The sequence below is a fragment of the Bufo gargarizans genome, chromosome 3, assembly GCF_014858855.1.
Source record: "Bufo gargarizans isolate SCDJY-AF-19 chromosome 3, ASM1485885v1, whole genome shotgun sequence".
In the NCBI taxonomy this organism is placed as follows: domain Eukaryota; kingdom Metazoa; phylum Chordata; class Amphibia; order Anura; family Bufonidae; genus Bufo; species Bufo gargarizans.
In genome coordinates, this window is record NC_058082.1 from 124,103,607 (window position 1) to 124,175,695 (window position 72,089).

At 44.2% G+C, this 72,089-nt stretch overlaps 1 protein-coding gene across 2 annotated transcripts; it reads left to right on the forward strand.

The window, feature by feature from the left end:
* The first annotated feature begins 13,657 nt into the window (after positions 1-13,657).
* On the forward strand, positions 13,658-54,434 carry LOC122931997 (transmembrane protein 198). Of its 2 annotated transcripts, XM_044286132.1 has the most exons (5): positions 13,658-13,936; positions 39,448-39,687; positions 41,670-42,245; positions 50,735-50,883; positions 53,084-54,434. In XM_044286132.1, exons 2-5 carry the CDS (start codon positions 39,498-39,500, stop codon positions 53,231-53,233), a joined length of 1,065 nt encoding a protein of 354 aa, XP_044142067.1. In that variant the 5' UTR covers positions 13,658-13,936; positions 39,448-39,497; the 3' UTR covers positions 53,234-54,434. The 2 variants fall into 2 exon arrangements, with proteins under 2 accessions (XP_044142067.1, XP_044142068.1); XM_044286133.1 differs by lacking the exon at positions 50,735-50,883.
* The last annotated feature ends 17,655 nt before the right edge of the window (positions 54,435-72,089 follow it).

The window sequence follows — 72,089 nt, forward strand, 5'->3', positions numbered from 1 at the left end:
GCTAAAAATCATTTTTCTTTTCAATTGATCTTTATTAAAAATATATCTTTTTCTGTACAGAGCTGAGATGCTGTAGTAGCAGCCTGTGGATTTTCTGTCATCCTATCTTACTGATAAGAATGTGGCTTAAATAAGTGTTTATGACCTTTTAGTACTTTAGAGATAAGGTTTATTAGATGACCTGCACAAAGTGAAAGTGAAAACAGGATTTACACAGCTAGAAAAACAGTTAAGGCTACTTTCACACCTGCGTTTAGGTGCGGATCCGTCTGGTATCTGCACAGACGGATCCGCACCTATAATGCAAACGCCTAGATCCGTTCAGAACGGATCCGTTTGCATTACCATGATAATGCAAACGGATCCGTTTTGACTTTACATTGAAAGTCAATGGGGGACGGATCCGTTTGAAAATTGAGCCATATTGTGTCAACTTCAAACGGATCCGTCCCCATTGACTTACATTGTACGTCTGGAGGGATCCGTTTGCCTCCGCACAGCCAGGCAAACACCCCGAACACTGCAAGCAGCGTTCAGGTGTCCGCCTACTGAGCAGAGCGGAGGACAAACGGTGCCAGACTGATGCATTCTGAGCGGATCCGCGTCCACTCAGAATGCATTAGGGCCGTACGGATCAGTTTGGGGCCGCTTGTGAGAGCCTTCAAATGGAACTCACAAGCGGAGCCCCGAACGCTAGTGTGAAAGTAGCCTAAGGCTACTTTCACACTAGTGTTTTGACTTTCCGTTTTTGAGATCCGTCATGGGCTATCACAAGCGGTACAAAACGGATCCGTTTTGCCCTAATGCATTCTGAATGGAAAATGATCCGCTCAGAATGCATCAGTTTACATCAGTTCAGTCTCCATTCCGCTTTGGAGGTGGACACCAAAACGCTGCCTGCAGCGTTTTGCTGTCCACCTGACGAAGGGGAGCCATACGGATCCGTCCTGGCACAGAGTGAAAGTCAATGGGACGGATCCGTTTTCTCTGACACAATCTGGCACAATAGAAAACTATACCACCCCCCATTGACTTTCAATAGTGTTCAAGACGGATCCGTCTTGGCTATATAAAACATAATACAACCGGATTCGTTCATGACGGATGCATGCGGTTGTATTATTGTAACGGAAGCATTTTTGCAGATTCATGACGGATCCGCAAAAAACGCTAGTGTGAAAGTAGCCTAACCCTTTGTGACAGAACGGCTCAATATTTTTAATAATGGCCAACTAAAAATATAGTTTTTAGCCGAAAAGTAGTAAAATTCAATCATAAACTAAATTTGCCTCCAATGGTGTACATAACCTTTAACTTTGCCTACATAATAAATGCCATTTGCTAAAGGAAGACATCCTGTTTAACTTAGGCAGTAAACCACAAACAAGATGTAGTCTCTCTGAGTTAGTCTCTTGTCTGTGCCTCAATGCTGCAGCCCCTTTCTCCATAGACTTTGAAGTAATTTGATCCTTCAGTGAGCAGGCAGCCCCGTATGAACTGTATGTCTCTATATTACAAAGTTTCCCCTTGTACTACTCATTTATGGAAAATAAATGAAACAACAGCTACTTTTTAACTGAAACACCTTGTGCCAATTAGCTGGAGAAATCATTGTCCACTTTTTCTCTCTCCACTATGGATGTTTACTCAGCTTGCTCAATATTAGACATTAATGAAAAAACTTTTTGCATTATTCGGTTAGGGTGCATTCGCACAACTGTAGTTCTGGGTCCGCATCCGTTCCACAATTTTTTGGAACGGGTGTGGACCGAATCATTTCAATGGGGCCGCAAAAGATGTGGATAGCACACCATGTGCTGTCCGCATCCATAGTTTAATTCCGTGGCCCCGCAAAAAAGACAGAGCATGTCCTATTCTTGGGACAATAATAGGCATTTCTATCATAGGGGCATCTAAAATCCAGAACGCACATGGCCGGTATCTGTGTTTTGCAGATCTGCAATTTGCAGACCAAAAAACACACATACGGTCGTGTAAATGCAGCCTTAGATGTGTTTGTCTATAACTGTGACCTTTATGATCGCTAACTTTTCACACAGCTCTGCCTAAATCAAAGGTACAGGTGAATATAAAAACTTTGCAATATATCTTACAAGAGAAAATGGCCTCTTTCTCGACTTATCAGGCTCTTTTCATCATCCCCGGCTAAATTAAAATTTTCTCTGCTGAATCTGAGTCTTGAGAGACCAACATAGACCGTCAACTCACTGAAGGATCAAATTACAGCTACCCGTAGAAGTTTATTGAGGGAGGGATGCATGAGCTGCAGTGACAAACACATACATGCTTCAGGAGCTAAAAGTGTTTTACTGCCTCCTAGCGACTGGTTTCAGATCTATATTTCTCAGAACCTCTGTACAATGTCTTCCATGCTTATCAGTTTCTCTAAAAGATAGTGATACTGGAACAGAAGCTCCTCTACTTTCTGTGTGCTGTGTATGGGAGGCATCATAGCAGCAAGTGTCCATCCACCAGCTCAGGGAGAACTGACAATTAGAGATGGAAACTGCTGTTGGGAAAACTGCAAAAAAAAAAATGCAGAATACAAATTATATAATCTGAAATAGTGTTATTACTCATGTAAATACACATGGCAGCTTGTCCTGAAATGTCACTTGAAAGTGTACGTGCACTTTAAATAACAGATAACTTTTTATTAGTCATCAATGTAGAAATCCATGTATTTTCATAGGGTTCACTCACTTTTTCTTACATGTTGGGATGATAACTATAAATGGTGAAAATCGGACACAAGTCACATGATGCTAACTATGTGAGCCAATTACAATATACTACAATATATAAAACAGCAGACAAATGTAAACTTTATCATGATGCAAATAAATGCACATCACTTGTATCAAAAAGTATCATTTCAAATACCTGCCATCATGGAGATGCTGGGCATGTATTTTCACACTACAGGCCCCCTTTGACATTAGTGTGATTTCCGCCCGGGCGCGATGCATGAAGCAAAACGCATAGCATTGTTCTTTACACATTATTTCTGCATTCAGGAAAAATCGTATTGTGTTTTGTATTCTGGGTTTTTCATGCAGCCCTGGCCCCATGGATGTGAATGGGGCTTGCGTGAAAAACGGACAACATCCGGATGCAATATGTTTTTCACTGATGGTTGCTAGGAGATTGTCATTCTTCAGTTTTGCTTCATGGGCTTTAAAAACGCATCCAAAACTGATTGCACCCATGTGGAAAAAACTGAAACGCTAAACGCAATCGCAGACAAAAGTGATTGAACTTGCGTGCAAAACCATCAGTTTTTTCCTGAAGAGATCCTGACACAATCCATATCATTCATGTGAAAGAAGCCTAAGGCTAGGTCTACACGACGCGACAGTCGCAGAGAATCCGTTCGAGATGGATTTTTCTGCGACTGTCGCGTCGCAGTCGCAGCATGTCGCATGTTGCAGTGCGACACCATAGACTGCCATTATAAAAATTGTCGCGTGACATTAGTGCAACAAAATGTTGCGCGACAAATGTTGCTCCCTGTCGCACGACTTTTTGTCGCGCAACAAATGTCGTCGTGTAGACCTAGCCTTATACTACTGACATTTAATCAAGTCAAGAACAGTATTCACCCTAGGAAAAAAAAAAAGGATGAGATATAATTGAGGATTTGGACTAATTGACGTACGACTGAATAGAAACTTCTCTGCATTCTCTGTTCAGTCACTTTTCAGAAGCATTGTGCCCAGTGCATTCCAATTACAGAGCTGCTGCCTTTCCTCACTTGAACCCGTCAGTTGTCAGCTTCCAGATCCAAATAAAGAGATACAACCCAATTTGTACAGGGCTTGCCTTTAACCAGGCACTCAAGACATAATAGGCTAAAAGGTTCTTTTAAAGGGAACCTGTCACAATAAAAATGCAGTGTAATCTGCAGGCAGCATACTACAAGCAAATTTGTATATAGTTTTGTGGGAAAAGATTTAGTATAACTCGTATTCCATTAATTTAACCCCTTAAGGACACAGCCTTATTTCACCTTAAGGACAAGGCCATTTTTTGAAAATCTGACCAGTGTCACTTTAAGTGATGATAACTTTAAAACACTTTGACTTATCCAGGTCATTCTGAGATAATTTTTTCGTCACATATTGTACTTCATGACACTGGTAAAATGAAGTTTAAAAAAATCATTTTTATTTATAAAAAAATACCAAATTTACCAAAATCTTTTTACAAATTGCAAATTTCCAGGTTTCAATTTCTCTACTTCTATAATACATAGAAATACCTACAAAAATAGTTATTACTTTACATTCCCCATATGTCTACTTCATGTTTGGATCAATTTGGGAATGATATTTTATTTTGGGGGGATGTTACAAGGCTTAGAAGTTTAGAAGAAAATCTTGAAATTTTTCAGAAATTTTCAAAAACCCACTGTGAGGCTTACATAATAGAAACCACCCAAAAATGACCCCATTCTAGAAACTACACCCCTCAAGGTATTCAAAACTGATTTTACAAATGTCGTTTACCCTTTAGGTGTTCCACAAGAGTTAATGGCAAATGGAGATGAAATTTGAGAATTTAAATTTTTGGGCAAATTTTCAATTTTAATCCATTTTTTTCCAGTAACAAAGCAAGGGTTAACAGCCAAACAGAATGCTATATTTATTGCCCCCATTCTGTAGTTTGCAAAAACACCCCATATGTGGCCGTAAACTACTGTATGGGTACACAGTAGGGCATAGAGGGAAAGGTGCGCCATATGGTTTTTGGAAGGCAGATTTTGCTGGACTGGTTTTTTTGACACCATGTCCCATTTGAAGCCCCCCTGATGCACCCCTAGAGTAGAAACTCCATAAAAGTGACCCCATCTAAGAAACTACACCCTCAAGGTATTCAAAACTGATTTTACAAACTTTGTTAACCCTTTAGGTGTTTCACAAGATTTAATGGAAAATAGAGATTCAATTTCAAAATTTCACTTTTTTGGCAGATTTTCCATTTTAATATTTTTTTTCCAGTTACAAAGCAAGGGTTAACAGCCAAACAAAACTCATTATTTATGGCCCTGATTCTGTAGTTTACAGAAACACCTTATATGTGGTCGTAAACTGCTGTACGGGCACACGGCAGGGCGCAGAAGAAAAGATGCCATACGGTTTTTGGAAGGCAGATTTTGCTAGACTGTTTTTTTAGACACCATGTCCCATTTGAAGCCCCCCTGATGCACTCCTAGAGTAGAAACTCCAAAAAAGTGACCCCATTTTAGAAACTACGGGATAAGGTGGCAGTTTTGTTGGTACTAGTTTAGGGTACATATGATTTTTGGTTGCTCTATATTACACTTTTTGTGAGGCAAGGTAACAAGAAATAGCTTTTTTGGCACCGTTTTTCTTTTTGTTATTTACAACACCCATCTAACAGGTTAGATCATGTGGTATTTTTATAGAGCAGGTTTTCACGGATGCGGCGATACCTGATATGTATACAATTTATTTATGTAAGTTTTACACAATGATTTCATTTTTGAAACAAAAGAAAATCATGTTTTAGTGTCTCCATAGTCTGAGAGCCATAGTTTTTTCAGTTTTTGGGCGATTATCTTAGGTAGGGTCTCATTTTTTGTGGGATGAGATGACGATTTGATTGGCACTATTTTGGGGTGCATATGACATTTTCATCGCTTGCTATTTGTGACGTAAGATGACAAAAAAATTTTTACACCTTTTAAAAAATAAAAAATAAATTAAGGTGTTCACCTGAGGGGTTAGCTCATGTGATATTTTTATAGAGCCGGTCGATATGGACCCGGCGATACCTAATATGTATTTTATGAAACAAAAGAAAATCATGTTTTAGTGTCTCCATAGTCTAAGAGCCATAGTTTTTTCAGTTTTTGGGGCGATTATCTTGGGTAGGGTATGATTTTTGCGGGATGAGATGGTTTGATTGGTACTATTTTGGCGTACATGTGACTTTTTTGATCACTTTTATTACCTTTTTTGGGAAGTAAGGTGGGCAAAATTTTAATTTCCTCATAGTTTTTTTTTATGGCGTTCACCGTGTGGGGAAAGTAACATGACCGTTTTATAGATCAGGTCGTTACGGACGCGGCAATACCTAAAATAGGTAGTGTATTTTATTTTTTAAATTTTATTCAGTGATAAATGTGTATTTTTTTATCTTTCCTTTTTTAACTTTTTTTTACCCAGACCCACTTGGTTCTTTAAGATCCAGTGGGTCTGATGTCTGTATAGTGTATTGTACTGTATTTTACTTACACTTTGTCTGAACAGATCTATGCCTTTCTTGGCCCTTTGTGGTAATGAATCAATTTTTCCGGAAATGGCAGTAAAAAAAAACAAAAAAACAACATAATTTATTCATTTAATTGCATAATTTATTCATTTAATTGCATAGAGGCTGTTGCAGCCATCTTTATTGAAGAAAGCGTGCTCAATCCTTGCACAAGCTGACGTGTGACAAAACCATGTCATCGCGCTGGGTGATGATGTCACCACACCCACTCAACGTGATGACCCCCTGATAGGTTGAATGTGACTCTCAGATGCCGCGATCAGCGTTGATAGCGGCATCTGAGAGGTTAAATGATGGGGGGGGGGGGAAACAGCACGATCATCATTCCCCGTCATTGCGCCTGCTCCATACAATAAAAATGCGATTAGTTACGAAGTGATTCATAAATAATCAAATTTCTTGTCAAAGTCGGCCAAAGTAGCCGAATCAAATTTTTGAAAACTTCGCTCATCACTAGTTATCAGCATCAGATTTTGGGGGTCTGACACCCAGCAAACCCCACTGGCCAGCTCTTTGCGTCAGCTGTTGCACTTGAATGGGAGCAGAGATGCAGTAAGACAGCACGGCCACTACACAGTAGAAAGAGCCTTGTGCTTCACTGGCAGTGCCTGGTATGATCTGATATTGATAACCTACCTGGATGATAGGTCATCAATATCTAAACTGTGGACAACCGCTTTAAAGAGTCGTCTCATGACAGAGGTCCTTTAAAGGGAATCTGTCACCTAGTTTTACCCTATAGAGATGCGGACATGCACGGATAGATCTCCGCTAGCATGTCCGCAATATACCTGTCCTATAGCTCTGTGTGGTTTTATTTTGTTTAAAAAATGATTTTATAGATATGTAAATTAGGCAAGTAAGGTGCCTAAGGCGTGGTTACTTATGGTTAAGGAGCCCTATACCCCCTGTGAAAGAGCCCAGCACCGCCTGCATCCAGGAATCTCCTCTTTGTTCACGAAGTTACAGTGCCGTAATCTCGCGATGCGCGAGCTAGCGCATGCGCAGTTCGTTCACTGAGGCTGATGCCAGCAAAGGGAACGAACACTTTACCGACACTGTGCATGCGCTAGCTCGCGCATCGCGAGATTACGGCACTGTAACTTCGTGAGCAAGGTGGAGATTCCTGGATGCAGGCGTAGCTGGGCTCCTTCACAGGGGGGCGTGGCTGGGCTCCTTAACCGTAAGTAACCACGCCTTGGGCACCTTACTTGGCTAATTTACATATCTTTAAAATAACTTTTTAAACAAAATAAAAGGAGCGCCGTATGGTTTTTGGAAGGCAGATTTTGCCTTTAGATGCCATGTTCCATTAGAAGCCCCCCTGATGCACGCTTACAGCAGAAAACTCCCAAAAAGTGACCCCATTTTGGAAACTACGGGATAAGGTGCCAGTTTTATTGTACTATTTTGGGGTACATATGATTTTTTAATTGCTCTATATTATGTTTTTTGTGAGGCAAGGTAACCAAAAAACTGCTGTTTTGGCAACATTTTTATTTTTTACAACATTCATCTGACTGGTAGATCATGTGCTGTTTTTATAAAGCAGTTTGTTACGGACCCAATGATATCAAATATGTGTAATTTATTTGTTTGTTTGACTTTTATATAATAAAGCATTTTTGAAAATTTCCTTTCCTTTAGTAATTCCTTCATAACTTCTAGCCGGATAATAGAGGAATGGTACAACAGAAGAATGATAAGAATGGATGCTTCAGAATTGTTATTACATGGAGAATGCAAGTAGTTACTGAAACAGAAAGGTTAGGGGAGGTGACAGCTCCACAGAGTCTATGAATTTAGAGATATCAAGAGTTTTGATCGGTGGGGGTCTGAGCGCTGGGACCCCTACCAATCCCTAGAATGAGGAGCACTTGCATATCACATATCAAGGGGAGAAAACCAGAACTGGATCGCACATCCACAACGCTATGCTTAGATCTAAATAAACTCTCTTCTCAGCGCAAAATTAAGTGTAGAACCCCCCATACTGCATGCTGTACAAGAGGCATTAGTGTACATGTTGCCTCTTAGGCTTAGTTCACACGACCGTATGGCTTTGTCAGTGTTTTGCGGTCCGTTTTTCACGGATCCGTTTTTTGTTTCCGTTTTTACGTTCCGTTTTTCCGTATGCCATGTACAGTATACAGTAATTACATAGAAAAAATTGGGCTGGGCATAACCTTTTCAATAGAGGGCTCAGAAAAAACTGATTCAGTCCAGATGATAAGCGTTTGCTTCACGCATCGCACCCTGATGGAAATCTCGCTCATGTGAAAGAGGCCGTACACCAGGGGGGCACAACCTTTTCTGGTTAGGGGCCACATTGTCAGTCTGAAGGAATCCCAAGGGCAAAAAATTAAAGTTTAAAGTTACCAACTAAAATATACATGAGCAACCACAAGGCATAGACATACATGTCTATTACCATATGGTGGGGGGCCGCCCAGAACAATATCAAGGGCCGCAGGTTGTGCACCCATGCCTTACGGCTCATGCGCACAGCTGTTGCCCGGCCCTATTGTGGCCCACAATACACGGGCATCGGCCGTGTGAACCCCGCATCAAGGATGCGGACCCATTCCCTTCAATGGCTCCGCAATCTGGGAGATGCGGTGCAGAACGTAGGCAAGGATGGGAAGTGCATGCACTAATTTTTTGCTATGCGGATCACTGACCTCAAGTGAATGGGTCCACGATCCGCATGCAGCAGCCCCAAGGTCAGTGTCCGTGCATTGCGGACCACAATTTTCGGTCCGCAGCAAGGCCCATCCAGCACACAGTCAGGAATCCCAAGGGCCAAGAATAAAAGTTAAAGGGGCATTACCAACTGAAATAATACGTGAGCAACCACAAGACATAGACATACATGTCTGTTACCATATGGTGGGGGGCCGCACAGAACGATATCAAGGGCCACAGGTTGTGCACCCCTGCCTTACAGTGTTCTGTGAATCGGGTAATCGCCAGGATCCCAGTATACAGGGCTGTCTTTAACGCGGGGCAAAAGGGGCAGCTGTGCCGGGCCCAGTAGCTCCTGGGGGGCCCAAGGCAGCTGCCTTTTGAGCCCCGCAGGCCACTGCTGACGTGGGGGACGGCAGGGCACAAGGAGATGAGCGCTCATCTCCATAGTCATCTGTATCGCCGTCCTCAGGACAGCGATACAGATGCCTGTGCTGCGGCGGGGCAGGGGAGGGAGAGGCGTCTCCCTTACCCGTTCCACTAATTGGCTGCAGCCTATCAGAGGCCGGTGCAGGCGGCGCAATGACGCCAACGCGCCACCTGAGCCATACAGCGCAGGGCACAGGCCGGAAAAAGCCTGCATCGCATCGCTGAAACCAACAAGAGAAAAAAGACCAATAACCCCATTGAAGAATGAGAGAACACTCATATAAAATATATGTAGTTTATTAGGGCGAAAAATAATAAATATTCAGTAACACAAAGGGGATGGGACGCCCCGTGTAGCGGGACCGTGAACCCCCACCCTCACATATACCAGACTAACAAGGAAAAGGTGTCATAAAACACTGAGTGTAAAACCGCATATTAATGGGGGAACTGTAAATTCGCCCAGAGTGACATATAAGCATATGTATTGCACACATGTAAAGGATCAATAAGGTCACACATAACAGACTTGCCCACCACTGGTAACTATTGTGGCCATCACGTAAAATACAGGCAGCCAGATCACATAATAACTAAAGTGCGGGTGAAACAAGAGTGGTATGTGTAAGCAATGACACTAAGGTAACACACTAAACATGTATAAAGCAAATCATAAATTACCCATGATATGCGGAAACACAAGGTGTATGACCAGAGCTGCACCTCGAAACGCGTTTCACCCCAGTGTATTTTTTATACCTTATTAGAGTTTTTCTTATAGGTTGGTCTATCTGCATCGCATCGCTGCCAGCCTGATGGAGGTAAGTATAAGTGTTTATTTTTTTTTATATGGTACTACTACTGCCACATGATTGGGGGGCATCTATGGGGGCACCTGTTTCTGGCACATGATTGGGGGGGCATCTATGGGGGCACTTGTTACTGGCACATGATTGGGGGCACTTGTTATTGGCACATGATTGGGAGGCATCTATGGGGCACCTGTTACTGGCACATGATTGGGGGGGCATTTATGAAGGGACTTGTTACTGGCACATGATTAGGGGCATCTATGGGGGCACTTGTTACTGGCACATGATTGGGGGCATATAAGGGGGTACTTGTTACTGGCACAAGATTGGGGGGCATCTATGGGGGTACTTGTTACTGGCACATGATTGGGGGCATTTATTGGGGCACTTGTTACTGGCACATGATTGGGGGGCATCTATGGGGGCACTTGTTACTGGCACATGATTGGGGGCATCTATGGGGGCACTTGTTATTGGCACATGATTGGGAGACATCTACGGGGGTACTTGTTACTGGCACATGATTGGGGGGCATCTATGGGGTACTTGTTACTGGCACATGATTAGGGGCATCTATGGGGGCACTTGTTACTGGCACATGATTGGGGGCATATAAGGGGGTACTTGTTACTGGCACATGATTGGGGGGCATCTATGGGGGTACTTGTTACTGGCACAATATTTGTTGGCATCTATGGGGGCACTTGTTACTGGCACATGATTGGGGGGCATCTATGGGGGCACTTGTTACTGGCACAATATTTGTTGGCATCTATGGGGGCACTTGTTACTGGCACATGATTGGGGGGCATCTATGGGGGTACTTGTTACTGGCACAATATTTGTTGGCATCTATGGGGGCACTTGTTACTGGCACATGATTGGGGGGCATCTATGGGGGCACTTGTTACTGGCACATGATTGGGGGCATCTATGGGGCACTTGTTACTGGCACATGATTGGGGGGCATCTATGGGGGCACTTGTTATTGGCACATGATTGGGGGCATCTATGGGGGCACTTGTTACTGGCATATTATTGGGGGGCATCTATGTGGGCACATTTTACTGGCACATTATTGGGGGGCACTGGGGGGGGCATATATGGGGGACTTACTGGCACATTATTGGTGGCACTTTTTACTGGCACATTATTGGGTGGCACTATGGGGGCATCTACTGAGGCCACAAAGAAGGGGTATTTTATATGGGGGAGAGGAACACTATGGGGGCTTCTACTGAGGCCACAAAGAAGGGGTATTTTATATGGGGGGCTCTGTACAGGGGCATTTTATACTGGGGCACATGATGGTGGGTACTATGGGAAAGGGGAGATAGGAGTACTATAAAAGGATATTTTATACTTGCAAATGATGGGGGACACTAAGGGCATCTACTGGGGCACTATATATGGGGCATTTTATACTGGTACAGTATGGAAGGCAGTAGGAAGAAGGGAGAAGAGGAGCACTATTGGGCATTTACTGGGGGCACTATATATGGGGCATTTTATACTGGCACATTATGGGGGCACTATGGGGACATTAGCTCAACTGGGGGCATTAAAGGGGGGTATTTTTTGCACTGGAACATTATAAGGAAAATTATTACTACTGGGGGTCTACGGGGAACATGATTACTAGTATGGGCACTATGGGAGCATTATTACTTCTGGGGCACAGTGGGAACATGTTAGGGGCACTGTAGGAGCACCATTACTACCATCTGTGCTCTAGCAGAGAATTATTCCGATTGGTGGGACTTTTGGGAGCACTATTACTGTGGGGGCATCTTGGCACAGTATCAGCTTACCACAATTATTTTTGGGGGATGTTATGTTTACACTATTAGTGTCAGGGGCACTATTTGCTGGGCATAGTTATTTTAGGGCACTGTGTGCCAATAATTATTAAAGGGCACTATCTGCATGGTACTACTATTACCAGGGGGTTTATCTGTTTCTACAGTATAGTATTGGGGAGAACAGCGGCACAGTATTGGTGGTGGTAGGATGATTTGTTTAGAAGATGGGAGGATGATGAAAAAGTTGTAAACTAAGATTTTGGACGAGAAATGGCTGAAAAATGGTGGTTTGGTCTGAAAGGAGAAGATGAGGAAAGAGAACATCTACATCAAAAAGACGTCACTGGATGTAAGAGGTATGTGCGCTGTATTACCCTGCATGTAGGGGTGGATGGAGGGGTTAGTAGTACAGTACTATCTGCACAAGTCGTGCTTTTTTAATTTTTAGAATATTGATACAGCCATTTTTGATACTTTTGTGCTGATTCTTTTTTCCCCCTCTATATTAAGGGGCACTATATTCACCAGAACCACAATAGCTAAACGTAGCAGTTCTGGTGTCTATAGCATGTCTCTGCAAGAGTTTTAATGTAAACACTGCGTTTTCAGGTAAAAAAGGCAGTATTTACATTACTGCCAAGTGGCCACTCATCATTATTAAGGTTTACCACTCTACGAGTTGGGTGGATTTTTTTGTGTGTGCTGTGGTGGGGGGCGTGATTGCATGCTAGGGTGTGGGAAGGCGTAAATTCTTGCCCAGGTCCCAATCAGTATTAAAGACGGCCCTGCCAGTATATGCCGGCAGCTGCAGTCGGGCTTCACGCACACAACCGTATTTTGCATCTATAACTAGTCCGCACTGTTTGCAGATTTCACACGGACCCATTCATTTCTATGGTCCGCAAAAATAAACGGACAGCACATTGATGTTATCTGTGTGCTGTCTGCCTCCATATTGCGTTAAAAAAAATAGCCATTTCTAGCCATGGAAGTGAGAAAAATGCAGAGAGCACACAGAAGGGATCTGTATTTTGCGAACCGTACTATGGGCACCGTTTTTACAGAAAGGAACCAAATCCAAAAAAAAAACCGCTAAATAATTACGGTGTCACCAATGGCCTTTTCTGAACTTTGTGCACAGAAAAAGGTCACAAAAATCATACCAGTGGTCAAAAAACTAAAAATGAAGTGACGCAGCTGAGCTGCAGTATGTGACTGCCCTGGGCTCCCCTGTCACGCGCATGGCGGTCCCCAGGATGAGCCCCGCACTCCCTGTGTAAACAGCAGCCTCACATCCTCTGCTCTGAAGTCACCTCATTCTCCCTCCACGTTACATTCAACTACAGATCCGTCCATTTCACAACCCAAGCAGGGGGGGGGGGGGTCTGGAGTGAGTCGCTGTATTTTACTACCAACGTGTGACGATATGAGAATGTAAACCGATTATTGTCATCTTCTGCCATTAACTCCCCGCCGAGTTTTTCGGTTAAAGCTACGCAGAACACCAAACAATTGCTGCCCCCCCCCCCCCCGGCCTCTAGAATGGTGCGGTCGTGATCGGTGACGTCACCTTTCAGCTGTTCTGAGGAGAAAGGCTTGGAGTGAGTTGGATTGTGGTCACAGACAGCGGGACATGGCTGGTGTGAGGGCTGCGGAGGCGGCGGTGCTGCCGGCCGCTACACCAAGCTGCTGAGCGGTTATTCCCGGAGCGGCGCCCCGCGGCCATTTACCACAGTCTCTCATAATGAAGCGGCTGCAACATTGAAAAGTTACAACCAACTGTCCGGCAGCATCTCCCCGCCCCCTCCCTCTCTAGGATCGCTGGCTGCTGGCGGAGGAAGTGCCAACTTTCTGCCTGGAGATCATCTTCCCCTGGTCTGCAGTGATCTGGTAGGAATCCCTGGGTTACTGTTAACCCTTTCTGTGTTTACGATCTTCAGTGGTCCTGCTGCAGCCCTGGGGGAGATTTATGCAAAGTGGGTTAGTTGTCCATAGCAACCAATCAGATTCCAGCTTTCATTGTTTCGAGGCAGTTGTTACATGAAAGCTGCAACTTGATTGGCTGCTCTGCTTTTCCCTCCTGGCAGCTTTGATAATGAGGTGGCATTGGGCTCATGGCTGAAGTTGTGGGAAATCTGTATGTTTATAATGAGTTCTAAAAAGATGTTACTGATATGCCTGTAACTTTGGAGGGGACACTCGTTCACACATCAGTGTGGGCTCTCGCACATCCATTGACTTTAATGTGTGTATTCACACATCACTGGTTTCCTATGGTATGTGGTGACACTACAGAAGCCTGCCCTATCTTTGTCTGTGATTATACATCATGCACATTATCGTTTACTGACGCCACCCGTGGTTTTCACAGATACCCTGGAAATTAATTTTCAGCCTAGCTGTGTCCATGGAGTACGTAGGTCACATGGAGAGTAAAAAACGGACACATGTACCAAACGCGGATCCTTCATGGATGTCTTCACAGATGTCATCACGGACATGGAAGAGGGCTTAGGCTGGGTTCACATCTCCGTTTCATTTTTCGTTCTTCTGATCCATCAGGAGAACAGAAAAAAAAAACGGATCCTGTGCATTAATTATGCACAATTGGCACCCGTTTGAAATATATATATATTTTTTTTTTAGATAAAGTCCTGCATGCCGGATCTCGGACAGAAAAGGCTCAAACGGACGTCAAATGTGCATAACTGATGCGCAGGATCCCTGCTGCTGTGTGCCCAAAGAACAGGGCAGTGTGAGATCCTATTCGCCCTAATAGATCTCTGTTAAGGCCCCCTGCACACGATCAGGATTGCGCGCGGATTTACGTGCGGAAAATCCGCACCGTAGGTCATGTACATTGTATTCTATGAGAATTTGAAATTCTCAATGCACACAATGCAGATTTTTTCCGCGCGGATTTTGACCTGTGGTGTGGATTTTAAAATCCGCGACATGTCAATTAATATTTTTTTTTTCCTGACCGGATTTTCTTCATTCACTTAGTGTGCGGAAAATACGCACCAAATCTGCACGCAAATCCGCATGCAAATCCGCACCAATTAATGCGGATTGGCCGCGAACACCTGCGGATTTCAGTGCGGATTCTCCGCACATGAATCCTGAACGTGTGCATGTACCCTAAAGGTGAATAGGACAAGGGATTAAAAAGATCCCAGGTTATAGCCCCTTAAAGGGAACCTGTCACCGGGATTTTGTGTATAGAGCTGAGGACATGGGTTGCTAGATGGCCGCTAGCACATCCGCAATACCCAGTCCCCATAGCTCTGTGTGCTTTTATTGTGGGGAAAAAACTATTTGATACATATGCAAATTAACCTGAGATGTGTCAGAGCTTGAAAATATGACTCTTCTCTGGTCACACAAGTAAGATATGACTTATGTTAATTTGCATATGTATCAAATAGTTTTATTTTACACAATGAAAGCACACAGAGCTATGGGGACTGGGTATTGCGGATGTGCTAGCGGCCATCTAGCAACCCATGTCCTCAGCTCTATACACAAAATCCAGGTGACAGGTTTCCTTTAAAGCCTCATTCACACGTCCGTGGAACACGGACCGTGAGATACCGGCCTGGATTCCTGCTGAGTGCAGAAGCGCACGGCGTCATTGGTTGCTATGACGCTGTGCACTTTGTGCCGCCGCTGCTGTACAGTAATGCACCTGTATAGATAATCCGAGTGTATTACTGTACAGCAGCGGGCGCACGGCATCATAGCAACCAATGACACCGTGCGCTCCTGCACTCAGCAGGAATCCAGGCCGGTATCGTGCGGTCTGTGTTCCACGGACGTGTGCATGAGGCTTAAGGGGGCTGATAGTTCTAAAAAATAAACAATAGGAAAAATTAGCATATTTGGTATCGCCGCATCCCAAAAAGTCTGAACTATTAAAATATATTTCCTATGCGGTAAATGCTGTAACAGAGAAAAAAAGCCAAACTCCCCCCAAAAATTGGTGTTGTACAGTTTTTTGTTTTTTTTTCCGCGTGGTATCGAATGGTATATCGCAATACTTTTTTTATGGTATCGAATAAAAATGTTGGTATCGTGAGAACCCAAAGGCCTCATGCACACGACCGTGCCGTTTTTTGCGGTCTGCAAACCGCGGATCCACAAGAAATGGAAGGCGCCCGTGTTGCCTTCCGCAATTTGCGGAACGGAATGGCTGCCGGCAATATAAATGCCTATTCTTGTCTGTAAATTGCGGGCAAGAATAGGACATGTTATATTTTTTTTGCGGGGCGGTGGAATGGAGTGCTGTTCGCATCTTTTGCGGCTCCATTGAAATGAATGGGTCCGCATCCGAGCCGCCAAAACAGACCATCTTTCTCTTGACAGGCTCTGGATGGCACTGCCTCTTGGCAAATTCACTTACCCTCCTTGGTCTTCTTCCTGCCGTGCTGTGTACTGTGACCGGAAAGTGTCGGGTCATAGTTCGCGTCTACTGTACGTGTCAGGACACAGCGTGGGGCTGGAGGAAGACCAGGGAAGGTGAGTACAGCTAGCAATGTGCCGTTACCTTCCTGTGCCTCCCGCATGCTAATGACCGCTTCCATAATGGAAGCGGTCATTAGCACTTTCTGGCAGGGTGCCTGGGGCCACATGAAATGGTCCCGCAGGCCCACCCCTGGGCTACACGATGACATGTGTCTCAGAAAAGTGAAATCTTGCGCATGCTTCAGCGATGGTACAATCAGCGCATGAGCAGTTGTTTAACCTCAAGTTGGGGACATCACATTAACTGTTCATATGCCGCAGAGGCTTCGCCTCATTCTGCGAAATCCCTCCCCTTTTCTCACCTCCTTTTAACAAAGTGAAAAAAGTCGCAAATTATTAATCAGATATGGTGTGCACCGTAATTTGCAACTTTTTTACGCCATAAAAGCCTTCTAATATCCTCCCATTTTGTTTGTCCAGTGGGAATAGACTATGAGGCCACAGACGTCCTCGCGTTTTGTGCCACACAAGTGATAGGTAATGTTCACACCAGGGCGCTGCCCAAGTGCAGGACGGACATCACCTGGGCCAAACACTGATGCATCATAGTCAATGGGCCAGTCCACGTGTGTGGTTTTCTGCATGGACCATCAGTCTGTGCAAAGAAAATCCCAGTATGCACCATTTTGATCAAATTTTCCCACCAGGCTCATACATTCTAGTGACCACTCTCCGTCCAGTCGGTGATGCACAGATGGGTGGCGTGTCTCTCCTTTGCCTGTGTGCGGTTTGCATAGTTGCAAATGTTGAAGGATGCTCATCTGAATGTACTTTGCATGGACTGAGGCAGAGCAGCAGCCTTCCCAGAAGGGACATTTGCCTGTGTTCGTAGTGTGTTTATTATTTGGCATGGAATTGGGGGTACTATCTCTTCTTGGGATGTGAGGAGACTTGTAGGCCATACATGCTCCTCTGCGGAAATCTAGCTACTCCACATGATACTCTATATGGCCTGCTGGTCCTGCTATACACAGATCTGGGGGCTACGAGACCCCAGGGATGTGGATTGACATTTTAAAGATAATCTGTCTCTATTTTGTACCCTTGCGTGATACCCCTCTAGAGCAGTGGTCTCCAACCTTTGCCGCAAGAGACCACGTTATAGTCAGCAGTGCCTGTTGGCCGGCATATGATGGAAATTACACTACTGCTGTGTGTGGTTTTTTTTTTTTTTTTCTGTTCCTATAAGGGTAGGTTCACACAGAGACTTTTGGAGGAAATTTTGAGGCAGGATTTTCAGCTACAGCCAGAAGAGCATCCAGCGGGAAGAAGTCCTTCCATTATATTTCCCATTCCCTTTGAATCCACTTCTAGCTGTGGCTGAAAATCGGTTTTAAAACCTCCTTCAAAAAACTCGAACAGAATAATGGGGATATGAGTGCAGATGTCAATCCAGCGCTGGGCCTCATTCACATTTCCGTGTCCTTTGGCGTCCGTGAAAAAAAAATCAGTCCATTTTTCATCCATAAAGATGTCCGTGAAGACACTTGTTTGGTTCGTGTGTCTGTTTTTTGCCCTCCATGTGTCATCTGTATTCCATGGACACTGCTCAGCTGAAAATGAATGTCCAGAGCATCTCCTACCAATGGTCCGAGAAAAACAGACCAAACACGGATGACATCTGTTTTTTCATTCCATAGACTGTAATGGGTGTGTTTGGTCCACATCGCAGACCAAATTAGAGCAGGATTTTTTTTCACTGACCCACGGTTAGTTTAAAAAAATATATACTGATGTGTGAACAGACACATTAAAGTCAGTGGGTATGTCCATGGAAAATGCGGACAGCACATGTTGGTGAAAATCGGAAATGTAAACGAGGCCTTAGAGACCACTGCTCTATAGGTTGCCTTTTTATTAGCAGTTTGGCACCCATAGTGTCATTGTTTGTCGGGGGCACACCCTATGTTTACACAGGGCGATGTGCCGCCTGCAAATGACTATTTTATGTGCAGCCTAAATGATTTCTCACCCGACAAATGAGCTATTGCTGATTTGTAGGGCGATCAGCGGCACATGTACATGGGATAGTTATTGGGATACAAATGTTTGTAGGACTGTTCTTTCCTGATAATTGACCCAATAAAGGGCTTCTGTCACCAGTTTCAGAACATTAAAACAGGCTGACCTTAAGCCTGTGCGCTGGTCAGCACAATGGATCTGTCTTGGTCCCATTTTGATACATGGCCGCATTTCGTGCATCTGGGGCGTTGCTGTTACTCCTACAGGCTGCATTCTCTTCTGTACTGCACCTGCGTCGGTCACTGAACCGCACGGAGCAGCACAGGACTGGCCAGGCATGATGTCATTCACAGTGCCTGGCCCTGTCAATCAAAGTGCAAGCAGCGTGGCAACGGCAGAGAGAACATAGGCTCTAGGAGTAATGGAAACGCCCGGTTACATACACTCACCTAAATAATTATTAGGAACACCATACTAAAGACTGTGTTGGACCCCTTTTTTCCTTCAGAACTGCCGTAATTCTACGTGGCATTGATTCAACAAGGTGCTGATAGCATTCTTTAGAAATGTTGGCCCATATTGATAGGATAGCATCTTGCAGTTGATGGAGATTTGAGGGATGCACATCCAGGGCACGAAGCTCCCGTTCCACCACATCCCAAAGATGCTCTATTGGGTTGAGATCTGGTGACTGTGGGGGCCATTTTAGTACAGTGAACTCATTGTCATGTTCAAGAAACCAATTTGAAATGATTCGAGCTTTGTGACATGGTGCATTATCCTGCTGGAAGTAGCCATCAGAGGATGGGTACATGGTGGTCATGAAGGGATGGACATGGTCAGAAACAATGCTCAGGTAGCCCGTGGCATTTAAACGATGGCCAATTGGCACTAAGGGGCCTAAAGTGTGCCCAGAAAACATCCCCCACACCATTACACCACCACCACCAGCCTGCACAGTAGTAACAAGGCATGATGGATACATGTTCTCATTCTGTTTACGCCAAATTCGGACTCTACCATTTGAATGTCTCAACAGAAATCGAGACTCATCAGACCAGGCAACATTTTTCCAGTCTTCAACAGTCCAATTTTGGTGAGCTTGTGCAAATTGTAGCCTCTTTTTCCTATTTGTAGTGGAGATGAGTGGTACCCGGTGGGGTCTTCTGCTGTTGTAGCCCACCTTTCTTTCCCATTCTGACATTTAGTTTGAAGTTCAGGAGATTGTCTTGACCAGGACCACAACCCTACATGCATTGAAGCAACTGCCATGTGATTGGTTGACTAGATAATCGCATTAATGAGAAATAGAACAGGTGTTCCTAGTAATTCTTTAGGTGAGTGTATATTAAAACTTTTTTTAAATTAATTTTTTTATTAATTTTTTGTCACTGAAATGAGGCCACATCGGGTTGGGACCAAGACGGACCAATTCTGCTGACCGCTGCCTAGGTCTAAGGTCTGCCTGTTCTAATGCTATGAAACTGCTGACACAAGCCCTTTAAAGATGCTTTCCCACAAAATGTTTGTTTTATTTCTCTGACCTTTTTAGAAAGGTACATGATGTTAATTGTAGGTCTGCACAATATATCGCCGAAGCAATCGCCATCTCAATAAATCGCCAATTGGCCGACCTAAAAAGTCTGCAATTGTATTACCAAATAGACCTCTAGCACAATTCCTTTAAAATATTGCATCGCATATCGTTATCTTAATCGCACAAAATTCCCATATCGTGCAGCCCTAGTTAATTGTAAAGTGAAAGTACCGTAATTTTCTTTCCGGTGGCTGTAGTTGTGAGTTATAACCTCCCCTGTCATGTCATCAGCACTCTGGTCTCTAACTGACACAGGACGTCAGTCACTTCTGTTCATTTCTATGAGACTGACATTGAGGCTCCCATATGAATACATAGTCACATGACACAGATGAGGATCAGAACGGAGGTTATAAAATACAGACATTTAGAAATAAGAAACTTGCCTTCACTTCATATACCTTTCTAAGTGGTCAGAGAATAAAATATTTAGTGGGAGTGCTTCTTTAAAGGGGTTCTGCACTTTTATTTAACTGATCTATCCTCTGGATAGATCATCAGCTTCTGATCGGCGGGGGTCCGACACCCGGGACCCCCGCCGATCAGCTGTTTGAGAAGGCAGCGGCGCTCCAGCAGCGCCGCTGCCTTCTCACTATTTACCGCCGGGCCGCCCGCCCACTGACGTCACGACTTGTATCAACTAGAGTGGGCGTGGCTAAGCGCCATTCAAGTGAACAGAGCTTAGCCGCGCCCACTCTAGTTGATACAAGTCGTGACGTCAGTGGGCGGGCGGCCCGGCGGTAAATAGTGAGAAGGCAGCGGCGCTGCTGGAGCGCCGCTGCCTTCTCAAACAGCTGATCGGCGGGGGTCCCGAGTGTCAGACCCCCGCTGATCAGAAGATGATGATCTATCTAGAGGATAGATAATCAGTTAAATGAAGGTGCAGAACCCCTTTAAGTTTAGGGCTACAAGCAGGCATGTCATCACAGTGCCTTCAAACATACAGTACGACAGTCGCTGCCCACTATGATCAGGTTCTGAGATTTTTTTTTTCTTTATGGGGAAAAAGCCAACTATATCCACTAAGGGTAGGAACAGAACCCCAGCCATTGGCTGCATGATTTTGCAGGTTAAACCTAGGCATAAACTGCAAAATGATGCGGCCATTAGCCAGTGTGGGTGGGCAGTATTCTGGCTGAATGCGGTTGCTATGTTTGTCCGTGCTCTAAATGTCTGTGTTTAGCCCCAGTTTACGGGTCCTGTCTAAAATTGCTTTCTTAGATGATCTGTCACCACATACCTCAGTATTAAACCAAGTGCATTGTTGGATCCCTTCTGTTGTCTGTGACTCTGTTGTAGAGGGTTTTTTTTTTTTTGTTTTTTTTTGTGTGTGTGTGAGATGTTTGGTGCAACGAGAGCATTATCGTTGCACTTTGTTGCTGATCTGCGAGTGTCCCGGGTGTTGGACCCCCACTGATCAGATGCTGATGATCTATCCAGAGGATAGATCATCAGTTTAAAAAAACTGCAGAACCCCTTTAAGTGTTTGGGGATAACCCCTTTAAGGATACCTGATTGTCTGAAACAGGTAGACCTGCTGCTGACAGCATATTTAAATTATCTTTTTATTTTTATTTAGAATTAAGGCTCCATTCACGTCTGCATCCGTTCCGCAAATTGCGGAACTGGTGCGGACCCATTCATTCTCTATGGGGCAGGAATGGATGTGGACAGCACACAGTGTGCTGTCCGCATCTGCATTTCCGGAGCGCGCCGATTCGTCCGTGGCTCGGGGGAAAAAAAAAATAGAACATGTACTATTCTTGTCCGCAATTGCGGACAAGAATAGGCATTTTCTATGGGGTTTCTGTCCGGGTGTATTGCGGATACACTACGGATGTGTGAATGGACCCTAATACCAGTGCTTGATATTTTTTCTGCATGACCTATAACGTTGGACATGTCTGATCTGCAGGCAGGAGGAGCTGAGCAGATTTATGTAAAACTATCATTTATTCATGTAAATCTCTGCTCTTTCCATACTTAGGAGTCCAGTGGGTGATCCTATTCAGCAACTGACATTGTCTATAGGAGTGTGCATACATAAGTAGCTGTCCCTTGCTGAGTAGGACCGCCCACTGGACTCCTAAGCATAGAAGGAGCTGAATGAATGAAATACACGTTTTACTGAATCTTTTCCTATATAACAGTCTGCTCAGCTCCTCCTGCTCTATCGCATGCTGCCTGCAGCTCAGACACAGTGTTCAACATGACAGGTTCCCTTTAATTATGCGTCTCAAAACCATATTAAAAATTATATTTATTTTTAACATTATATATGTAGCCAGTGAAAGAGTAACACATGGAAACGTGTGACTGGGGTGTTGGGATCACTCCATTCTTTGTAAACCATAGAAAGGTATATAGCATTATGTGTATGTGTGTATATATATATATATATATATGTATGTATGTATGTATGTATGTATGTATGTATGTATGTATGTATGTATGTATGTATGTATGTATGTATGTATGTATGTATGTATGTATGTGTGTGTAATAAACCCTTGTACTATACTTGGTGGATTAAGTGAAATGGGACGGCCTTCTGTACCAGTCAGAGTATACAAATCCTTTTATTGGAGTTATGTAACCCCGGGAGCGCTCTGCCTAGTAAATGAGGTTAAGTCCTTTGGCATCCTAAGAGTATCAGGGGACCCTGTCCCACCTGGCACACAAATGTGTTTCCCATGTCAGGCTGGTAATTTTTTGGCCATGGATTTACTGTGTCATGCCAGACTTGGTTTTGGCTGCCTCTGTTCCCCATGTTAGCGTGGGAATGGCAGCAGCTGGTGTGGAGGCCTGGCTTTTCATAGTGAAGACTCGCATTACTCCGTCCTGTCTGAACTCCACATTACTGCCAAACTGCGACGCCACTTCTGCATTGCTCTCATACCTGGAACTTATGCCTCCTAATCCAGAGACCCTTCTCCACTTGAGCCGTCTGTGGGTGCACGCGGCCAGGATGGGATTTTATCTCGTTGCTTGTCCACATTGTCACAGCGCCAATGTCATTCACCCTCGCCACTCTTTCCTGTCAGTTTGCTGCACCCACTACTTTCCAGCGTATCGGTTTCCCACACATACACTGTTTTACTTCTGAGCCCCTTGAAGCCCACGCTGTAATGCATTGAGGGGCTCGATAGATATTTGAGCTCTGGCTTCCAAGGATTCCGGGAATACGTTGGTAGGCCATGGAAAGTGACCTCAGATACTTCTGCATAGCCAATGATTGCCTTCCGCCCACAATGCAGCATTTGTTAATAATGGACCTTTATGCTGGGTAGCGCATGGTTATTAGTAGGGGGCACATTCTAATTTTCCAATAAACAGCAGTATGTTATAGTTTAGGGAGGTTTAGGCAACAGGGGATTGCTTTAATCCTCAATATTTTACTATCCTTGGGGTTTGATGTACAATTTTACTTTTATTTTGCATAAGATAAAAAAATAAAAAATGAAAAAAGGGAGTCCATACATCTTCAATTACTGTCCGCTGAACACTTTTTTCCGCCAACAGATATTCTTTACGACTGGTTCGGCCAAGCATGCATGTGTTCTCAATGGTAATAGAAGGGAGCCTCTGTCTGACGCCTTTGGTCTTTACACTACGCATCGTCTCCAGTTGAGCACTGGCCTAGTGTGATTACAAGAACTCGCTCCGTTCAAGTGACTTCTGAGACCAAGTGCATGGTAATGAACAGGAAGCGGAGCTTGAACGGTGAGCAGCCTTCCCTTCAAACAGCTGATCGGCCCCGGTGTAGAGGTCTCCTGACCTTCCTCAGGGCGCTGTGCTGGGAACATGGCCGCTGTAGGGGAGTCCCATCTTTCAGCAGCCTCCATTCACTTACACTGGGGATGGACAGGGAAACTAGCGCATGCGCAGTAGGACCCCAGTTCAACTGAATGTAGGTCTCTGATGGGTAGAATACTCCAGCAGCGACCATGTTCCAAGGGCATCACTGGCACACAGGTTGGGGGACCTCAATGTAACCATCAGTAATACATATTAAACGTTCAGACATCCGCGCCAATAGTTTAGAAATGTTTACTAGCTGCATGCTTGCGCTGTTACCAGCAGATGGGCAGCTAGTATTGTAAATTGGTCAGCCCATTTAAGGCCCATACAAACAACCGTGATCAGTCCCGGGAGTACAGTGCAATAGCCCTGCGATCAGATAGACTGACTGTATCTTAATTTACTATGATGCAGTCAGTTTGGGTCAGGGGAGCAGTGATTGGTCCAGGAGATGCTGCCAACACATGGACTATGTTTCCCAGGCAGATCATGATCTGATTAAACAAATCGGACCTCGGCGCCGATAGTTTAATAATGCTTATTACTAGCTGCATGCATTTGTTCTTACCAGCACATGTGCAGCTAGTCATATAAACTGGCCATAGGGTCCGGCTGCACTGTGGCGACATGCTGCGTCTTAGGCCTGTTTCACACGAGCGGATGCCGTGCGTGACATCCGCTGCGTGAATGACAGCCAAGACCCAATGCAGACTGCAGAGGCACGGAGCATTACCATGACTGATGATGCTCTGTGCCTCTCTGTGATCTCTTTACTCCGAAATCACAGTGAGATAAAGTTGTCACTGTGATTTCGTAGTAAAGAGATCACAGAGAGGCACGGAGCATTATCAGTCATGTTAATGCTCCGTGCCTCTGCAGTCTGCATCGGGTCTTGGTACTCTTTCACGGAGCGGATGTCACGCACGGCACAACAGTCAGGAAAAAAATAAATTTCTGCAACTGTCGTGTCACTATCGCAGCGTGTTGCATTGCTACACTATTGATTATCATTATCAAAACCGTAGAGCAACATTGCTGCAATGTTTCCAGACCCTTAGGCCCCTTTCACACGGGCGAGTATTCCGCGCGGATGCGATGCGTGAATTGAACGCATTGCACCTGCACTGAATCTCGACCCATTCATTTCTATGGGGATGTTCACATGAGCGGTGATTTTCACGCATCACTTGTGCGTTGCGTGAAAATCGCAGCATGCTCTATATTCAGCGTTTTTCATGTTACGCAGGCCCCATGGAAATGAATAGGGTTGCGTGAAAATCGCAAGCAAGTGCGGATGCGGTGCGATTTTCACGCACGGTTGCTAGGAGACGATCGGGATGGAGACACGATCATTATTATTTTCCCTTATAACATGTTTATAAGGGAAAATAATAGCATTCTGAATACAGAATGCATAGTAGAAAAAGCGCTGGAGGGGTTAAAAAAATAAATACATTTAACTTGCCTTAATCCACTTGATCGTGCAGCCCGCATCTCCTTCTGTCTTCATCTTAGCTGTGTGCAGTAACAGGACCTGTGGTGACGTCACTCCTGTCATTACATGATCCATCACCATGGTAAAAGATCATTGGTTGTCCTACAAAAAATATTCTACAGTTTTCAAACCAGCAACTGGATTCTTTTGTAATTGTATGTAGTTAATAATTTAGCATAGCCACTGGGTTATTCAGTAAAATGTATCTGTATATCGCCCCTTCCTTCCTTCCCTCCCTGTGATAGGGAGAGCATGGACACGCCCCCTGAGCTCCAGCAGAAAAGACACGCCCCCTGAGCTGTCAGCTTGATATAAATCTAGCAGAGCAATGAATGCAGAGATCTCCCTCTCTGCTTTGATTGACAAGGCTGGGCAGTGGCAATTTGAGGATGTTTGATGGAATTTGGGGTACAGCCCCTGGAGCTCTCCCACACCAAACAAGTGAACAACCACTAGACCAGGATAGGACCTTCCCCAAACTGTTGCTACAAAGTTGGAAACACTGGTTACTGCCACTCCGTTCCCAGTCACCCAGCTCTGCCACTACACTTTGTGATACCAAACACAGCCACTATACAATGTACGGTGCTGTGCTTGCTAAGCACGAAGAAGACCATGGCGCTCACTAGAGCACCGCTGCTGTGTCAAACAGCGGACTGCTGGGGGTCCTGGTTGTCAGACCCCCACCAATCAGATACCGATGACCTGATGATAGGTCATCAGTATTAAAATCCCAGAAAACCCCTTTAAGTCTACGTTAACTGCCTCCATACCATTTTGCTTCCTCTACCAAATGATAGATTAGCCAATATGCATTCCAGTAGGTAGCATTCTCTGACTCTCCACCAAACCCAAGTAGGAAATGTGATCCATCAGTCCACAGAACATATCTCCTCTGCTTCAGAGTCCAGTGGTGGTGCACTTGACACTTGGCATTACACATGGTAGGCTTATGTGCAGCTGCTCAACCATGGAGCCCGTTTCATGAAGCTTGGTACTGTAATGAGTGATGCAGATAAAATGAGCAATTTCTGTGTGCCACCTGCTTCAGCACTTGGCAGCTCCAGTCTGTGATGGTTTACGTCGTGCCTCAGCTGCTTCCATTTCAGAAAATAAAGCTCTTGCAGTTGGCTGGGGTAAACCATCTTGCCTAGTATTCTATGACATGCCATGTTTAAGGTCTCCCAGCTCTTCAGTATGACCCATTCTTATGCCCGTGTTTGTCTATTGCAATTACATGACTGTGTGCATGACGTTATGCAGCTGATTGCAATAGAAGTGGCTGAAACAGCTGTCTGTAATAATAAAATTATATATATATATATATATATATATATATATATATATATTAGTGTAAGTGATAAAATATATCTTCAAAGTTTCTTAAAGAAGATTTAAGCGTCACTTAAAGGGCATCTGTCAGCAGATTTGTCCCTATGACACTGGCTGACCTGTTACATGTGCACTTGGCAGCTGAAGACATCTGTGTTGGTCCCATGTTCATATGTGATGGCATTGCTGAGAAAATTGGCATTGTTCTTGTATATGCAAATGAGCCTCTAGGAGCAACAGGGGCGTTGCCTTTACACCTAGAGGCTCCGCTCTCTCTGCAACTGTCGCGCCCTCTGTACTTTATTGACAGGACCAGGTGTGGTGATGTTTTCACTGCCTGTCCCTGTCAATCAAAGTGCAGAGGGTGCGGCAGTTGCAGAGAGAGCTGAGCCTCTAGGTGTAAGGGTAACGCCCCTGTTGCTCCTAGAGGCTTATTTGCACTTATATAAAACGTAATTTTTCCCAGCAATGTGGACACATATGAACATGGGACCAACACAGATGCCTTCAGCTGCCAAGTGCACATGGAACAGGTCAGCCAGTGTCATAGGTGCAAATCTGCTGACAGGGCAACTAATGATGGGCGCTGTTTTATGGATTCTACTATATATATACTCCGATCTATTCTAAAAATGAGCAATTAAGGGTTTATATGACCTTAGAGGGGGTTGTCTCACTTCAGCAAATGGCATTTATGTAGAGGAAGTTAATACAAGGCACTTACTAATGTATTGCTTCCTTTGCTGGCTTGATTCAATTTTTCCATCACATTATACACTGCTCATTTCCATGGTTACGACCACCCTGCAATCCAACAGTAGTGACCATGCTTGCACACTATAGGGAAAAGCACCGGCCTATGTGCGTTCCCATGGTCCCGGCCACCAGAGAGGCCGTCCCTTTTTTCCTGTAGTGTGTGCAAGCACGCCCACTAATGCTGGATTACAGGGTGGTCATAACCATGAAAACAAGCAGTGTATAATGTGATGGAAAAATTTAATCCAGCCAGCAAAGGAGGCAATATGGATAGTAACAATACATTAGTAAGTGGCTTGTATTCACTTTCGCTACATGATAAATGCCACTTGCTGAATTTTGACCAGTTCTGACTCCTATTGTACTTTCACATGTGTCTCAGTGGATATCCTTCTTGCTTCCATTCCATACATGACTAACGGAAATTTTAGGAAAGGATATAGGCTAAGTAAGCAGTGGAGCCCCGACAAGACCTGCTCCTTCCACCTCATGCTCGTAATGGAGAGGACCAGAAGGTCTGCTTAATCTGTAAGATGTTTACAGGAATTCTGAGCCACCGGTGGGTCCACATACAGTGAATGGTCCTCATCAGGGATGTAGTGTATGAGGACTATGAGTGATCACGCCACGTCCCTATGCTGGCACTAATGTTTCCACTTACTTCAGACCTGTTCAGCACATTTTAATGAAACAAATCTCTGGTTTCCTGTGCGCGATGTCTTTCTAGATCACAAAGCATTTGTGATCTGCGTCGAGGAGCTGGGGAGTGACAACCGCTCGGAGTGTATTTCTAGCGCAGGAACTTGGTTGTCGAACGATCACTATCCACTACAATACGGCACATGGTCGGAGGTTCCCTGTACAAGTGCGTGCTTTTTTTTTTTTTTTCCTTTTTACTAGCTCGTTTGTTCTGCAGTTCATCTGGGCAGAATTCTGCACGCTGATTAACATATCAATGTAAATCCCTAAATTAACTGTTTGCTGCACCAACTTGGCACTAACAGCAGGTCTATGAAACGGTTAAACCTACTAAACAGCAGCAGATTGTGAGACGAGACAAGTACGCCCGGGGGAACAGATGCTTCCATTGGCTAGTCACAATTTAAAAGATGCGGGCGTTCCAGCCAGTCCCGAGCAGCGCTGCCTCCCATCACAGTGATGGCTGACCGGCTGATGGGGTTAACTGTCAGAGCCCTCCGTGTGAATAGCTAATGGGTCTGCACAATTCTGACATTCAGCCAGGGCTAGCAGGTCAGAGCCGAGCACTTGTAGGCGGACTGAAGCGAAGAGTTGGGGTTCTGGGCGGACAGCAGAGAGGGGGAGTAAAGGCGGACGAGGGGCACACAATAGCCCTCTCTCTGTTCTTCTGGATTGTAAGGGGTGAGTGTGACACGGTTATGAATAAGTCTGTTCTCAGGCGGTGACACGTCATCTGTCCTCCATTATTCTTCCATATCTTTCCAACTTTCAGAGGGTTGTTTTGCCTCCCTCTTAGTATTATACTGTATATTATACTGTGAGTCATGTGCTCCTCACTGTATGCCACTGAAGTCACAAGTCACCAGGAGGTGTCTGTATTTGGGATAGACGGCTGGGGGTGTACTCGTTCAATGCACGATTATAAACCCTAAGGGTCCATTCAAACGTCCGTAGTGTATTGCGGATCCGGCTGGCACCCCCCATAGAAATGCCTATTCTTGTCTGCAATTGCGGATAAGAATAGGACATGCTCTAGATTTTTCCGGCGCTGCAGACCGGAAGATCGGGGCCGCGCTCCGAATATGCGGATGCGGAAACCACATGGGGCCAGATTTATCATTAGCTCAAGTCAGAATAATGGAGTGAAAAAGTCTCAAATTTCACTCCAGTGTGGCCCATGCTTATCTTATGAGACTTTTTAATAGAACATGCGACTTTTTCGTAAAGATGTGCGACTTCTGTAAAGCTGCTTACTGACGGATAAACTACTACTGTCAAACCGCATTTATTACAGTCTTAGGCCTCATGCACATGACAGTATTTTTTCACGGTCCGCAAAACGGGGTTCCGTTGATCCGTGTCCGTTTTTTCTACCGTGATTTTGGGAGGATCACCAGACATGAAGGAAAGTTAAAAAAAAAGTCGTTTTTAGTGTCCGCCTGGCCGCGCGGAGCCGAATGGATCCGTCCTGACTTACAATGCAAGTCAATGGGGGACGGATCCGTTTGACGTTGACACAATATGGTCCGTCCCCCCATTGACTTTCAATGTAAAGTCAGGAGTCCCTATCAAAGATTTCTCCAGGGACCCATTGACTTGAATTGGTCCGTGAACCGTTGTTCGTCAAAAAAAGTCGTATTTTTTTGACTGACAGGAAACGCGGATCACGGACACTGATGACAAACGGTGCATTCTCCAAATTTTCAACTGACCCATTGAAAGTCAATGGGTCTGCAGAAAATCACGGAAAACGGAACGACTGACACGGATGCACACAACGGTCGTGTGCATGAGGCCTTACTGTGGGCACAGATTTCTCAGAACGGGTAAAAAGCATGCACATCTGTGGCCTCGTGAAGGGTTCATCTGTGTTCTCATCAGCAGTTCCAGCTTTTGTTTGCACCTCCAGTACCAGATGTTTTCGAGGAGAACACGATACTTTCCATGCGGCGAGAGCCTGAATAGACTTGTCATTTTTTCCACTGTACAGATTGTCTTCCTACTGCTTAACTGCTGGAGATTTTGGACTGTAACACAATATATTACATACGGATTGTGTGTTGGGACACTGACAATCTAAACTCATTGCATTATAAGATGTCTCCTATTTTCCACAAAGAAAAAGGTTGAATATGTATAAACTTACTGTGTCTGCTCACCTGAAAATATCGCCTCCGAGAAATCCTTAAATTACACAGTTCACAGCTCGAGCCATCATCTGTATGTACACAGGATATTCAGTATCACAGTATACAGGTCCTTCTAAAAAAATTAGCATATTGTGATAAAGTTCATTATTTTCTGTAATGTACTGATGAACATTAGACTTTCATATATTTTAGATTCATTACACACAAGTGAAGTAGTTCAAGCCTTTTATTGTTTTAATATTGATGATTTTGGCATACAGCTCATGAAAACCCCAAATTCCTATCTAAAAAAATTAGCATATTTCATCCGACCAATAAAAGAAAAGTGTTTTTAATACAAAAAAAGTCAACCTTCAACTAATTATGTTCAGTTATGCACTCAATACTTGGTCGGGAATCCTTTTGCAGAAATGACTGCTTCAATGCGGCGTGGCATGGAGGCAATCGGCCTGTGGCACTGCTGAGGTGTTATGGAGGCCCAGGATGCTTCGATAGCGGCCTTAAGCTCATCCAGAGTGTTGGGTCTTGCGTCTCTCAACTTTCTCTTCCCAATATCCCACAGATTCTCTATGGGGTTCAGGTCAGGAGAGTTGGCAGGCCAATTGAGCACAGTAATACCATGGTCAGTAAACCATTTACCAGTGGTTTTGGCACTGTGAGCAGGTGCCAGGTCGTGCTGAAAAATGACATCTTCATCTCCATAAAGCTTTTCAGCAGATGGAAGCATGAAGTGCTCCAAAATCTCCTGATAGCTAGCTGCATTGACCCTGCCCTTGATAAAACACAGTGGACCAGCAGCTGACATGGCACCCCAGACCATCACTGACTGTGGGGACTTGACTTCAGGCATTTTGGCATTTCCCTCTCCCCAGTCTTCCTCCAGACTCTGGCACCTTGATTTCCGAATGACATGCAAAACTTGCTTTCATCCGAAAAAAGTACTTTGGACCACTGAGCAACAGTCCAGTGCTGCTTCTCTGTAGCCCAGGTCAGGCGCTTCTGCCGCTGTTTCTGGTTCAAAAGTGGCTTGACCTGGGGAATGCGGCACCTGTAGCCCATTTCCTGCACACGCCTGTACACGGTGGCTCTGGATGTTTCTACTCCAGACTCAGTCCACTGCTTCCGCAGGTCCCCCAAGGTCTGGAATCGGTCCTTCTCCACAATCTTCCTCAGGGTCCGGTCACCTCTTCTCGTTGTGCAGCGTTTTCTGCCACACTTTTTCCTTCCCACAGACTTCCCACTGAGGTGCCTTGATACAGCGCTCTGGGAACGGCCTATTCGTTCAAAAATGTCTTTCTGTGTCTTACCCTCTTGCTTGAGGGTGTCAATGATGGCCTTCTGGACAGCAGTCAGGTCGGCAGTCTTACCCATGATTGCGGTTTTGAGTAATGAACCAGGCTGGGTGTTTTTAAAAGCCTCAGGAATCTTTTGCAGGTGTTTAGAGTTAATTAGTTGATTCAGATGATTAGGTTAATAGCTCGTTTAGAGAATCTTTTCATGATATGCTAATTTTTTGAGATAGGAATTTTGGGTTTTCATGAGCTGTATGCCAAAATCATCAATATTAAAACAATAAAAGGCTTGAACTACTTCAGTTGGTGTGTAATGAATCTAAAATATAAAAGTCTAATGTTTATCAGTACATTACAGAAAATAATTAACTTTATCACAATATGCTATTTTTTTTTTTAGAAGGACCTGTATAATGTCACCTTCAACATTGTGGAAAGCACTAAAGGCATTTGGTAAAATTATAACGCTGAGGCGAAGAGTTCAGCTTGGGTGGGCCCCCTAAGTTTGTTTAGAACTGCAGAGGCACATCTCTATGTTCAGTAGGTTTTGCTCCATCCAAACCCCACTAAAGACATATTTGTTTGGACATTATATTCAGTGCTATCAAACATACAGGAGAATACAGTAACACAACTGTTAAATCCAGTGACTTCTCCTCTGATTAGATGTTTTCTTTCCTCCTCTTCTTCATTTGGACCAGGCAGCCACGATGACCTATTTGAGCCACATCTCTGTCTATGCCTGCTGTGCTCCCAAATACTATACTGCAGAAATGGGGATATATGGAAAAGCCCCCCTCTCCCCCCCAAAGTAACAGTACTCCCAAAAGTCCCACCGATAGTAATAATTCTCTCCAAGTGTGTACCCCTGATAGCGGCAGTGTTCCCATAGAATGCCCCATTAGTAGTAGTGCCAAATAATAATGCCCCCATAGTAGAAATTATTTTCCCCTAAGTGCCCCCAGTAGATATAATTCCTCCATAGTGCATACAGTAGTTATAATACCCCTATAGTGTTCATTAAGTATACCCCCCCCACCCAATAGTACCACCTGTAATTATATATCCCCTTTAGAGTCCCCAGTAGTTAATACCTTCTATACTGCCACTGGTAATCATGTCCTCTATAGTGCCCCCAGTAGTTGCCATGCACTCCTCCTAAAATGACCCCAGTTTTTATAATGCTCAGTTATAAAGCCCCATATAGAGGTCCCAGTATTTATTCTACCCCCACAGTGCCCCTAGTACATTGAATTTCCCATATAGTGGCACAATACTTATGATTCCCCCCTGTAGTGTCCCAGTACTTATAACCCCCCACCCCCATAGTGTTCCTAACAGTTATAATGCCCCCCAAAGTGATTTAAAAAACAAATACTCACCTGATTCCCTCTCTATGCAGCTACAGGCCTCTTTTGGGCACTACCTCAATTGCCTGCATTTTTGGTGCATGCGGTGCATTATGACATAATCGAGTGCCGCCTATGCCATTCTACTGCCACATAGGCTTTAGGCATATACTATTCTGGCAGGTGCCTCTGTCGCACATTCTTGCAACAACAAAAAAAAAGGACAAGATACCACAGCATTCATCTGATGGACCCCATAGCAAATCGGATCAGTCGAGTGCTGGCAGTGTCCGGTATATGCTGGATCCAGTGGTTCCTGTGTCTGAACAGAATACTGGAATTGTGGCGCAAATGTGCATGTAACCTGACACGTCATTAAGAATTGAAGCAGGAGTGTGGACTCTGCTCGCAAGAGCTTACAGCCTAAGAGGAAATGAGTTATGCAAGTAATACATCTTTTATCCAAAATCTTACCGGATTTTGCATAAAAGGCAGCATGGTGGCTCAGTGGTTAGCACAGGTGCCTTGCAGCGCCGGGGTCCTGGGTTAGAATCCATGCACCTGTATGGAGTTTGTATGATGTTCCCATGTTTGCGTAGATTTCCTCTTGGTACTCTGGTTTCCTCCCCACTCCAAAAAAATTAAAGGCAAAGCTCTTACGAAATTGTCTTGTCACCAATATAGCCAGAGACTTCCCAGGCAGCTGTCTCATCGAACAGTCACCCATCTACCATTAGGCAGGAACCACACATGTATTTTCTATGACAGTCCTTGATGCAGTTTTTTGAGCCAATGTCAGGAGAGGATCCAGTAAGAAGTCAAAGTATTAAAACGCTTGTCCAGTATTAGATAAATTGCCTTCTTCGCGAAAACAGTGCTACCCCTTGTCCATGGGCTATGCCTAGTATTGCAGCTCCGCTCCATTGAAGTGAATAGTGCTGAAACACATTGCCACTAACAACCTGTGGACAGGTGTGGCGGGGTTTTTAGAGAAAAGGGTTGGGGTTTAAAAAAAAGCTAATGAAATTCATCCTTTTTTTTTTTAACGGATGTTAAATGCTGATGTTCAAAATGGATAGGCGGACAGAAAATGGTTGTACATACTGATGCAAAATGCCCATTTAAAACAGTATTTATTTTATTTTTTTTCCCCTTAGGGCTCATTCACACAACCATATTTGTGTCCGCAGAACGGATATGGGCCCGTTCATTTCAGTGGGGCAGCAAAAGATGCGTACAGCACACAGTGTACTGTTCGCATCAGTACTTCCATTCCGCGGCCCCGCAAAAAAAGAGAACATGTCCTATTCTTGTCTACAATTGCGGACAAGAATAGACATTTCTATAATAGGGCTGGCCATGTCCGTGTTTAGTGGATCTTCAATTTGCGGTCTGCTTGGGATACATCCATACAGCATCCACAGCAAAATACAGTGATAAATCTGCAAGGGTTAAATGTGGATTTGACTAGATTTGCCACAGATTCCACCCTCCTGCACCGCAGGTCAATTTAGGGCTCTTTCACACTTGCGTATTTCTTTTCCGGCATAGAGTTCCGTGGTCGGGGCTCTATGCCGGAAAAATCCTGATCAGGATTATCCCCATGCATTCTGAATGGAGAGAAATCCGTTCAGGATGCATCAGCATGTCTTCAGTTCAGGACCGGAACGTTTTTTGGCCGGAGAAAATACTGCAGCATGCTGCGCTTTTTGCTCCGGCCAAAAATCCTGAACACTTGCCGCAAGGCCGGATACGGAATTAAGCTAAACATCGTTTCGGCGCATTACCAGATCCGACGTTCAGCTTTTTCTGAATGGTTACCATGGCTGCCAGGACGCTAAAGTCCTGTTTGGCATGGTAAAGTGTAGTGGGGAGTGGGGGAGCAGCACACCCACCATCTGCGGGGCGCCCCACGCGCATGGATCACCCCGACGCCGCCCCGGGAGCCGCACGGGCGGCAAGCACACTGCTCTCCCGCTTTAATAGCGTCCTGGCTGCCATAGTAACACTGAACGCAGTTTAAAGACTGATCAGTCTTCAAATGCTTTCAGTTCACTTGCGGTGTTACGGATCCGGCGGGCACCTCCGGCAACGGAAGTCCACGCTGGATCCCAACAACGCAAGTGTGAAAGAGGCCTTACTTTGCAAATGCTTCTACTGCAGCATGTGGGTAAGATTTCTCATCCATTTGGCTGGCATTGTAAAATGCTGCAGATTAACCAATTTACCAATGGAAAGACTAAGGGCTGTTTCACACGAGCGAGTCCATTGCGGGAATCGCGCTCCGTGTTAGATTTATAATGCTATGTGTCTCTGCTTGAGCTTATTTCTACAGCTTTATGTCACTATGATTCTGTGGAAAAAAGGCCATGCAGAGACGCATCGCATTATAAATCATGATAATGCCGTGCGCTCCTGCAAGTCCAGAGCGGAGGACCACACTCTAACACGGAGCGCGATTCCCGCAATGGACTCGCTCGTGTGAAACAGCCCTAATACTACTTATTGTATCCGCTCCTGTTTGCCATATTATTATTTCTGGGGGAAATCTGCTGATAAAATCCACAGCTTGCTTTTTTTCTGTGCAGGTTTCTACCACCACATGTGGATGAAATTTTCAAATGTGCAGCAGATCCTTAACCCGTGAATTCACTCCTCGGCACATGGTCTCACCTTGTGCTACTGTATAAGACCGCATCTGATCTGTATGGTTCCTTAGGAAATCTGAGGCACACAGAAATGCAGCGGGGCCAGCTCCATCCAGATCTAATGAAGCGTGCGTGAGTTTTTTTATTTTTTTTTTCTGGATTGAGTTTCGCCCTGACCTGATCTGTCACCTGTGAATAGTCCCATACTAGCACCACCGATTTAGTGCTGAGCAGTGTCCTGTGGTCTACTCGCTGCTGGAACTTTGTGACCATGACCAGGTGAGGAAGTCACGCATGTAGGGTTGTTGCGGGTATCGAAATTTCGATACCCAATCGATACTTTTGTCCCGGTATCGATACGATACCGGGATTTCCGTTTTTTCGATACTGGGCTGCGCTTCTGCGCAGTCTAGTATCTCTGAACATGAGCACGCTGCTATCGGCGCGCTCATGTTCTCTCTCAGCAGCACGGGGAGAAGGAAGCTGTCCTCCCTCCCCCTGTGCTGCTGCTGCCGCTGCCACCAATGAGAAGCGAGGGGCGGAGGAGGGGCGGCAATGAGAAGCGAGGGGCGGAGGAGGGGCAGCGCCGGCAATGAGAAGCGAGGGGCGGAGGAGGGGCAGCGCCGGCAATGAGAAGCGAGGGGCGGAGGAGGGGCGGCGCCGGCAATGAGAAGAGAGGGGCGGAGGAGGGGCAGCGCCGGCAATGAGAAGCGAGGGGCGGAGGAGGGGCAGCGCCGGCAATGAGAAGAGAGGGGCGGAGGAGGGGCAGCGCCGGCAATGAGAAGAGAGGGGCGGAGGAGGGGCGGGCGCACTGCGCCACCAATGATAGGATTATTTCAACACAGAGCTGCGCCCAGCGATGCCCCAGCACTCACCATTAGTCCTGGGCGCCGCTCCGTTCGCCTGCAGTGCCCCATTACTGTCTCCTCTCCTGCTCCACATGCTGCTGATTACTATCGGAGCGATGGGAGGAGACATCAGCTTCACTAGTAGGCGTTCCTTCTCCCTGCGCTGCGATTGGACAGCGCTACAGCCAGGGAGAAGGAACGCCCACTAGTGAATCTGATGTCTCCTCCCATCGCTCCGATAGTAATCAGCAGCATGTGGAGCAGGACAGGAGACAGTAATGGGGCACTGCAGGCGAACGGAGCGGCGCCCAGGACTAATGGTGAGTGCTGGGACATTGCTGGGCGCCGCTCTGTGTGGCCTGATAGTGAAAGTCTGGACTCATATACAGTAGTCAGTCTTTAACACATACAGGAGGCGGGTGCCGGCAGCAGAATCGCATTGCCGGCACCCTGCCCCTGACAGGGAGCTCGCTGATCTGCCAGTACCCGCCTCCTGTATAAAGAGGTAGTTATCATTGCCCCCCCCCCCCCCCCTCAACCCACCCATCCCATTAAAATCATTGGTGGCACAGTGTGCCGGCCCCTCTCAACCCCCCAGTATTAAAATCATTGGTGGCAGTGGCCACAGGGACCTCTTCCCCCCCCCCCCCCCCCCCTCATTGGTGGTGCAGTGGCAGCTTCTGATCGGAGCCCCAGCTGTGTAAGCCTGGGGCTCCGATCGGTTACCATGGCAGCCAGGACGCTACAGAAGCCCTGGTTGCCATGGTAACATCCCTGATGCTGTGTGCACAGAGCAGCAGGGACAGTGTGGAGTCCTATTCACCCTAATAGAGATCTATCAGGCTGAATAGGAAAAGGGATGAAAGATCCCAGGTTCTAGCCCCTAAGGGGAAAATAGTCATTAAATAAAAAGTGTAAAAAAAACAAACAAAAAACACTAAAATATGAAGTATAAATCACCCCCTTTTCCCAATTTCACATATAAAATATTTAAATAATAAACATATTACATCGCCACGTCAGAAAAGTCCAAACTATTAAAATATATAAAAAAAAATCTAGGTGGTGAATGCCGGAACAGAAAAAATAAAATAAAAACTGCGCGATTCGCCATTTTTAAAAATGAGGAATGCACGTGGCTTTTTTTGTTTATTTTTTTCGCGTGGTATCGAATGGTATCGAGTATCGCAATACTTTTTCATGGTATCGAAACCGAATCAAAAAATTGGTATCGCAACAACTCTACACGCATGTACGGAGGATACTATTCGCTGGCTGGTCCCCTGCACCGTATATTTTGCATCTTCTAGCTACTGTCTTGATGTTCCTCATTTTGCTAGATCATGTATGTGTTCTTGAGTCGGGCACTAGGATGATGTATTAAATGTGGTTTCTGATTATTTTTATTTTGCACTTTTGTTTTTTTTATGATCTGAGGTTTTATATTTTCCCTTAGGTGGAAAAGGTGACAGCAGCGATACACATACGCTTGCCCTGGGTTGCAGGCGTACTACTCTCTCAAGGGCATGTATACGATTTCAGAGCTGTCTCATGTTTCGTGCTGGGGGGGGGAAAGCCCACCAGTTCTGTGTTCAACAGATGTTGGGTTAGGAAGGGCTCACAAATGGTTGGGATTCCCAGCTGTTACCTTGTTCTCCTGTTTCATGTCTAGAACACAGACATGGACCTCTGAGCGTCCACAGGGTGTGTTTCCTGCAGATGGAGATTCCTGCTGTGTGACCCAGTAACATGCATCCACATTTGATGCTTTTATATGGAAAGAATGTGAGACGTGTGGAAGTCCTCTCTTCCATATCTTTCCGTAGGCTGGGTTCACATCTGCGCTGTGAGCTCTGGCAGTTGGTACCGCCGGAGGAACAGACTGCCGAAGTTCACTGTATCAAGCATAGCTGGATATACTACCATGCACTGCCGGATCTCCATTTACTGTAATGGGACTCGGACGCTTTCTGGCATATATGCCAGCTTTCGAGCAGACCAAAAACGCTGCGTGTAGTATTATTTTTGTCTAGCCGGAAGCCGACATGTACGCCGGATGCAGTGTATTCTGGCAGTCAACTTGCCGATGTGAGACATACTTTCTGATGAAGTGGTAGCCAGCGGGGCATCTACCTGTGGTTACCAATTTTCAGTAAAATGTTTTGTGACACACTATTAGTGCTACGTAATCTTGGTCCTGTGAAATGAGTCACAGTATGAACACGGGCAATAAAGGCCTAAATCTGACCAAGGGGAAGAAATGCGGGATGTACTGTCTTCTCTAAGGGCATCGTACTGTATCACCATGTGAACCCAGTCAGTGGCAACCAACATGGACGAGTTTGAGGAAAAAGCTCATTTCAAGTTGCCATAAAGTCTATGATGTAACATATTTTAGTTGGTCCAGCTTAATGAGTTTGGTCGTGCATAAACGGACAATCTGCACCAAATTTGGCACACAAGTACATCAGGTGTCGGGGAAAGTTTTAGACCTGGTCTCGGCTCTTTGGGACATACCGTTCCTGAGATATTCGTAAAAGAATGCAAATATGGCACATCACATGACCTACATTAGCTAATAGAAACCTGCAGGTCTTTCACTCATATCCCAACTGCCATACACATGGTCACATATCCCTTATCAGCCAATAGAAGCTTGCAGGCCCTTAGTCTCCACACACACACACACACACACAGTTACTGTTAAGGGGGCAGAGTGTTGTGGAGGTCACTGATAAAGCGGCGGGCATTGTGGAGGTCACTATTAAAGTGGCCCCTGCTGTGGAGGTCACTGTTAAAGGGGCTGGATGAAATGAAATATACCTGTGCGAAGCCGGCTACTTCTGCTAGTACTGTGTATATAAAGACTAAATACTAACTTCACACTTCACGGCTTCTATTAATTCTTAAAAGTGGATATTTGACAACTATCTGTTTCCCTCTTGCAGGCTGGTCATTAATGGACACCCTCACCTAGGCTTGAGCATCTCCTTCAGCAATGGCATTTGACGCGTCATCTTTTGTCCTGCCGGGCGTCTCGCAGCACTTCAATGTTCAGACTGTTGACACTGGGCAAGAAGATTCTTTTGAGGACTTATGTAGCTTGGAAAATGGCCGGCATTATGATGTGGTTCCCACGGTGGTCTGTTCCTTATGCTGCCTCTTTGGACTTGTATATATATTTTTTGGTAAGTGAAATGTCTTGATTAGATTTTGAAGGGGTTTTCCTTGCCTCTGATATTAATGACCTTTCCTCAGGATAGTCATTAGTATCCAGTTGGTGAGGGTCCGACACCCTGTTGCCCCCACCAGTCAGATATTACCTGCACCCGCTGGTGCTGGTACTGGCACTTTAAATAGAGCAGGAAGCACAGGTCTATTCAAAGTGTAGTGGCCATGCTGGGTTGTTGGAGCGAATGTCAGCTGAGCTGCAGTAACCCGACACTGCCACTACACGATGTCCAGAAGCGGAGGCCGCAGGGAACAGCTGATTGGTGAGAGTGCAGGGTGTCAGACTTGCCGATTGGTCATTAATGACCTATCCTGAGACTACAATATTAGGAGCCTGCAACACGCCTTTAATTTGATGCAAACGCGATATGGGAACCTTCTGACCGGACCCTGATGTCAGATATAAAAGGAAAGGCCAATCAAACATGTCTAATCCATTTTTCCACAGGGACAAGCGGCTGTCAAAGGGTTGCTGTTGAAATAACATGCATGCTCAGTCATATGATGGCGTTTGAGTATTTAGCTGGCTGCATGAGCAGTCTTAGTACAATAGAAAGTTGTTACTACATCTCTATTTTTACAGAAATCTAGTTAGTATAATGAGGAGTCAGAGGAACCTGTGGTTCAAGATGTGGCCACTGGTCCTCATGGCGCCTGGTAACCCCAATGAAAAGACTTTGGTTGCAGAGCAGTGTAATCCTAGTAATCAAACGGTTAAACGTGATTTAGTTATTTGGCTCCAATCTGGATTAGCACTATGCTAACAGTAGAGAAGCAGAAAAATCTTAGCAGGGGTGAAGCCACGGCATTCTCTGTCTCGGGGTGCACGCAATTTAAATGTAAAAAATTTTTTTCTTCTAAAAATGCAGTTCCATAGATAACGTACATCTTTAGGGCTCCTACACACATGAATTTGCTCTTTTTGGCATTTTCTCTACAGAGAAGGAGATGGAAAAACTCCTGAAGAAAGCTTCAACATGCTGCGTTTTTAAAGACACCAGAGTGACAAAAAAATGTCACAAATAAATAAAAAAAATAAAAAAACACTACTAGGCAAAAAATGATTGTCCGTCCTGTGTTGCCTAGTTCCCTTAGACTTCAGCTTTTAATGTTAAAATCGCATGCATAAAATGGCACCAAAGGTGCAGAGAAATGCCACAGAATACCTAGGCACGTTTTCACCCTCAAACTCTACTTTGATGCCTTTTTTATATGAATTTTCAAAATTGGGGATCGGCCGCTTTGCCTGTTTTTAAGAGCAATTGATTCACCAAGTTTCAGAAAAGATGCTGTGTGAGTGAGGTGGAAGGGCTAAGGGTATGTACACATGCAGCTTTTTCGCCACACTTTTAGTGTTTTTTGGTTCATTTTACGGTAAAAACTACACTCCAAACTTTTTTTCAAATAAAGTTTGAAAAAAAAAAGTGATGCCGAAATAACCTAGAGACGTTTTTGGGGATGCCAATTTCCACTTTAATGTGTCAAAATGCACTAAACAAGCTGTATACTGTCCCCCAGCTGACCTGTTGGAGGTCCCCAGTTCCAGTGAGAACATACTGGCCTATCACCCACTGTGTCCATGGGCTGCAAGATGGTGGTGACCGCTTCCTCTGGCTACTGCTGGAAATCTTGTATTCTGCAAAGTTGCTGAACAGCAAATGGACGTTTCTGACGCATGGGCAGCAGTATCTCTGTGTCTTTGCTGTCTTGTGCCCGTGCAGAATACAAGACTCCCAGGAGCAGCCAGAGGAAGCGGTTGCCGCCATCTTGCAGGCCATGGATGTAGGCGGTTTGAGTAACAGAACATTTTTCTAATGACTGGTATAGATCCAGACAAGCTATCGTACTACTAGAAAGAGGCATATTTGTGCTACAGGCTCAGCGCTGTGTATTGCCCCGTGTGTGTACTGTAACCTAAGTTTCTGCTCTTCCTCTGCAGGTTACAGGTGCTTCAAAGCCATCATGTTTCTCTCGGGTCTGCTGGCTGGCTCAGCAGTCATTTTTTTACTATGTTACAAAGAGCGAATCCTGGAAACTCAGCTGAGCCTGGAGCTAAGTGCGGGCATCGCCTTGGGCATTGGCCTGCTCTGCGGTCTGGTCACTATGCTTGTGCACAGCGTAGGCCTCTTTATGACTGGCCTGATTCTTGGACTTCTTCTGGCCATGGCTTGTCTTGTGGGCTTGGAGCAGTTCTACCATCCACCCACTGCCTGGATTCCTGTAGGAGTGATGATGGGCTCCACCATGCTCTTTGCTGTATTGACTCTCCAGTGGCAGAAGCTCTTCACTGTGATTTCCACCGCCACGTTTGGAGCTGCTATTTTGACTGTCTGCACAGACTATTTCATCGAAATGATGCTGCTGGTGCAGTATGTCTACGACCGCCTCAGCCTTGAAGTGTCGCATCCCCTCTGCTGGTTCAGTTGGGTGGTTCTTGGTGTCTGGCCAGTATTAAGCATTCTGGGAATTGTAGTCCAGTGGAAGCTGACAGCCGAAGGCTTCTCGCATACAGATGGTGAGTATAGTGTGTTTGTGTGTGTTATATCAGCACACTCGGTCACCAACAATGTTAAATGAGACAACTGTCAAGATTTAGGCTGAGGCACAAAAATGCACGACAAGCTACTTTAAAGGGTCAATGAGATTTCGGCAAACGTTTGAGATGAATACAATACACACAAAAACAATTGGATTGATAGACGTTCCTATAATACTTAGATAATCACAGCCTGATGAACGTTTAAAATAAAAAAACAAAGCTTTATTTAAAGTCTGTTTAAAAAGAGGGTGGGGAAACCCATATGTCACAATCTGTGACCATCAGGCAACTAATCTTAGAAATGTATACAGAGAGGGGAGCAAATATCTCTGCACATTAGGAAGATTAGGGAAAGACCCGACTTGCTAGCTGGAATAGCTATGTATCTGCAGGTCGGGGTAAATGGACACTAAAGTCAGTGTGAATGGATGCACTATGTGTGTATCATCGGTGATCCTGTAGGATGTATATACACAGATAAGGTTGTGCCACCTGGTATATGTAACCAGGAATGTTCAATACATTAGATCGCACTGCCTCTGTCATATAACAGTCTCAAAGGACTTGCAGCCACTAACTGTAGTGCAGATGACAGATCAGTCTTTAATGTGTATTGCTGATGGTAAATACCTAGGTCACAGCCTTATATCCGCAGCAAGTATTGGCTAAATACAACCACTCAGAGCCAATTGATTAAGCTCCATTCACACACATAAAAGCCAGTATATTTTGGCTCATCCATCCATCACATGCATACTCCAAGGCTGACTAAAGGGTTAAATGCATCTAGTGCAGTCCTGCCTAAAGAGCTGTATCCTGATACAATGTATTAGCTCTACGCGTTTCCACGTGACCTGTTAATATCACGCATCTTCAGGAGCTTATTGTTTGCTAGTGTCAAAACAGTAGAGCCGCACTGTGGTGTGCTATGGCTAATGGCGCTGTAATGGCCGCACGCGGCCGATAGAACGCCGAGTTCATATGGACGAGGCCCCGCCCACCAGGAGGCGTGTCCCGGTACCGTATCCAATCAGAAGTAGGGGCGGGCTCTCTAGCTCCGCCCTCTGACCGGCCGATGCCGAAATTGATTCCAACACTTCCTGACATGAATTGCGTTATACGCAGTGACAGGGGGAGTGAAATTCGCGGCCCATATACTGTCATTCCAGACCGGAGAAAATCCACACAAGGGGTGCCCTCATGATTCATAACCAGAAAAAAGACAGGTACCGCTCTCACCCATGTCGTGTGACATCAAAGGGGAGGGGTGAATTACAACACTGATAGATTCAAAAGAAGCATCACTGTTGCACGCAGCTCAGGTTGGACATGCACATATACTATACATCCAGATTGTATAGATGCACATCGATATGTACATATACAGACCCTATTATACCAAAAATGGAAAAAACAAGATGCAACTTACATCATGTTATGTTATATTTATTAAAGATTTTTTTCTTCCTTTTGTTATTATTAAATTTCAAAGGGCAGCATATACATGTGTGCAAATCAACTCCAAGGTTTAAATATAAAGGGCAGCATATAGGTATATGCGACTCCAAAATCAGACGTGCTCCAATATCAGACGTCCAGCTCTAATGTAGACCATCCCATGTATAATGGGGCTACTGTATTGGATGAAACTGGCGAAAGATATGGACTCGTTGAGCCCTAATGGTTGAACTGTCTGCAACTTGTATGTCCACATCGCTTCTTTTCGTAATAGGGGTATATCAATATCCCCTCCACGGATTGACATCTTTACTAATTCAATCCCTTGTACTTTCAACACATCAGGGTCACCGTCATGCATTTCACAAACATGACGTGCCACTGATGTGTCCCGTTTGTTACGGATGTCCGACATATGTTCGCCGAATCTGCGTCTCAACTCACGTCTTGTTTTGCCGACGTATTGTGACCCACATTGGCAACTGATTAAATATACAACACCCGCAGAAGTACACCTGATAAACGCCCGTATCTTGTACCTTTTATTTGTTATGTGGCTGGTAAAGAATTCTCCTCTCAGGATATTCCTGCAGATGATACACGAGCCACAGGGGAAGGTACCTTTGAGGGTATTTTTTAACCAGGTCTCAGGTTTGGGTTGTGTATATAAACTCTGCACCAAATGGTCACGTAGATTTGAACTACGTCGGTACGTGATTGAGGGAAACTCTGGAATAAGCTTCCCAATATCTGGGTCAGATTGCAGAATAGACCAGTGATTTTGTAAAATGTCACGAACATTTTTGTGGGCCTTATCAAAAGTTGCGACAATTCTGGGCGTAGAGTCCGCAGTGTTTCTTGGTTTTGGAACCAGCAATTGGGTACGGTCTGTACTCATGGAGTGATGGAACGCTTGTTTCAAAGCATATTGTGGGTATCCCCGATTGATAAATCGGCCTCTAAGGTCAGATGCAGCAGCCCTAAAATCACCTAGGCCTGAACAGTTCCTCCTGGCCCTGAGGTATTGTCCCTTCGGGATACCTCTTTTCAGGGCCAGGGGATGACCACTCTGCCAGTGTAGAAGGCTGTTAGTCGAGGTTTTTTTCCTAAACAGATTTGTGGTTATCTTTCTGTCAGTGCCGATGGTGATCATCAGGTCCAGAAATGCTATCTGTTGTTCTTGTACCTCAGATGTAAAAAATAAACCCATCTGATTCACATTTAATGCTGCCACAAATGCCGCAAATTGTTCTTGTGTCCCCTTCCACAGGATCAGCACATCATCGATGTACCTGATCCATAGTTGCACCTTCGATGTGTGCTGCTCCATCTCGTCGCCGAACACAACTTCCTTCTCCCACCAGCCCAGGTACAAGTTGGCAAAAGTCGGGGCACAGGGACTGCCCATCGCGACACCCCTGAGCTGGTGGTAGAAGCGTTGGTCAAAGATGAAGACATTGTGGGTGAGGACAAATTCCAGCAGCTGTAGCAAGAAGATGTTGTGCCGGCGACATTGTTCACCTCTCTGTTGGATGAAGGCCTCGACAGCCCTACACCCAAGATCATGGGGTATAGAGCTGTACAAGGCCTCAACATCCAAACTAGTGAGGAGGACACCTTCCTCACACTGTATTCCATCCAGGCGTTGTAGCACATCCATTGTGTCTCGGGCATAGGATGGCAACGACATCACGAATGGACGCAAAATTGTGTCCAAATACGTGCTTACGTTGGCAGTAAGGCCACCTATGCCCGAGACAATGGGCCTGCCCTTCAGTACCGATCCTGCTTTGTGCAGTTTCGGCAGACTGTAAAATGTTGCTACAACCGGGGATTTAGGAAGAAGATAGTCCAATTCATTTTTGCTGATGAGTTTATCTCCAAAAGCACTATTTAACAAACTCGCCAGCTCATGTCTGAATATGGAGGTAGGGTTAGTTGGAAGACGCCTGTATGTTTTGGGATCCTCAAGCAGGCGGAGACACATTAAACGATAATCCCCCTGCTCCATCACGACAATGTTGCCTCCTTTGTCGGAGGGCTTAATAACAATGGACGTGTCCGTCTCCAGTGCTTCCAAGGCCTGTCTTTCAGCTGATGTAAGGTTATCCCTGCCCAGAGGTATATACTCTAATTTTTGGAGGTCCTGTGTGACTACATACAGAAAAGTATCGATAGGGGTGGTATCACTAACCGGGGGAAATATTTTAGATGGATTTCTCAACTCCGTAAATGGACCATCTCCTATCATTCTGTCACCCTCTTCCGATAGACCTGCCAATAGCAGAACGTCTTGCAAATCCTCCACCTCAATACCCAGTTCATGACATCTTCTCCTGTCATGGATTTAAAAAAAACTTTTTCCATTTTAATCTGCGTGCAAACAACTGTAAATCTTTAACCCAATTAAATAAGTTAAACTTCTGCAGGGGTACAAACGAGAGTCCTTTCTTCAAAAGACTCATCTCTGTGGTGGAAAGTGTATGTTTGGACAGATTGACAACTTGTAGTTCATCTACTTGGGGAGCTAAGGTAGTTTCTTGTGGCGCAGTAGGTAGTCGGACACTGGAGGAAAGTCTAAAAAACCTCCACGGGAACCTCTCCCTGATCTACCTCCTTGTTGAGAGCCACGTACTCTACCTATCGATGTGCATCTATACAATCTGGATGTATAGTATATGTGCATGTCCAACCTGAGCTACGTGCAACAGTGATGCTTCTTTTGAATCTATCAGTGTTGTAATTCACCCCTCCCCTTTGATGTCACACGACATGGGTGAGAGCGGTACCTGTCTTTTTTCTGGTTATGAATCATGAGGGCACCCCTTGTGTGGATTTTCTCCGGTCTGGAATGACAGTATATGGGCCGCGAATTTCACTCCCCCTGTCACTGCGTATAACGCAATTCATGTCAGGAAGTGTTGGAATCAATTTCGGCATCGGCCGGTCAGAGGGCGGAGCTAGAGAGCCCGCCCCTACTTCTGATTGGATACGGTACCGGGACACGCCTCCTGGTGGGCGGGGCCTCGTCCATATGAACTCGGCGTTCTATCGGCCGCGTGCGGCCATTACAGCGCCATTAGCCATAGCACACCACAGTGCGGCTCTACTGTTTTGACACTAGCAAACAATAAGCTCCTGAAGATGCGTGATATTAACAGGTCACGTGGAAACGCGTAGAGCTAATACATTGTATCAGGATACAGCTCTTTAGGCAGGACTGCACTAGATGCATTTAACCCTTTAGTCAGCCTTGGAGTATGCATGTGATGGATGGATGAGCCAAAATATACTGGCTTTTATGTGTGTGAATGGAGCTTAATCAATTGGCTCTGAGTGGTTGTATTTAGCCAATACTGGCTGCGGATATAAGGCTGTGACCTAGGTATTTACCATCAGCAATACACATTAAAGACTGATCTGTCATCTGCACTACAGTTAGTGGCTGCAAGTCCTTTGAGACTGTTATATGACAGAGGCAGTGCGATCTAATGTATTGAACATTCCTGGTTACATATACCAGGTGGCACAACCTTATCTGTGTATATACATCCTACAGGATCACCGATGATACACACATAGTGCATCCATTCACACTGACTTTAGTGTCCATTTACCCCGACCTGCAGATACATAGCTATTCCAGCTAGCAAGTCGGGTCTTTCCCTAATCTTCCTAATGTGCAGAGATATTTGCTCCCCTCTCTGTATACATTTCTAAGATTAGTTGCCTGATGGTCACAGATTGTGACATATGGGTTTCCCCATCCTCTTTTTAAACAGACTTTAAATAAAGCTTTGTTTTTTTATTTTAAACGTTCATCAGGCTGTAAACGTTTGAGATGTCATAGAGACTTGTAAAAAAAAGTTTCTTGATCTGTGGCGGTCTGAATGCTCCCTAGAACAAGGGGAGAGAAGTGCTCAGCAGTAAACGTTAATTTAACTCTGTTTCCACTTATTATTTAAAGGGGTTATCCCATGATTAATGTAAAAAAATGAAAAACAGACATAATCTAGTTCATGACAGTCTCTTTCTAACAAAGCTAGAACCAGCCCTGTACCCCACATGGATCCAGAGATCTCCCCATTCATCACTCTGCTAGATTTATATCAAATTGGCATCTCAAGGGGGCATGTCCATGCTCTCCCCATCACAACTCAGGAGGCAGTTGAAGGATGAAACTGAGCATGTGCGGCCAGCTCAGTGAGCAGGAAAAAGAAATTAAAAAAAGAAGAAATCAGCAGGTGGCGCTATACAGATACATTTTATAGAATAACTCACTGGCTATACAAAATTATTAATTACATGTAATTACAAAAGTATTCAGATTAGGGTGCTGGTTTGAAAAAAAAAATTAAAAACTGTGGAACAACCCTTTTAACCTGAAAAAATAACAGATCTTAATAGGAAAAAGGGAAAAGTTTTTCTGTTTAAAAAATAGCACAAAGGGAGCCTTAAGGCTGAGCATGGTGGATCTCATGATAGACTAAAATATGAAAATGTAGCTATTCTGTGGGTCTAATGTCCCAGTGTATTGTAAAAAATAAAAAATAAAAAATAAAATCCTAGAACCTGTCAGTTAACTGCTGCTGATAAATGCATATTTACACTGTAATACCCTTCTCATTAGCACTTGACTTCCCAATGCAAGTCTTGGACTCTGTTCACATTTGCAACATGGCTTCTTCCATTTAATAATGGGACAGCACAATACCGGATCTGTTGTAGCGTGGGTATTTTTGATCGTCCCCCATGAAGATACAGTGGGGGCAGTCATGCTCAGTCATGGCTCCTGTAATTCTATGAGCGCCTCCAACATAAATGTATACAGAGCATTTGATATTTATGAGCAGATCATTTGGATCTTGCATGGGTTCTCCAGTTTGAGTGAAACCAGACAACCCTCTAGAGCAGGGCTGACCAACCTGCGGCTCCCCAGCTGTTGTAAAACTATAATTCCCACATTGCCCAGACAGCCTACAGCAGGGAATTGTAGTTTTACAACTGCTGGAGAGCCGCAGGTTGGCCTGCCCTGCTCTAGATCAACCAGCAATAAAGTATGGGTAACCCCCTTTAATGAGCGGAGTTATCCTGATTAAGTCGCAGATGTAGATGCACGGATGGTCGGTGGATGCGTCTATTTTATGACTAGGCCTGCTCCTCCCCATAAATTAGGCCGGTCTGATATATTCTCCCCATAGTCTGCAGGTGTACACGGACTGAAAAAACTGTACTTTGATGCCTTTTATATGAATTCTCAAAATTAGGAACGTTGCCTGTTTTAAGAGCGATAGAGTCCCAGAAAAGTTTCTGTGTAAGAGGGAAGGGCTCAGGGTGTGTATACATGCATTATTTTTTTTTGCCCCATTTCCCGGTTTTATCTTCATTTTATGGTAAAAAGTTATGATGCAGACTTTTTCAAGTAATGTTTGAAAAAAAATATGTTGCCAAAATATCTCAAAGTAGATCTCTATGTTTTAACTGGACATATGTATCTGGATTCTATAGACTGGTTACTTTGTCTTGACTGTTAGTCTGCCCTGGCGTTGTTCCGCTTTTATATACATTTTAAGTGATGATCTCATTTTGTGACTTGCATGTATATAAGCTTTATGTGCCAAAAGCAAACCTTATGGGAATATTTCATAGGGAAATGTGTAGGTCACACATTGCAGTAGGCTTCGAGCCCTAGAACCCATTTACTGGACCGCTACCATCTGTGTGACGCTCGGAGCGTCTATGAAGGTTAACAAGGGTTAGAGGTTAATGGGAAGGGTTGATAATATGTTGTGGCTTCCTGCTCTAAGGTTACTGGGAGCCGAGGACCTCACAGGTTCTGTGTCTGCTACAATTCCTGCTGTGAACAAAGTGCATCTGTTACATGGAGGACATTATAAATGGGAGATCTTCTCCTTGCTTGCCAAAGCAGCATCCATGTATATGTGGCTTCAGATCAGAGTTGGTGTGTGGTTATTGTGAAGAGCCCCATAAGTCCCATTCAGTAGAACTAAGGGGCTGTTCACATCTCTTTTTTGCTTTACGTCAAGTAGATACATTTAGACATGCAGTAAAAAAAAAAAAAAGTATGCAAACGTATGCAATTTTTTAATGTATACTTTTGACGGATGTGCGTACGTTCTCTGTATGTTTGTCAGTTTTTTTAAATATAAAAACTCGTCTTTTCTTAATCCTTTTTTTTTTTTTTTTTTTTTTTAATAAAGATTTTGAAGTGTATTAAAGGAATTATCTGGATGAAAACATATGTTTAACAAATAAACGTATTGCCTTACTTTTCCATCCATCTACAATTCACTGCAATGTAAAAAAAAAAAAAAAAAGTGTGTTTCTATAGGGTGTTTATTTGCAGGACCGAAAAGCGTGGTATGCTTAAAAAAAATAAAAAATAACATAAAATAAAAAAATAACAGAAAAGTGTGTACTTTTCAACTAAGTTTGCCCAGTCATAGTCTATGGATATGTCAAGCCATACGTTTATTCTGTTTACAAAGATATCTACTCATCAAAAATGACATGTGAACAGCCCCTAAATCAAACCCCATTTCAATATGAATGACCTATTTTGGGTGTATTTCCTTTTATTTAGTTAAATACTAGAATTGAGAGGGTCCACAGGGCAAAGCCTGGAATGGGCCCCCTATCACTGAACTGCCCCTAGTGAGATCAGTAGGGCATGTTTCATTAGAGAGAGGTGATGTGCCCTTTGTGACTGCATTGGTTGAACACCCCTGTGACTGACCCTGTCCTGGTGGACATCTATTCATATTCCTTTGGACAAGAATTTAAAATATTGTTTAAACCCAGATTAACACAGCCAGAGAGAGATTGCAAGGTCATGTTCTCGCCTTGTTATCAGATACGTCGTATTGTACGCCCAGCTTGGTACTGTGTGCATATGAATGCTAGCGGCATAATTTCTCTGCCTTCTGTCTTATGTCCTACCTTTTGAAAACTAAGTCTTTGTATATGATTCTTACCTAATTTGACAGTGATAATAAGCAGACGCCAGAAGCGCCTCCAGCTTCTGAGAATCCGCCAGAAAGAGGCCAAAAAACGTCAGAGTGTGACTTCTCAAGAGGGGACTTATCGGAGAAAGGCCAACCCCATGAAAAGATACACCGGAGACATCCTTGCACCGGTGAGAGTCTGTTTCTTTTCTGAGTTTTGAAGGCCATAGAGCCAACATTAAAGGCTATGTATACCTTTTGGGGGCATTTTTTATGATAGCATTCTACTTAATTTGGGCTAAAAGTCTTTTTTTTTCATTTGGTCATTATATTGAGATGTTCTGTCACGAAGGGTTAGTGGTTTTCTAGCTGTGTGCATCCTACTTTCTCTTTGTGCCGGTCATCTAATAAGCCTTATCTCTAAATTACTAAAAGACTTATTTAAGCCACATTGTTATGAGTGAGAACTGGGCTATAATGAGGTGTTTATAAGGTCAGAGAGCAGAGATAAGAAGCCTATTAGCAGGAACAGAGAGTGTTCATATCCTGCTACTAGAGCATCTCAGCCCTGTACAGAGAAAAGGGATGCAAATTTTTAATAAAGACCAATCGAAAAAAATATTTTTAGGTCAACGGGAGTAAAATTCAATAATAAAAAAAAAAATATATATATTTTTCCCCAAAGGTGTACATGGCCTTTAAAGGGGTATTCTCAAGACTCTATTTCATACTTGCCTGCTCCCGGCGCTCTGTCCACTTCCTGGTTTTGGCACTCTGCAGGGGGCGGGCTCCATCTTGATTGAAGTCTTCTCCCGTCCGGGCCGAGCGCTATACTGAACGCACATGCCGAGGCTGTGCATGTGCCCTGGTGACTTCTTCCTGGCAAGTATACTATACTGGCCAGGAAGAAATCACCATAGCACATGTGCGGCCTCGGCATGCGCGTTCAGTACAGCGCGCGGCCGGCCGGGAGAAGAGAAGAAGTCGTCTGCGCACGCGCAGCCACCGCGATTCCTGAGAAGAGCGGTGGCCGTAACCAGGGGAGACGGAAGACAAAAGTCAGGTAAGTATATGTTTATTTACTTCTAAGGGGTGGGAATTTATTAATTAAATATATTTAGAAAAATGATCACTGTTAAATCATTAACGGGTTTAACAGTGATCCTTAAGCTGAGAATACCCCTTTAACTTTGATGTGCTCATTACTATTTTATATGTCTGCCTGTTTGTTTCAGCTTTTAATGGGAGACTTATGTAGACAAGTGATTACTTATTGATGGTAACTGTTTTAATGAGTTGAAAATGAATGTAGGTAACTCGCCATGTGTTGTCTGCTTTGGAGCTCTCGCCTTAGATTTTTGCCTCTTAAGACTTGACATAAACATTGGTAATAACATGTGCCTTAGGTACTGTGACCTGTGGGATTGAGATTAAGTCTTGTGCACAGGCTTTAAAAATCCATAGAAGCAAAGCTAGTGTTATATGAATTATTGCGTTATATTGATTTCTTTATAAAGTGTTAATTTTTTAAAGGGGTTTTCCAGGACTTGGGGGTATACCGGTTATGTTATCTTCTACCCTAAGGATTAGATCGGTGGGGGTCTTATCTCTAGAAACCCCCCACAGTTCATGAGAGTATTGATGACTAGTCCTCAGGACAGGTAATCAATCTCTTATCGGTGAAGGTCCAACAACCAGCACTCCCACCAGTCAGCTGTTGGATGGGCCCACAGCACTTGGGCTAATGCTGCAGCCTCTTCCACAGCCCGTGACATCAGGTCCATCAGTGACATAGATTTGTGCAGCTCTATCACACTCAAGTGAATGGGACTGAGCTTCATTACCAAGCACAGCCGCTATACAGTGTACGACGCGGTGCTTGGTATGCTCTGAAGAGCTCATGGCATTTGCTGGAACACTGAGGCCCCTTTAATCATCTGATCGAGCACCCACCAGTGAGATGTTGATGTCCTATCCTGAGGTTAGTTCATCAATATTTAATTCCTGGAAAACCTTAAATATTAAATTATTTATGTACTGTATTAACTAAAGGTACAGCATTCCCAGGGGACAGATTTAAGCATGGGGAAACGCAAGTGCTGCATCCACAGAGCGTCCTTTGCTTCTGCTGTGGCTTGAAACATAATGGACATTGTCTGGAGACGAGTGAATAGGGATGCATTTGCTTTGTATGGGGAATATTCATCATGGTTGTCGATGAAGAGGGTATTCTGAAGACTCTTCACTCGCAACTCTAGAATCTTAAGATACAATATCCTTTTAATGTTCAATTGCCGTTACCATAGCAAGTGCACGGCAGGTCACATATAGGAGAGGGATGCAGTCTACTTCAATTATTCATTATATTTCTTTCATTGATTTCTCTTGCAGAGTTACTTGCAGAGCTTAAGAGAGCGTCAGACTGGCACTGGCACATCCATGAGCAGCCTGAACACCAATACGCAGACCATTGTGGACATGGACTATGAATGCGGCTCTACTGTGCCCCTCACTGCCACTACTCCTGTGATCCGTGTATGAGGTGTCTCTCGGCACCCTTTTGCAGTCAGGTTATAAACCTGCGTTTGACTCAAGATAGTAGGCCAAAGTGTTGTGCCTTACGTAATGGCTCTTGGTACATCTCATCCTCTCATTTGCCAGAGCCAGTACTCTCATCTCCTTGATTGTGTGGACTCCATGAATGAAGGCAACGGAGAAGTTGTGGCCCATTTTACCCAAGCCTGTTTTAATACTCTGTATGGTTGGCAGACACCTATTGGATGATAGCCTTTTACAAATTCTGCCCAATGGATGAGTGAATCCGTGTTTTCTTCAAGAGGTACCAGGCCACCACATAGCTGTAAAGTACTTGTGACGAGAATAGATCGGCACATATAAAACAAAACCACGTGATGAAGCCTTTAATGCTAGTGCTGATTTTTTTTTTTTTTTTTTTTTTTTTTTGTGGCATAATATAAAAGAGGCATCTCTTTTAGAAGTATAATGTCTGCCCTATTTATTGGTAAGTTCAGCTTATAACCTAGTGGATCCAGTAGATGCCCATCAGTCTCACAAACGCATGGGGAAAACAGTTGGCTATGGTCACCAGTCCCCTCGATGTTACAGTACATTCTCTAATGTGCCTTAGAAAAATGAAAGCCAATTGATTGTAGCGAGTTACCTGCTTCAGATTCGCTTTGCATTTCTTTAATGTGTAGAAACTTGTTAAGGGCCCTTTACATGGGTCAGTTTTGCAGGTGATTGTCTGGAAGGACAAGCGCCTGCGCATTGGTGAAGAAGAGCATTGCCTTTACATGCAGCGATCTCTTTCACAGTATAGGAAGAAATTATCGTTAATGCCATCGCTCGTCCCCATACAGACTCGTTGTTTGAGGGCAGCATATGCCGCTGCTAACAAACATTGATTTAGTTGGCCGCATGAATGATGCGATTATCCGTTGAACAAGCTTTTTACTCATTCATCGGGTAATCGGCGGCACCTTTACACCTCCAGGTAGTCGCTAACGAGTGTTCCTATGAACGCTTGTTAGCAATCATCTGGCCAAGAATCTGCCCATGTAACGGGCCCTCTAGAAACATTATGTTTATCTTTTCTGCACAGTTTAGGGCTCTTTCACACCTGCGTTCTTTTCTTCCGGCATAGAGTTCCGTCGTCGGGGCTCTATGCCGGAAGAATCCTGATCAGTTTTATCCTATTGCATTCTGAATGGAGTGAAATCCGTTCAGGATGCATCAGGATGTCTTCAGTTCCGGAACAGAACGTTTTTTGGCCGGAGAAAATACCGCCGCATGCTGCGCTTTTTGCTCCGGCCAAAAATCCTGAAGACTTGCCGCAAGGCCTGATCCGGAATTAATGCCCATTGAAAGGCATTGATCCGGATCCGGCCTTAAGCTAAACGTCGTTTCGGCGCATTGCCGGATACGACGTTTAGCTTTTTCTGAATGGTTACCATGGCTGCCGGGATGCTAAAGTCCCGGCAGCCATGGTAAAGTGTAGTGGGGAGCAGCATACTTACCGTCCGTGCGGCTCCCGGGGCGCTCCAGAGTGACGTCAGGGCGCCCCACTCACATGGATGACGTGATCGCATGGCACGTCATCCATGCGCATGGGGCGCTCTGACGTCATTCTGGAGCGCCCCGGGAGCCGCGCGGACTGTAAGTATACCGCTCCCCCGCTCCTACTATGGCAACCAGGACTTTAATAGCGTCCTGGCTGCCATAGTAACACTGAAAGCATTTTGAAGACTGATCCGTCTTCAAATGCTTTCAGTACACTTGCGTTTTTCCGGATCCGGCGTGTAATTCCGGCAAGTGGAGTACACGCCGGATCCGGACAACGCAAGTGTGAAAGAGGCCTTAACACAACTTGTCGTCCCCCTCTTGGTCACTTGAGGCTGGAGACTGTTGTTCTCCACAAGTCGTCTTGAATGCTCATTATGATGTCTACCCCCATGTTCACTACTTTAACTTGAATATGTCCAGTTCTGAAAAGCCTCAGAAACCTTTACAGTATATGCGCTCATCTGTGTGATATCAGCAGCTCCTGTTATAGGCTTTTAGTTTATAGTCTTTCTACATTAAGCTTTTGTGCTGTTTGTATAACGTCAGATTGACTCCTTTGATAACAAATGTGATGTAGGTTAGTTCAGATGCTTTTATGTGAAATTTAGATGTATAACATATATTTTCGATAGGGCAAAGAAATGAAACCACTCCAATGTATTACACTGTTTTATAGCACTTTAATATATGAAGAGCTCTGTATAAAATGTATGTATGTAACATATTGAACTTACCATATGGATGCATTTTAAACAACCTGACCACTATCTGACTTGTTGCCCAGTAATTTAAATATAGTACATTCTTAATAAAAAAAAAAATACACAAGCAAGGAGGTCATGTCTTATTGTGATAAGGCTGTTGGTAAACTTAAAGGTGGGGAATGTATGACGTCAGTTTTGCTTGAGTCTGTTTTGGCATACTTTTTATGTCACATTTATTTCTTGTCAATGTCCGTTCACTTTTTTTTTTTTTTTTTTTTTGTGGCCCATATGCATAGCCATTCATTTCAATAGGGTAGCAAAAAAATTAATAAATTCCGTAAAAATATAACTTGTCCTATTCTTTTTGCAAACAAGGACAGGCATTGTTACAGTGGATCTGCTAAAAAAAAGTAACACTAATTTCATCTGTGTTGTGCGTTTGTTTTTTTTTTTTTTTTTGTTTTTTTTTTTAGTGCGGACCGCAAAATACATAGTCGTGTGTATGAGCCCTTGAACCTAAAATTTTTGTCTAGAAAAACTACTCCCATTTTCTTACTCCACCCTCCTACTGGAGTGATTGCAACTTTTTTGTAACTTAAAAAAAAGTCTGATGAATCTGCAGTGAAACTCATTAATATAGCTAACCACGCCCACTTTCTCACCCATATTTCAAAACTGGAGTGGGCGGTGTAAGAAGTGCAAAATGTCACAATTTTTTTTATTTTTTGGTAAGTGAGCCCAAAAAGTCACAAAAGCCCAATTTTTGTGACTTTTTGAAGCCAGAATTCTGAAGCGAAGGCGTGATAAATCGGTGCCATCGAGCGATCTTAATGGAGCCGTGCAGGCAGTATAGATTGATGACCTATCCTTCGTAAAATTAGGCTAAGGATAGGTCATCAACATAGACTGCCTTCACAACCGTTTTAATTCAATGTATTCTCCATAGTAAGCAAAGAAACATTAAAGCAACAAGCTCCGTACACCCGCCCACTGTTGTAAATATTCGGTGCCATATAGCCATTGTTTGATTACGTTTTAGCTAGAATATGACTACAAATGGCCCAGGTTGTCCCTTGATGTCCCCATTAGGTTACTTTAGTGCCTGTGATGGTAAAGGGGGGGGGGGGGGGAGGATATTGCCTTTTACATTTTATCATTTTTGTACTGACTGAGATTGGTACAAGCCATGTTTTATGTCCATTTGACCGATTCATTCAGAGAGCTGAACCTGTGCAGAGCTCTCCTATTACGTGTTGTGTAGCCCAGTCCCTGTATTGACTACGATCCGTAGTGGACTATAAAATGTGCCAATCGGATCATAAAAACAACTAATTACACATTTTATATAGTGCACACTTTTCGACTGACCATCTTTGTATGTGTTCGTCCCAGACCTAGATTACCCTCTGTTCACTACGGATATGAAAGAGTTAGAGCTTGTGCGGTCTTTTCTTTAAATTAATGTCCTATCCTCAGGATAGACCATGAATATCAGACATGTGGGAGTCTGGCTCTCGGCACCCTCACCGATCTGCTTCACGTGGCCGCAGAGCTGGTCTCAATGGTGCGTGCAGTATGGAGCAATGAAAAGGTCACTGGGTTTGCCCGAGCGCCCTGTCCCCTTCAACCAGCTGATCAGCGAGGGTGCCAAGAGTCAGACCCCCAATCATTAAATACTAATGGCCTATCCTCTGTGGATAACCCCCATCAGCATTCTAATAAGTGAATGGACACAACACCAACTCTACCTGTAATGTGTGGAATTTTTAACTCTATCATGTGCAGAGTAATCCATGGATGTGACCTAATTTGTCATCCGTGCACATACTTCAGACCAAGCATACGTTCTACATTCTAGACCGTTTTTGATTGCTCAGATAACCACTACTTTGTTTAGGATATCTTTCCATTTACATTTTTTGTATTCCTTTACAGAAGGTGTGTGTGTGTGTGTGTGTGTGTGTGTGTGTGTATATATATATATATATATTTTTTTTTTTTTTTAGTTTTTTTTTTTTTGTGGTTTTTATGTCTGATCTACAAATCTCAGTGCAGCTCCTGTTCCTGTCCATATTTGCGGATGAGATTAGCTCTCCCTATTAATGGAGTGAGCACACACAGACTTGTTTTTTCACTGACTGGAAATTGGTTATGGCTGTCATTGGGAGAACTTTTCTTTAGTCCTCAATGTCCACACTTCAGTTATTTGGCGTTGATCAATGAACATATATGATGCTCGTGTGATTAGACATCCAAAGACTATATTACATTCTCTATTTCTAGGCTAGCGGCTCCACATAGTATAGCTATTTTTTTTTCAGCTGGAGGCTGAAGTCACGTAGAAGTGCCAGGACACTGCGCTGAGCTCATTCAGCTTGTTGGTGCAATGTCCATCTGCCAGTGTGCTCCACTCATTCCTTTAACATATCACAGATTTCAGCTATCATTAAAGTAGAATTCCCGCAATAGAAAAGTTATTCTCTGACCTGTTAGGTGCATGATGTAATCTGTAGTGAAATGTCATTTTCTTTCCAATGACTGTGTATTTGTGAGCTATGCCCTCCCTTCTGATCCTCAGCTGTGTCATGTGACCAACTCTCTGCTCTCCATCCGACACAGGACAGGAAGTCAGTTACTTCTCTATTCATTCTTATGAGACGAACATTGAGGCTCCCATAGGAATACATAGAGAAACTGTCTTCCTGTCCACACATAAGATGCTGTGTTTTTTGGAGAGTCCAATTGCTGGTCACATGATGCAGACAAGAAGCATTAAGGAGGTATAACTCGCAAATACAGCCACTGGTAAGAAAATGATATTCACCACAGATTACATCATGTAATTTTTTTGCAATTCTTTAACCTGATGCTCATTAGAGCAGGGTGGCCAGTAGCCCTGTCAACTTAGTCGCCATATTAAAACAAATAGCAGAGAGTGGGAGGAGGGGAGTTTTTTGTTCCTTGATTATTGTCTGATATATTCTTTTCCACAGTTGGCTTTTTCTTTCTTTTTTTGTCCTTCCCTTGAATAAAAGTTAATAGAAATACCGTAAGTGTTCAACAAAAAAATTAAAAAGCCAGGCTATGTGCTGGCGGCTTAATCTCGAACAACCTCTTTAAGTTTAGAAGCTGACCAGACCAATCCTTGGAACCTGTGCCCAGTTTTTAAAAAATTCACATGCCTGCTGTTCCCACCCCATTCCTGGATCCTTGAGTCGCCGCCGAGCCAGAGGTGGCTTGGTCCCATGACTGCTGCACTCAATCACTTTCTTAAGCAGTCATATGTGCTCCTGTAGTGTTCTTCCGGTTGGATGCTATAGCAGTCATACTGAGCGGAGGGTTTGTGCAGCAGCTCAATCCAAAGGGCACCTGCAGGATCAGAACCTGGCTGAATAAAGGTTCATATTCACAATACTCCTGATGTTAAGAGCTTGCTTCTAAAGATGGCATATGTGGAAAGACACATCGGCCAGGCGTAAGCATATGTCACTGGCATGCACAATGTCTAATGTCGGGGCCATAGCAAGATGTTAAAAGAAACAATATAGACACAGGGTTCCTGCTGTAATGTGTACGATAGTGTATTAGTGTAGAGAGATTCTGTATATGTAGAAGAAGCTAACAATGATGCACAGTGGAATAGGGAGAGGAGGGGGGTAGTAGTAATGGGTGATGCAGAGTGGTGGGATAATTGAGTCATTGTGACATATAAGATCATGCAAGTAGATATGCTGTATGTAATGAGGTAAAGTTGAAAAGAGTAGAAAGAGAAAAAAGGGAGAGTGGGTTGGCTCTCACCCTAAAAATCTGTCCTTTTTAATGAGTTTTTAAAGAGAGCTCAAAGGTTAATGTTAAAATCGCATTCCCTGTTCAGTCCCCTAGGTTCATCCAATTTGTGTATCTACAGTGACTCCTCCTTCCAAGTAATGCTTTTTGGTCCCCTCTTTGTCTAAGAGGTAGGAAGAACATGATCCATGTATATCTATCCCTCCCATCAGGACAGGAAACCTGAGAAGATAAAAAAAGGACACCCCCCCCACCTAACACCAGTTCAGGTTTCCTGTCCTCCGGATGGGAGATCCTGAGAAGCAGCGCAGCAGGCTCGCTGCAAGGACAGACCTCAAAGAAGCACCAGTGCTGGGGGGGGTCTGTGGCTAGAGCCATGGGAAGACCTATCCCTGGGGAGCGTTAGTTCTGTGGCCGTGCCGTAAGCCGCTCCCCACAAGTCTGCCTGCGCATGCACTCTCCCGGTCCTGCGGGGAGACGCTGTGGGCGTGTTCAGGCGGCTCCCCACGCTCTCCATACCTGATTCCAAGATGGCGTGCGTGCGCATGCGCGGGGCCGTCCTTCACAGATGACGTCGGGGGGACGAGGCTTCTCCCGGCAGCAGGATCCGGAAGTAGAGTGCCGGGGCGCGTCTTTTAATCTACAAATGCGGCGGCAGGTGCAGGCAGCCAGCAAGGGCACAATTTTTTTTTTTTTTGTGCTGATGTAGTGATCCTGCTCACAAGCATGTCGGAGCCTACAGATGGATGCGCTGAACCCCAGGAACCCTTGAGGCCTGCAAGTCCGGTACTGGTCCTGATGACGGGGGGGGGGGTAAAGGAAAAACTTTCATCAGGGGTGAGATCGTTTCTTTTATTTACTAATGTGGTGTTTTATATGATTGATTTTAGATCACCTAAGCCACCTAAAAAGTCATCTTCCAAGACAAAACACAGAGTGTGTGGAATGTAAAACGTCCCTATCTGCATCTTATCAGAAATCTTTATGCTCAACGTGTATAGATAAACTGGTAGCGGAGCAATCCCAGACCCTTACTAAATCATGAAAATCTTTAATCAATTCATCCTTCAAGGCATTCAGTAAAAGCCGTGCCAGGTCCCCAGATGAACCCACAGAGTACGACAGTATAGAGATGGACTCATCCGACAAGGACAGAGAATCCGGGCAGTTATTTTCTAGTAATTCGGACTCCTCGGACGAAGATTATTCAGGGAGATCCTTCTTTTCCCCTGAGGATACGCAGCCGTTACTAAAAGCGGTCAGAGCAACTATGCAGTTGGAAGACATTAAGCAGACCAGATCGGTTGCGGACCAGGCCTTCCAGGCATTAGGCCCTAAAAAAACATAGGGTTTTTCCTATTCATGAAAGCATGCAGGTGATTATTAAAAGAGAGTGGAAAAATCCTGACAGAAAATTCTTCTTACCCTCCTCTGTGAAAAGGAAATATCCTTATGAGGAAAAGGTCTCCTCTAGCTGGGATAGGGCCCCTACGGTAGATGCTCCAGTCGCCAAAATAGCAAAGAGATCTGCCCCCCCTTTGATGATCTGGGTTATCTTTCCCGTTAGATAAAAAAAGCAGACATATATCTATAACGGGCGTCAAACTTCTGCTACTTGTCTTAGACCTGCAGTTGCAGCCACTTGGGTATCCCGGTCCCTGAGACTATGGATTGAACAGCTAGAGGCACATCTTAAAGAGAAAAAGCCTAGAGAAGAAATCTTAGCTTCTCTTCCCACCTTCGCAAAAGCAGCGGATTTTTTAACTGATGCATCTACGGATGTTATGAGTTTTGCCGCCAAATCCTCAGCCATGACAAATGCGGCAAGAAGAGCCATTTGGCTTAGATCCTGGAAGGGTGACCAGGGGTCTAAGGCCAGACTCTGTGCCCTTCTGTGTGAGGGCGATAGGTTGTTTGGGTCCTCTCTAGACGACATCTTGGAGAAGGCCTCCGACAAGAAAAGAGGATTTCCTGTCCCTCAGAAGAATCCCTTTTTTCGTAAACCCCAGCAGGGTTTTAGAAGGCAGAGGGGAGAGAGTCTGGTACTCCACCCTCTTAAGTCTAGCCAGAAGCCCCCCCTGGGTGATCCCTCCAAGGGAGGATCTCCTTTCCCAGGGGCCCGTTTGGCATCCCAATCCGGGGATTCTTCAATTGGCAGTATGGAGATTGACAGGGATATCTGGTTGAGGAGAGGGCTTTCTAGCAAAGTTATTTCCACCTTTCTAGGCAGTAGAAAAACTACAACAGCCAGGAAGTATAATAGGGTTTGGAATGTCTTTTCTTCCTTTCTAGGTTCTAGCCCTGATCCATTTAGCCCTCCAGAAATCCCTAAGATTTTAGACCTTTTACAAGCAGGTTTAGACAAAGGACTCAAGGCCTCCACCTTAAAAGTACAGGTGTCGGCTTTGAGTTACTTTTTTGACTACCAATTAGCAATTCACCCTTGGGTCAAATGTTTCCTTTCTGCCGCTGCCAGGATCCGTCCTTCTGTAAGACCTCTTTCCCCTCCTTGGGACCTCAACAAGGTCTTGACAGCGATAAACCCTTTGAGCCCTTATTGGAGATCCCAATTGACATCTTGTCCATTAAAATGGCTTTCCTCCTGGCTATTACCTCTGCTAGGAGGATCTCAGAGATCCAGGCCTTCTCTGCTTATCCACCTTATACTGTCATCCAGGATAACCAAATAGTTATCAGGCCCCTGCCTTCTTTCCTTCCCAAGGTTGTCTCTGATTTTCACAGGAGCCAGGACATTGTGTTACCTTCCTTTTTTCCTAACCCCTCCAATAGCACGGAAAAAAGGTTTCATTGCCTGGATGTTAAGAGATGCTTGTTGGTTTACCTAGATGTTACGGCTCATTGGAGAAAAGACGAAAACCTCCTGGTCCAGTATTTAGGAGTGAATAGGGGGGAAAAAAAGCATCCTGCGGGGTTATTGCTAGATGGGTGAAGAAGGCCATAGCTAAGGCTTATATCTCCTTGGGTCTCTCCCCTCCTTCAGGTTTCGGGGCCCATTCTACTAGGGCAGTGTCTATTTCGTGGGCTGAAAGAGCTGATGTGTCTTTAGCTCAGATTTGCAGGGCGGCTACCTGGAGCTCCCCCCATACCTTTCTCAAACATTACAGATTGCAGCTCCATTCTGATGCCTTTTTCGGGGAGAAAGTCCTTCAGGCTGTGCCCCCCCTAGGTTCTACTTATAGTTTATCTCGCACAGGGTGCCGTCATGGGTGAGGGGGAAAACATTGCTTACCGGTAATCGTTTTTCTCGATACCCATGGCTGCACCCGATATTTCCTTCCCCATATAGATATAGAGATATATATATATATAGATAGCTAGATAGATAGATATAGTGTTAGCCAGGTCTATATGAAGTAATATAGATTAAATCCTTTGTCTTTAATCCTTTGTCACTTCTCCCCGGGAGAACAATTTATTTCTTCCACTGGTGTGGGTGTGTCCTTTTATCTTCTCAGGTTTCCTGTCCTGATGGGAGGTCCTGAGTCGCACAGGGTGGTGTCATGGGTATCGAGAAAAACTATTACCGGTAAGCAATGTTGTTTTCTTTATTTTCATGACTATGAAAATTGTAGATTCACACTGAAGGCATCAAAACTATGAATTAACACATGTGGAATTATATACATAACAAAAAAGTGTGAAACAACTGAAAATATGTCCTATTCTAGGTTCAAAGTAGCCACCTTTTGCTTAGATTACTGCTTTGCACACTCCTGGCATTCTCTTGATGAGCTTCAAGAGGTAGTCACCTGAAATGGTCTTCCAACAGTCTTGAAGGAGTTCCCAGAGATGCTTAGCACTTGTTGGCTCTTTTGCCTTCACTCTGCGGTCCAGCTCACCCCAAACCATCTTGATTCGGTTCAGGTCCGGTGACTGTGGAGGCCAGGTCATCTGGCGCAGCACCCCATCACTCTCCTTCATGGTCAAATAGCCCTTACACAGCCTGGAGGTGTGTTTGGGGTCCTTGTCCTGTTGAAAAATAAATGATTGTCCAACTAAACGCAAACAGGCTGGAATAGCATGCCGCTGCAAGATGCTGTGGTAGCCATGCTGGTTCAGTATGCCTTCAATTTTGAATAAATCCCCAACAGTGTCACCAGCAAAGCACCATCACACCACCTCCTCCTCCATGCTTCATGGTGGGAACAAGGCATGTAGAGTCCATCCGTTCACCTTTTCTGCGTCGCACAAATACATGGTGGTTGGAACCAAAGATCTCAAATTTAGACTCATCAGACCAAAGCACAGATTTCCACTGGTCTATGTCCATTCCTTGTGTTCTTTAGCCCAAACAAGTCTCTTCTGCTTGTTGCCTGTCCTTAGCAGTGGTTTCCTAGCAGATATTCTACCATGAAGGCCTGATTCACACAGTCTCCTCTTAACAGTTGTTCTAGAGATGTGTCTGCTGCTAGAACTCTGTGTGGCATTGACCTGGTCTCTAATCTGAGCTGCTGTTAACCTGCGATTTCTGAGGCTGGTGACTCAGATGAACTTATCCTCCGGAGCAGAGGTGACTCTTGGTCTTCCTTTCCTGGGGCGGTCCGCATGTGAGACAGTTTCTTTGTAGCGCTTGATGGTTTTTGTGACTGCACTTGGGGACACTTTCAAAGTTTTCCCAATTTTTTGGACTGACTGACCTTCATTTCTTAAAGTAATGATGGCCACTTGTTTTTCTTTACTTAGCTGCTTTTTTCTTGCCATAATACAAATTCTAACAGTCTATTCAGTAGGACTATCAGCTGTGTATCCACCTGACTTCTCCACAACGCAACTGATGGTCCCAACCCCATTTATAAGGCAAGAAATCCCACTTATTAAACCTGACAGGGCACACCTGTGAAGTGAAAACCATTTCAGATGACTACCTCTTAGCTCATCAAGAGTGCCAAGAGTGTGCAAAGCAGTAATCAAAGCAAAAGGTGGCTACTTTGAAGAACCTAGAATATGACATATTTTCAGTTGTTTCACACTTTTTTATGTATATAATTCCACATGTGTTAATTCATAGTTTTGATGCCTTTAGTGTGAATCTACAATTTTCATAGTCATGAAAATAAAGAAAACTCTTTGAATGAGAAGGTGTGTCCAAACTTTTGGTCTGTACTGTGTGTGTGTGTATGTATGTATGTGTGTGTATATATATATATATATATATATATATATATATATATATATATATATATAATATTACACACATCAAGAAAATAAAAAATAAAAAAAGAACTTGCCTCTCCTGCTTCAGACCGTGCTAACACTCACTGGTTTCTGGTCTTCTTCTGGCCTAGTGCTGCACTGTGACCTGACGCCCCACAGCTTCAGGTCATGTGCACTATACCCTGACGCAGTATGCAGTCAGGACACATGCAGTGCGGCGCCCAGAAAAAGACGAGAGAATGGCGAGTACAGCCAGTGCCGCCTGCATACTAATGACCGCTTCCATAATGAAGTGGTCATTAGCATTTACTGTAAGTTGCGCTGACCTTTCCCTTGCTTGTAGGGGGTAACAGTGTGTCTTATAGTACGAAAAATACGGTAGGTTGTGAAAGCCACATGGACGTTTCAGCATTTATACAACAAATGTGGAGTTTAAGAAAGGAAAAGAAAAAACTAATAAACCTCAACTAGGGCTGAGTGGATCGACTTCAGATAAACATCCGAATTCGATTCGCATAAAACTTATTTTCAATACTCTACTGTATCTTGGAACCGAACCAGAGTTTGTGAAATGTTTTTTTACAGTAGAAATCAATTTATGATAACTGCTCATCTGAGCCAATACATTCTCCGTACAGTATTGAAACAGAGTTTTATGTGAATCGATTTTGGATGTTTTCATCTAAAGTCGATTCGCTCATCCCTAGCCTCAACCATTATACAGGTGTAGAATTTGGTCACCTTCAAACGCACCTGAGCACAGTGTGCACCCTAAACAGCAAATATCCCATTCTTAGGACATTGTTGTATTGGTCAGGCTGCCAATATCTACCCTTACAAGTTTCTCGTAAGTTACTAGCTCTTTTGTAACGTGTGTGGTGAATAAATAAATTCTATCTGGGGGTATAATTTCTGAAGTAGGGACCAGTGTTTCCTTATGGCCTAATGTATATTAGGAAGGACAGGGTGGTAAGTGGTCACACACAGGCCAACCCTATTGGGTTTAGGGGATTTCGGATATCTAACTGGTAGATATGTTAGAAAAAGAACTAATGATATCTAAAAATGAGGTAGGGTAACCTTGTACAGAAAATTTTCCCTTCATATTATATAATCTATGGTCTCTAGTGGTTGAATCGGACACAACAGTTTGTACTGAGAATTTGGGAAGGAGTTTTTGGTGGCCCTGGGATCACAGCTAGAATAATGAAGAAGGCTTTTGTGATCTGTAGGCTTAATATATAGATCTGCCGAGATGGTACCATCTCGAGTCATGCAGAATTCCTGTTGTTGAGGCATCAAGTTTAAACTCTGACCCTAAAATATATGAAACTGCTCGAATACCTTTGTGGTGTTCAATAGAAGTTTGTTTGTCTAGAACATAATCTGTGTCAAGTAGGAAGGATTGAGAGCTTTATAATCCTTTTCCGAGTCATTAGTATCTTATCCAAATATATGGCCAGTGGTGAAAATATATATTCTGTGGATGTCACTATGGGTCGTCTCCGAGGGTTCAGTTTGATAATGATGCCCCTAGAATGTTGTAAATTATCCAGTGCTATTACTTCTTCCTGTGTTAAATTAGAGGACTGCTCTTTTATTCATGGCATGATCGCATCTTAAAATTAATTTTGTCACCATAGTTAAGTGAGGCATATCAATGGCATATGTTATAAATATGTGACTTGTGTTGGTCCTGCTGCCGTGACTCCCACTACACCCGAGACCAGGGATGTCTAGTTCCTGTTGTTGGCTGAGATGTTGGCCATCCATGCCTTGCCACATTTCATTATACTTAATAGTCTGTTCCTTGCTTTTGGGATTCATTCCTTTTTTGGGGCCCAAAACTTGCAACACTGAAAGAATGATCCATTTATACATCTGTGTGAATGCATGCTCAGTCTGTCTTCTGTTCCTATGGTCGGTTACCTTATCTACTGATGCCTCCAATGTCTGATCATTTCTGTATGTGCTTCCGCAACTAAAGTCCTCTATATTGTGCTTTAGTGCAGTACACTCTGTAGTCGATGCTCTTCTAGAAAACCACTAAATCTTGCATGAGCATGTATTACTAATGTATTGGAAACTCTGCAGGAACAAACAGCAATGCACAATGACTACATCTTCTTTCTGTCTTGTGTTTTAATTATTTTTCAATTTTGTTCTTGGGATATGTGGCTAATAGTTACCAGATGCCCAGTCTAGGATATTATCAGCTGCTATGTCTCCCCCTTGTGTTCATAACTGAATATAGCATTTAAACTCTGTTACTCTAGACATGACAAATGTGTCATACATTCGGTTTTCACTGGGAATGTAAAAATCAGGCCAAAGTCTTGTATCTTACACTTCAGAGCAAGATCTAAAAAGTATGCTGTGGTTTTGTCTAAACTAGGATATATTCACCTTTTGGACACTTTTTATATTTTTTTTATTTTTAGCTAAAATCACGATTGGATTCAAAAGTGCAAAGTATTTTCTATATTTTTCCTATTTGATCCGCTTCTGGCTTTGGCTATAAAAAAGACTGCATGGTTGATTTCAGCCTTGTATCCATCTGGAATGACAGGGTGTATTATAGCCCAGAGCTGCATTCGTAATGCTGCTGTTTGTTATTGCAAACAGTTGACAAGCTTGTCCACAGACCTAATCCGAAAAGTTGTGCGAAGATCCTATAGCTTTTGCACAGTTTTTCATACAAGAGACTACTCGGATTCAGTACACGTAACATAATTACTTTGTGATGTATAGCAATTTTATATGGAAAATGGTGTTGAAAGATCAACATGTTCATTTTCCTGTATTTGTGTGTAATTCCTATAATCCCGTGCCTGCGCCACACATTACACTATTGGCATCTGCAACAGTCGCAGGAGTGGGATTACAGGGCCAGGCCAGAGGACGCTAATGATGCTAGCCATGTCAAAGGGCCGGACAAACGTGCGTAAGGGCTCATGCACACAACCATATGCAGTCTGGGAGACACTGCCTGTGTGTAGGCCGCATCCAATGGACTGATGAAGGCTCATCTGACTGGAACTCACTCCAATCAACCATTTATTATGCACACAACCATATTTTTTAATCAATGTGCAAGAAGCCTAAGGCCTTGTTCACGTTTCTGCTTTTCACAGACTTGTTCTATCTGCATTTTTCCACAGAAGTCAAATGGTCAAGAAAATGTGAAGGAGACCTTAGACTACCTTATTAAAATTTACAAATAAAGGAGGTTTTTTTTTTTTCACACTTGCAGTTTTCCGTTGACTTCTTCATTAGCCATTGATGAGTTTAATTCTCACAAATACCTGCTCCTCTAAATCATGAAAGTGCCCCAGTCTACAACTAAATCAATTTAGATGATTTTAGATATAGAAAGACACTGTGATGATAGTGTGGCCAAGTGCAGCGAGAACGCTATCATTGTCCCTGCACTTTTAAGGCTGGTTTCACACGGGCGTTGCGGGAAAATGTGCGGCTTTTCCGCACGAGTGCAAAGCATTTTAATGTGTTTTGCACGCGCGTGAGAAAAATCGGCATGTTTGGTACCCAGACCCGAACCCGGACTTCTTCACAGAAGTTCAGGTTAGGGATCGGTGTTGTGTAGATTTTATTATTTTCCCTTATAACATGGTTATAAGGGAAAATAGCATTCTGAATACAGAATGCTTAGTAAAATGTCCGTTGAGGGGTTAAAAAAAAAAAATCTAATTTAACTGACCCCATCCACTTGATCGCATAGCGGATCTCTTCTATTTTCTTCAGGACCTGGCTAAAGGACCTTTTGATGACGTCCCTGCGCTCATCACATGGTCCATCACCATGGTGATGTACCATGAGATGAGCGCAGTGACGTCACCACAGGTTCTTTTCATCAAAAAAGAAATACATACCAGGCTGAGCTTTCAAGTGGATTAAGGTGAATTTATTAATAATTTTTTAACCCCTCCAGCCCTATTTTACTAAGCATTCTGTATTAAGAATGCTATTATTTTCCCTTATAACCATGTTATAAGGGAAAATAATAAAGATCGGGTCCCCATCCCGATAGTCTCCTAGCAACCATGCGTAAAAATCGCATTGCATCCGCACTTGCTTGCGGATGCTTGCGATTTTCACGCAGCCCCATTCACTTCTATGGGGCCTGCGTTGCGTAAAAAACGCACAATATAGAGCTTGCTGCGATTTTCATGCAACGCACCAGTGATGCATGAAACTCACCACTCATGTACACAGCCCATTGAAGTGAATGGGTGTGGGTGCAATCCGTTCCCCTCATGCATTGCACCCGTACGGAATTCTCTGGACATGTTTAGAGGCTTCTATTGATCAGATTACCCTGCAGTGACCTTAGTTTACTATCATTTCCTCAGAGCTTTTAAACCTGAGCATGAAGAATATGATTTTATTTTTGCAAATGTTTTATGTTCCATTAAGATGCCTTCTGGTATTTATGGGAAAGAACAAGGTCAAGGCGTGTGAGGATGTTGGAGAACATTACACTCCTTTTTATGCTTGTAAAATGTATCTCACAGTAGACTCAATTGTCTTCCAATAGTTATTTCTTCTTCAATTTGTATAGCTGATGAAACCAAGGTTGAACTTTTTGGCCATAATTCCAAAAGATATGTTTGGCGCAAAAACAACACTGCACATCACCAAAAGAACACCATACCCACAGGAATTCTACGGGCCGTCATGGTGGATTCAAGGAAACTGAATTACCGGTAAGACTAATTGCAGTTTTCCCATTTCATCCACCATGACTGCCACAATGAGAACTAACAAATATTAAATAGGGTGGAATATCGCCTGCAGAACTTTTGGGCAAACTTTCCGTCTGCAGAGGTGGTTAGGCTAAGGACGATAGTGTTTAACAAAAGTATTTAGACTGGACCAGGTCGCAGCTCTGCAAATTTGGGTCAACGATACGCCTCCCTTCTCGGCCCAAGAAGAGGCGGTGGCTCTGGTAGAGTGAGCCCTAATACTCCCCGGGCATGACCTTTCCTGGAGGGAGTAGCAGAATTGTATAGTGGATCTAATCCACCTAGTTATAGAGGATTTTGATAGCTTCTTTCCTTTATTATTGCCTGAAAACTGAATCAAGAGGTTATCTTCCTTTCTAAAATCTTTGCAGGCCTCTAAGTACTGTAAGACGGTACTTCTTACATCTAGGAGTTTCATCTTTCCCTCAGTCTCTCTCTCCTGAAAGCTGGAGACTGAAGGCAAAACAATCTCCTGTTCACGATGGAAGTCAGAAACTACTTTAGGTAAGAATCCTGGATCTGGTCTTAGTCTTATATGATCCTCAAGAATCTGGAGGTAGGGCTCTCTACAGGAAAGTGCCTGAATCTCCCCTATACGTCTTGTGGAAGTGATGGCTATCAAGGCTGTTTTGAAAGAAAGATGTTTGATCGAAATTTCAGATAAGGGAACAAAGGGCGGTTTTGTTAGCCCCTCTAGCACTGTGTTTAGGTCCCACTGGGGAATCCTGGACTTTAACATTGGACTTAACCTCGTGGCAGCCCTAATTAATCTTTTTATCCATCTATGTTCTTCAAGACGTGCATCATAGAAGGTGCTTAAAGCAGATATCTGTACTCTAATAGTACTAGGCCTGAAACCTAGCTCTAAGCCACTTTACAAAAAATCTAAGATCTTATTAATTGACAAGAAGAAGTATCAGGATACTCTTCTACTAGCAAACTGCATAATCTTCTACATACTTTAAGATATATGGCAGATGTTACTTTTTTTTCTGCTGGCTTTCAAGGTAAGAATTACTTTGTCTGATAGACCCTGCTTCCTAAGTGTTTCGACCTCAGGATCCAAACAGCTAGTCTGAAAATTTGAGGATCTGGATGTTGTATGGGACCCTGAAGCAACATGTCCTTCTGAAACGGGATATCCCATGTTTCCTCCAATGCTAATTGTTTTAGGTTAGAGAACCAACTTATTTTTGGCCAGTGTGGGGCTACTAAATTACTGTTGTTGCCTCCTTTTGTATCTTCTGTATAATACGAGGAATTAGAGGGATTGGAGAAAATGCATACACTAGAGTCCAATTGTCATGCCTCACTCTGACGGTGTGCGGAGGTCGGCCAGGATAGCAGCACGAGTTTAGTGTTTGTTTTGGTGCCGTGCTGGATCCGCCTCTCATCAGGTGCACTGGGTGGAGTCATTAGTTTAAATGGCCTCCAGCCAAGTGCTCTGAGCGGATTATACTAATCATTGTGGTCTGGGAAGCTTGGAGGGAAGGTTGGCTGTCTGTTCCTGCTCTGGAAGATAAGTGTCATTTCTAGTTTGGTTGTTTGTGTCATCCATCCCATCCAGGTTCTGTGCGAGCAGGCTGCTCCTATTTCCCCACTTCACCATCTCAGGGAATTCAGGGTTTTGTCAGCCCAGGTTGGAGGACACATGACACCTACCTTCAAGGTCTGCATGTGGGCTGAGCAGTGCAGGGAAAGAGGTCAGGGATTAGCTAGGAGGTGACCCTTCCCCTGTCTCTTGTCCAGAGCCTGGTTGGTGTGCTATCTGTTATACTGAGTGCACGTCCGCCGTGACACCAATCCCAACATAGGGCATCCACCGCCCATGGTCTGTCCCTTGGGTCAAGTGAACAGAATAGATCCACCTGAGTATGTTCTTGAGGAGAACAGATCTATTTCTGTCTGACCCCACCTGGATGTGATCTTCTAAAATATGGCCTTGTTTAAGGACTATCCTCCAGGATCTATCCTTCTCTGACTTAGAAAATCTGCCTCTATGTTTTCGGATCCCTTTAAGTGGACTGCTGTTAATGAAAGGATATTCTCTTCTGCCCATGAGTAAATTTTTCTTGCCACTTCCCCCAATAGGTTGGATTTTGTTCCTCCCTGATGTTTCAGGTATGCTACCGTCGTGATGTTGTCTGAGAGGATCTTTAGGTGTCGGGCTCTTAATAGATCTGCCACATCTGAGAGTGTCCTGGGAACTGCATATAGTTCTCTGTAATTTGAAGATCTTCCTCTCATACTACTGGGCCAAATTCCCTGAACAAACTGGTCTCCTATCTTTGCCCCCCAGCCCAAGGCACTGGCGTCGGTTATGATCTGTACTTCTGGATGTTTGAGCCAATCTGTACCCCAGGGGAGATTTTTCTTTACTTTCCACCAGAGGTCTGTTTTGACTTTTAGTGGTAAATGGATCTTTTTGTCTTAGGTTAATTCTTCTCCATTCCATTCCTTTAAAATCCAGTTCAGTATTACTCTTGTGTGAGACTGACTCCAAGGGACTGAGATTAGACAGGAGGTTAGATTTCCCAACAGACTCATAGCTTCCCGAATGGAACATCTGTGAGTCATCTGGAAGTGTGATATTTTCTCCCTGAGGTCTTCTGACTTGTCCTGGGGTAAATATGTCTTCTGAGATCTGGAATCTAACTCTACGCCTAGGAATCTGATTTTTGTGGATGGGGTAAGAGTAGATTTTCTTAGATTTACTATCCATCCTAGATCTGAAAGAGTGTCCATAAACTTCTGCAGGGCCCAGGAACTTACTTCTTTTGAGTTGCCGACTATTAAGAAGTCGCCCAGATAAGGAATAATGCTGGTTCCTTTTTTGCGTAAGAAGGCGACCATCTCCACCACTAATTTGGTAAATATTCTTGGTGC

Coding starts and splice junctions, on each gene's coding strand:
- LOC122931997 (XM_044286132.1), top strand. CDS start 39,498: ATGGCATTTGACGCGTCATCTTTTGTCCTGCCGGGCGTCTCGCAGCAC. Junction 42,246..50,734: donor AGGCTTCTCGCATACAGATG/GTGAGTATAGTG, acceptor CTAATTTGACAG/TGATAATAAGCAGACGCCAG. Junction 50,884..53,083: donor CCGGAGACATCCTTGCACCG/GTGAGAGTCTGT, acceptor TTTCTCTTGCAG/AGTTACTTGCAGAGCTTAAG.